The 56,872-nt window shown below is 36.6% G+C and overlaps 4 protein-coding genes across 5 annotated transcripts; 2 read left to right on the forward strand and 2 right to left on the reverse strand.

Moving 5' to 3' along the window:
• The first annotated feature begins 25,374 nt into the window (after positions 1-25,374).
• Positions 25,375-26,748, forward strand: LOC149666523 (uncharacterized). The gene is made up of 3 exons (XM_089841589.1): positions 25,375-25,381; positions 25,929-26,127; positions 26,181-26,748. Exons 1-3 carry the CDS (start codon positions 25,375-25,377, stop codon positions 26,746-26,748), a joined length of 774 nt encoding a protein of 257 aa, XP_089697715.1.
• A 10,535-nt stretch (positions 26,749-37,283) lies between these two features.
• LOC149666524 (uncharacterized) lies at positions 37,284-38,909 on the forward strand. The gene is made up of 2 exons (XM_089841591.1): positions 37,284-38,160; positions 38,857-38,909. Exons 1-2 carry the CDS (start codon positions 37,284-37,286, stop codon positions 38,907-38,909), a joined length of 930 nt encoding a protein of 309 aa, XP_089697717.1.
• A 162-nt stretch (positions 38,910-39,071) lies between these two features.
• LOC149666525 (deoxyuridine 5'-triphosphate nucleotidohydrolase-like) lies at positions 39,072-40,057 on the reverse strand. Of its 2 annotated transcripts, XM_089841709.1 has the most exons (3): positions 39,716-40,057; positions 39,466-39,647; positions 39,072-39,393 (listed from the first exon to the last, which is right to left on the reverse strand). In XM_089841709.1, exons 1-3 carry the CDS (start codon positions 39,894-39,896, stop codon positions 39,340-39,342), a joined length of 417 nt encoding a protein of 138 aa, XP_089697835.1. In that variant the 5' UTR covers positions 39,897-40,057; the 3' UTR covers positions 39,072-39,339. The 2 variants fall into 2 exon arrangements, with proteins under 2 accessions (XP_089697835.1, XP_089697834.1); XM_089841708.1 differs by having other exon boundaries at positions 39,072-39,647.
• A 6,042-nt stretch (positions 40,058-46,099) lies between these two features.
• On the reverse strand, positions 46,100-49,856 carry LOC149666526 (uncharacterized). The gene is made up of 2 exons (XM_089841710.1): positions 46,799-49,856; positions 46,100-46,698 (listed from the first exon to the last, which is right to left on the reverse strand). Exon 1 carries the CDS (start codon positions 47,604-47,606, stop codon positions 47,181-47,183), a length of 426 nt encoding a protein of 141 aa, XP_089697836.1. The 5' UTR covers positions 47,607-49,856; the 3' UTR covers positions 46,100-46,698; positions 46,799-47,180.
• Positions 49,857-56,872: the final 7,016 nt, after the last annotated feature.

Below are 56,872 nucleotides of genomic sequence, written 5' to 3' on the forward strand. Positions count from 1 at the left end.
TTTCTGATTCTGTGATCCAAAGCCAATTTGGGATTTCTTCGGGATATAGATCCTTTTCGCCCAGGGACCCTATTCTCTAACTACATTTGGATCGTTCCTAATCCAAATGATTTGGATTTGGGGTCGGCTCATCCCCAAATGACACTAATCCGTATTCTGTAACTCCAAATCCCTTTTCATTTGGTTCAAACCCTATCCAAACATTTGGCAAGCCAAATGGCCGGCCAAATCGTCATTTGGATAGCTCTTTCCCCCATTTTCACCCCGTTTGCGGCCGCCATTTTTTTAAGGGGAAAAAATTTGAGAGTGGGTTCTTTTTCGTGGTCATTTTCATATTTTTTGAGGATTTGCTTATGGATGGATTTTAAATATAATATAAAGTAGGTTTCAATCTTTAATATAAGCCTAATATCATAATTTTCCACCTTTTTATTGTCCCACAATCTATTTCTAAACTTGGCCCTTTTTTTAAGGCGGTGAAATTGCGCTAAGCCTTGGCTTACCGTTAATTTTTGCCATTTAAATGTTTGCCTCTCGTTGCCCGTTACTTCGCCTTCTCTTATCGTCGTGTTTTTAAAGTTTAGACTTTGAAAGTAGTGCTTTGTTTTCTTAAATTTAACTTAATTGTATAAGATTTCAATATTATAATTGCGTTAAACGTCGGTATTTACGAATTCAAGGGCCGCGCCTTGCATTTGAATTTCGTTCCCTCGAAGACACCCCCTTTAACGGGGAGGAGGCTTTTTCTTTATCGTCTGTCAGCCCCGAAAACAGCTGTAGAGAGAAATGTTATTTACTAAAAATGTATGCGGTCAGTGTGTTGTTTTTGCATTTTAATGTTTCTAATCGTGGTGCGCGTCGAGGTTTACGAATCCAACGTGTTTTACGAAATGAAAATCAAGGGTGGATACTATATGATCTATGCTTTAAAAGGAATTTGACCGCGAAAGTCAAGCAAAACGGTATTAGGCCTTGCCAAAAGTTGACAGCTATAGTAAGCCTTCGTCAGATTATCACATGTCATATGATATAAGAAATTGACCATCGAATATCCTGTGACTAGGAGATGGTTATAAAGTTACTAACTCTCGATTTTGGAGGTAGATACTGTCTAGTGACACTTAAAGTAACGATTTAATCTTAGAAACAGAATACCATCATAAGCCCAATATCGTAAATTAACCGATGTTGATATCAAAGCTTAACTCAATGAATCTTCAATATCAACATCAAAAATTATCTACTGAAAGAGATATCTACTTATATTCCATTCAAATTTCTCGCAACATTTCAAATTAACGAATAGAAATGTGCAAATGAAGTTCAAACCGATTAATTGGGCAAATTGCTATATTGGTCACCATTACTGATCACAGATAGATTTGCGCCCTTCAGTAGTGTTTATTATGCTTGTGAAATGGTAAGCGAAATCTGTGATTAAAGTTTAAAATAGACATGAGCAAAAACGGTTTTATTCATATCAACTCGATTACCGAATATCTAAATTTGACTAAAATTAACAAAATATTCTATTCATGGTTAAAAATCTTGTTTGAAGCAGCAAGCCATCTAATCCTTATTTACCTTCTTTTGGAAAAAAAAAATAGGTTGATACCTCTTTCAGTAGATGATTGATTGATATTTCAGTTTCATTGAGTTTAAAAAAAATTGCTTCCACCATTGGTTAATTTACAATATTGACCAATCGACAATCACAAATTTTACTAACTAAATTAAAAAAAACCGGTTCAAAACTTTATTAGTTTTGAAACGAGTTAAATTCTAATATTAAACATATGTACTAGTTAATTCCTCGTAGGTAATTAATTTATTGCCTTAGTGAAATTAATTTTGAATTTTATATACACAAAATAAATGTTTACTTGTAAAATTTAAATGTAAAATGTGTGCATTATTTCCCAATTAATAAAAGATATCCACCTATTTTTCATTCAAATTAATTTCCCACTTAATATTAATTAGGCCTAATAAGCTTAAACTTATCAAATTAATTTCCCAATTAATATTAATTAGGCCTAATAAGCTTAAACTTATCAAATTAATTTCCCAATTAATATTAATTAGGCCTAATAAGCTTAAATTATCAAATTAATTTCCCACTTTAATATTAATTAGGCCTAATAAGCTTAAACTATCAAATTAAGAGGTTTCTTAATTGGACAAAATTATTACAATCAAACATGCAAAACTCCAAGGCTTAAAAACATTTTACTTTTATATTAAACGATGCAAAAGAATTGACCAATAAACGCTAAGTAAAATTACGTAATGAAAGAGGAAGTGACGTACATTTGGTTTGGATAAAGGTTTGGCGGGAGATCCAAATGTCGATTTGGATTTGGGTTAGAGAATACGGTTTTAAGCGCCCTATCCAAATGGAGCCGATCCAAACGTTTAGATTTGGATCATCGTCCAAATGATTTAGATTTTTAGAGAATAGGGTCCCAGGTTCCCTCGCTCACCAATAGCCGCTTTCCAAAATACCCGTTCAGATACTCCCCAAAGTTGGCTTGGAACTGTTTTCTTAATATCATTAAAGGTTTGCTCCGTATTAGCTAAAACGAATTCCATTGTTACTACTAAGGCTCTAACGGCCATGGATCTCAAAGACATGGTGAACGAGATTCCATATTGATTTTAAATATATGAAGAGATGTTTAAAAGTTAATAACTGAATGCTGTATGTGCCCTTAATTTTTAAATTTCCCCTTAAATACCTACTGTTAATTAGATAAAAATATTTGCCAAACGTCGATTGAAAGGTTACTTACCGATAACTGGAATCGAACCAGGATCTTTCGAATTCCATATTTTGCAGCCAATACGCTACCAATCGACCTGTGATCTTTGAGTGTGAAACTATAGGTCTATTTTTCCAATAAATACTATCTATACAATGTATGACGGAGGTGATATTAGATTTTTTGGCAATGGTAGTTTAAGTATAGTAAAGCATATATAAGGCTCATTAGACTTCAAAGTTAATTGTTGCGTTGAGTCATAATTCCAAGAAAATCCTTCTATGCCAGAACTTCGAATTAACTAAAACGTCATTGTTCCAAGAAATTTTAATTTTATTTAAAGGTATGGTTGTTAAGTTTTATTTCTCTATTCGTTTAAGTATGTCGCGCCAATTTTCCCCTGCTTTCACGTGCAAAAACGGTAGGCATGATAAACTACATAAATTACCTTTTACACTCCCTTTAAGAAGTCTGAACAATATAAATACCGCAGCCACCGCCCCGCAAACTACAAAATATCCTCATTGCTTTCGCTTAATCTCTCTGCTAAATTAATAATTTCTTCAAACTGGTAAGTAATATTATTATAAATATTAAAATTCCGTTCCATGGTAAAACTTTATAAGAGTCGATTTTGAAATAAGTGCTGCTACTTAATGGAAAATAGTTTATTAAAAACTAAAAATTAAAAATTATTTTCGCGAGCTTTCGAACCGTGGTTCTTCCTTAGCCGTACAAACTTAAAATGAATTCATTACATTTCCATATCAGTAACAAAAAAACAATATTACCCCATTTTTTAAATTTAAACGCCCCCCAAGCGTTTATTTTTACTGTTCCTTCGTCTAAATTTAAGCTGCCCCTATCTCTTATGTACGCTGCTTCTTTAAAGCATCTCTTATACCACCCTACCTCCTGACACAATATCTCTACCGATTCCCAATCTATTTCATGCTTCTTGTTATTTTTTATATGTATTGCTAATCCGTTATTTTCTATTTCATTTTTTACACAATTTTTATGTTCTGTTCGTCTTTTTCCTAACCGTCTTTTTGTTTGGCCTATGTATTTCTCATTACATTTACATTTAATTTCGTAAACTACCCCTGTATTTTTTAGTTTGTCTATTTTAGGTCTCTTTTTACTAATTCTGTTCTAAGGGTGCTGGTTGTTTTACTTACTAATGTTACATTGTATTTTTTTAATTGCCTAATTGTTTTTTCCGTAATACCTTCTAGATAAGGTAGTGATATAACAAATTCCGGTTTTTCTTTTGTACTGTTATTTTTCACTTCGTGATTATTAAATATGCTATCAACTAATTGTTAGGGATATCCGCTTTTTATGACTTGTCCCTTAAACATAGTCTTGTCCTTTAAAGGTTCATCTGACAAACGTTCAATTCTATCCTTAAAGGATTTAACAATACCAATTTTAATTTTTTTGTTATGTGCCGAATTAAAATTTAAAAAGATTTTGCATGGGTCGGTTTTTGATACATAGAGCATATACATATTTCATTATTATGCTTAAGATATCTAGGAACGGTAAACTTCTATTCTCCTCTCCTTCAAATGTGAATTGTATATTTTCTAACGATTTATTTAATATATCTAATAATTTACTGGTTTCTAAATTTTTACTTTTGATTAAAAAGATATCATCCATGTATCTCCTCCATAGTTTTATATAATCCTTAATACTGGTTTTTTGTAAGATACTCCCTTCCACGTGTTCCATAACTAAGTTTGCTATAGGTGCCGATAATGGGTTTCCCATTGCCAGCCCTTTTTCGTTTGGGTCGATTTGATCGAAAAACGGGTGATCGAAAACTTTCCCAAATGATCGAAATCCCATTTGATCGAATCCCAATTGATCCTCGTCTATCGTTCAACATGTTTTTAAAACCAAAAATAGGTTTACTTTAGGTTATGTAATATTTAATTTTATTTTATTTTGGATATTATTTAATATTTTATTCGTTTTCTGGTACTGCACCAATATCGGTATTTAACAAAATTTTGTGTTTCATTTCGTCTAAGAACTCCATTGGCGTTTTTTGACCACATGTGTAAAGTACAGTGAGGGTTTCCATAGCTTTATTAACTCTTCTGTACTTTGAATTACAAGCCAGTGGGTTTCCGTTTGCGTCAACTCCCGGACCGTCTGGGATTAGAAGTTTGTTCTCGGATCTAACCTAACCCTAACCCTAACCCTAACCTAACCTGATCCTATGAAAATATTTTAGAAAAAGTACCCTTTCATTTGGTAATAGGCAAAATCAAGAGGAAATACATTTGATATAAACTTCCCTCGGATAAACTTTCTTCGTCACTAAATAGCAAACCTGAAAGTGTACGACTTGATTAGAAACAACACATTGCATTTAATAAACGTTCTTCGTCACTATATAGCAAATCTGAAAGTGTATGACTTGATTAGAAACAACAAGAATTATATTTGATATTTTTAACATACCTTCGAGGATTCGAACCAGCAACCTCCCGATCCGCAATCCAATACCGTATCCAGCGGTCGATGAAGGCTCTTGCATTTTAGATTAAATGTATACTATTTCTATCATATTATTATTTTAGGGGGATATATATAATTTTTATTCGATCAATAGGGACGAAATGCGATCCCGTCAGAATTATTTTCAATCAAACTAATTTCGATCAAATAAGACATTTTTCGATCCCCCAATTTTCGATCATTAAGGAATATACCCTTTTTGTTGTGAATAATAATTGTCCTCGAACAAAAAATATGTACTTGATAAGCATATTTCTGCTAATTTTATGATCGTTCCTATACAAAATGTGGTTCTTTCTTTTAAAGTTAAATCTGCTTTTAGTTTGATTTTTAATACATTTAAGGATAACGGGATTGGTACACTACCATGTAAATTTACTACATCTAGACCGCATATCTCATCATTCATATCTAATTTTTGAAGAACTATCAGACGCACGTAACGATTGGGATTGCGATCGAGGAATCTGTTCAGGGGTTGATATTTCTTCTGTAGAAATAGAAATCGGTTCAGGAGGTACTATTTCCTCCGAAAAACCAGAAGAAGGTGAATGGTGTAACGCAGGTTCCGATATGGAATTTTCAGAAGACGTTGATTTGTCCTCCGGCGTTACAATTTCTTCTGTAAAACTGGGTGTTGGTGTATGTAGCTTAGTTTCCACGACTGATTCATGATCAGACGGGGAAGCCTCCCCTGCCGCAGAAGGCGGACTATCGTTAGAGGGATGATCGAGCTGAAAAGCCCTCATATCATGATAGGTAAAAAGGAGGAGAGGAGGGTCTTCAAAAAGGGCCATGCCCGGTTCACTATCAGAGTCTGTAGGTTTGATCCGCTGCTTGATCTTCTAGAGTAGTTGATGTCGAGGTTTGAAGGACATCTGGGATAGCAGGAATAATCGGTTGATCGACTTCCTGACCGTCCTGAGGTGATGGTGACGTAGAAGATGAGGATGATTCAGATGACGTGGTTGAGGAAGTCTCCGTACGAGGGTGGTCCATGGTACCACCATTCGTTGGAGGACTAGACTCGGGATCATCTGCAACGTTCGACTGTGAAGTGGGGGCGTTTCCGGCATTGTCGAAGACGGCTACATTAGTCCAATAAAGTTTTAAGTGTTCTAAGTTAACTTTCCCTACATTCTGCCCTGAGTTAGCGTCTTCTAACTCGTAGACTACGGGAGAATGTTTAGCAACAATTTTAAAGGGACCGGCCCATTTAGGACTAAGCTTTTTCATAAGCTGACCTGTCGTACTAGATAAAGGATGTGTTTCCATCCATACTAGGGTTCCTACTTTAAACTAAAGAGGGTCATGGCGGCAGGGCCGTCGTCAGGGGGAGGGCCGGGTGGGCCCGGCCCTACCTACAATGTGTTTGGCCCTTTCTGAAATATTTCCGAAATTCTGGGAAACTGCTTATGGCCCAACCAGTAGTTTCATTGGCCCAACGCTTCTACCCCTAACCCCACCAGACTACGTTCGTGACATTCTGCTAAGCCAATAAATCCCATATAATTAAAACGAAATTAAAAAATTATTGTCATGGCATAAAAAAACGTTTTCGCCAAGCTTTTACAAATTGGCACACTCTTCGTAGACGGTAGAGCAGATGATATCAGTGTTGCTAATGTTTGAAAGTGGATTTTCCCACTTCCATTTGAAAAATTTCCCACATTTCCCACAGGCCCTTTTTAGCGCCACCCCCAGCTAAAATATGGAAAAAAGGTTACAGTCACATTTATCTGGACTGTTTTCCTACTAAATTTTATATGGAATATCACTCCGCATGGCTTTGACATTATATACAAATGCACCAAAACGGTATAAAGCTTTAAAATTCTCAAAATATGCTTATTTTCCAGTGTCAAATTTAAAATAACCGAATTTATTTCAAAATGTCATTTGCAATTATTTAACCGAGCAAAATTTTCGAAAATGCACTAATTTTAACTGCATAGTCTGCACTATTAATACTTAAACAGGGAAATTCCCACATTTGACCGATTTCAGGAAAAAATTACCTTTTTCCCACACACCCTAAAACCTTGGCAACAGTGGATGATTCTGAACTCTCGGCAGGTCTAGAGCTTGAAGAAATCAGGCTGGCTTACAAATAAGTTTTTTTCCTGTACTCCGGAGTAGGGACCCCTACCTGCGTGTGGTTGTTGCGTTCGTGGCAACTAATTATTAGGGCCAATACTTTGGAAAAGGTAAAAACAAATCATACTAAATATCAGGGTCCTTTTTTGCAAGATGGGATCTTATTTGTAATAGATCTACGCGAAAGCGAGTTGACATATTTATTTTTAATTCGCAAATGTAAACTGACCCAACCACTCCTGCCAATGTTGAATAAATCATTTTTAATATACATACTAAATTGAAGAACGTAAAATATTAACATTGTATTTAAATTACACTTGGAAATGAACATTTCGTCATTTGGCATATTTATTGTCGTTTACAAACCTAACCGCACCTTAATGTTAGTTTAGTTTTTATTGTTATTGATACACATTTTAGCTTATGGTCAAATCTCTTAACATATATGCAGCGTAATGTTATTTTATTGTTTTTGCCAAGTTTCGAAAGTTTACATTTCATGGTCTTTTTACAAAAAAATAAAATTAAAACGGAAATTATCTATGATTAAAGGATTTAGCCATGAGTCGGAGGAAATATGTTTCTTTTACGGTTCACTGGTTCGAGTCTTCTGAAATATTAGTGAGAAGTATATTGAAGGGCTTTAAATTATCGTGCAAAGGTTCAGAATTTTAAAATTAATAGTTTTTTTTTCAATATTCATTGAAACTTTGTTTGTAATTATCACAGTAACATAGACATTTTTTAGGAAAAAAAACATTATTTTTAAAACTTTGAGCGATAACATGCATCGTCATACTGACGATCATGGTAAAAGCTGATGGCTCTGAATTTTCAAGTGATAGTCGGAGATACACGCTCAAAGTAATATATCTTTGAACTGGCATCCAAATCCCGCGTAGCCAGCGTCCCGGTGTCACGTGATCCAGGAGGTTATGTATAGAATGACTAGTCTTTTCTTGTTAATCGCTTAGTAGAACTAGTGCTTAATTATAAAATCGCGTATTAGAGATATATGTTAAACCAGGTCAAACAATCAATGAACAAGTTTCATACTTTTTTGGTAATTTATTTTCTTCTTTTACATGTTATTGTTATGACTTGCGTAATTTTAATTTATAGTTGTTAAACCCTTCCATTAATTGGTTCTAAGACCCCGTTGACATTGTCTCTTCCCTCGCTTAGTTTTTAATAAATAGTACAAAGTTTTTAAATTTCTTGTATAGACACGATTTTAATACTAATCTACCCTATTCCCGATGAGTATTCTAGGAGAGCGATAGCTCTCTTAGATAAGATTTCATACCGACTTTAATGTATAAGGATGGTTTTTTGATTGGTTATAACTTTTTTGTATCGTATTAACTGCTTTGAAAAAATTCCACAGAACTACAATTCGAGCCCTCAATATGTGGTTAAAATTTCAAGAAGATCCACCCATTAGTTTATTGTATAAAAAATAAAGTTGCTAAGGGTGGTTTTCATTTCCATAAAAGTAATCAGCCCTTTTGGTGAAAAAGTTAAATTTTCCCTTAGAAATAACATGGAGTTTTTTTTCAAATTTAGCCATTTTGTCGCCACCCTTTTGAAATGAAATATTCGTTTGTTACGTTTGGGAACGGTTTTATATCAAAATTTAAACCTTTTTCTAGGACCATTTTTAAGGTTTTTGAGAAAAATTAATTTTAAGTATGTTTAATTTTAAATTTTAAAAACTACCCCAATCTGCGATATTTTAGCATGGATACGCTGTTTTATTGGTAAATATCAGCGCGACCAATATTGGCCTTTTTTTACGTATAGTTGCGTCATAATAATCCGATTGTTTTTCTTAATGCCTTTTGGTTGAAATGGCCTATCGATAGTGAGATAAGACTGCTTTAATATTGCCGCCGTGATAAATTACCCCGTTTGTGGCCGCCATTTTTTTTAAGGGGAAAAAAATTTGAGAGTGGGTCCTTTTTCCTTGCCATTTTCATATTTTTTGAGGATTTGCTCATGGATGGATTTTAAATATAATATAAAGTAGGTTTCAAGCTTTAATATGAGCCTAATTTCATAATTTTCCACCTTTTTATTGTCCCACAATCTATTTCTAAACTTGGCACTTTCTTTAAGGCGGTGAAATTGCGCTAAGCCTTGGCTTACCGTTAATTTTTGCCATTTATAAAAATGTCTACCTCTTGTTGTTACTTCGCCTTCTCGTATCGTCGTATTTTAAAGTTTAGACTTCGAAAGTAGTGCTTAGTTTTCTTAAATATTACTTAATTGTATAAAATTTCAATATTATAATTGCCTAAAACGTCCGTATTAACGAATTCAATGTTTTTGTTGAAGGGACGCGCCTTGCATTTGAATTTAGTTCCCTCGAAACTACCCCCTTTAAGAGACCGGCCGCCGGAGGCTTTTTCTTTTACGCCCTCTCGGTCGCTCGTTCAGCCCGAAAACAGCTGTAGTGACTCTGTTATTTACCAAAAATTTATGCGGTCAGTGTGTTGTTTTTGCATTTTAATGCTTCTAATCGTGGTGCACGTCGAGGTTTACGAATCCAACGTGTGTTGCGTAATGAAAATCAAGGGTGGATACTATATGATCTATGCTTTAAAAGGAATTTGACCGCGAAAGTCAAGCAAAACGGTATTAGGCCTTGCCAAAAGTTGACTAAGCTATAGTGAGCCTTCGTCAGTCAATGATATAAGAAATTGACCCTCGGATATTCTCTGACTAGGAGATGGTTATAAAGTTACTAACTCTCGATTTTGGAGGTAGATACTGTCTAGTGACACTTAAAGTAACGACTTAATCTTATAAACAGACTAACATCATAAGCCCATATCGTAAATTCACCGATGTTGATATCTAAGCTTACTTAAAATACCAATACCAATTTTTTTAACTCAATGAATCTTAAATATCAACATCAAAAATTATCTTCTGAAAGAGATATCTACTTATATTACATTCAAATTTCTCGCAACATTTCAAATTAACGAATAGAAATGTGCAAATGAAGTTCAAACTGATTAATTGGGCAAATTGCTATATTGGTCACCATTACTGATCACAGATAGATTTGCGCCCTTCAGTAGTGTTTATTATGCTTGTGAAATGGTAAGCGAAATCTGTGATTAAAGTTTAAAATAGACATGAGCAAAAACGGCTTTATTCATATCAACTCGATTACCGAATATCTAAATTTGACTAAAATTAACAAAATATTCTATTCATGGTTAAAAATCTTGTTTGAAGCAGCAAGCCATCTAATCCTTATTTACCTTCTTTTGGAAAAAAAAAATAGGTTGATACCTCTTTCAGTAGATGATTGATTGATATTTCAGTTTCATTGAGTTTAAAAAAAATTGCTTCCACCATTGGTTAATTTACAATATTGACCCATCTATAATCACAAATTTTAATAACTAAATCACAAAAACCGGTTCAAAACCATATTAGTTTTGAAACGATTAAATTATAATTTTAAACATATATACTAGTTAATTCCTCGTAGTCGTAAGTAATTAGTTTATTTCCTTAGTGAAATTAATGCTGAATATTATATACACAAAGTAAATAATAAATTAACTTCTAAAATTTAAATGTAAAGTGTGTGCATTATTTCCCAATTAATAAAATATATCCACCTATTTTCATTCAAAATATTTACTAATTTGTGGATAATGGATAGAAAATGTCGAGCTCTAATTGCGATATAGCTAAAATCAATCCCACAGGCTATAGGGTGTTCGCGCGAGAGTAAAAAGGGAGAAGAAATAGGGGGCGAAAACCGGTTTTCAGGGAATGTCAACATGGCGTCCTAACGTGGCCAGAGCGGGCAGCCGGCAAGGAGAGAGGAAAGGGGGTAGGTAACTTGACGTCACGCGCAAAGACCCTATTTATAATACCATATAACCTTTGCCCTATGTTTACTGTTTTGAATTTTATTTGTAAAATTTAAAACATAAAATAGTATTACAATTTTTTTAATTAAATAATTATTAATAAATTTCATTAAAATAAATTCTGGTTAAATACATAACACTACTTTTTATTAAGTTTCTGAAATTATCAGAGCTAAATATCAAAGACATATTTAATTGCTCTCATTTCGACACAACTGCAACCGTATATATTCATTCATTTGATAACATTTCTCATTTCTAATTATTAAAATTCAAAGGGCTGTATTAACTTCTAAAGGTGAAAACCCAGATGACTTAGAAGTAAACAAATACCATGCTGCCAGGCTGTCTCTAACACAACAGAGTTGGCCATTCTCGCTTATGAGAAATGAATCCTTGTCATATGCATCTCTGGACTTTAGGAGCTCCAGGACTCCCAACTGAAGCAGGGTGGGAAATAGGGATTTTTTTAAAACTAGACATTGGGCCAGCGACCCCCCTGCCCTGGAATAAATGAACTGGCCCATGACCATTGACCAGGGCGCGGCGTCTGCTAAACTAAAGAAGTGGGTAATTAAAATAGTTGAGAAAATGTCTGGACCCTGGTTACCGTAGAATTTCCTTAGTGGTCCTGTGGACCACTGCTCCCCCTCCGATTTAATTTTTAAACTGGTCATTTTCCCTGTGCCACCGCCTTATTTACAACGCTGAACTGAAGATTTCTTTTGACCGGACCATAGCCTACTCGATCACGCGCAAAACGTCGCAAGCTGCTTGCGCTATAGCGCGAGTCAGGGTGGGAAATAAGGATTTTTTAAACTGGACATTAGGCCAGAGACCCTCCTGACTTGGAATAAATAAACTGGTCCGTGACCATTGGCCAGAGCACGTCGTCTGCTAAGCTAAAGAAGTGGATAATTAAAATATTAGAATTTTAATGTGTGGACTCTGGTTACCCTTGAATTTTTTAGTAGTCTCGTGGACCACTGACCCCCCCTCCGATTTAATTTTTGAACTGTACCAGGCAACTTTTAAACTCGTCATTTGCCCTGTGTTACCGCCTTATTTCCCACGCTGGCGCGAGTTGCTTTGCGTTGTCGAGTGCGTGATGGAGCGGGCTATGCCTGGAGTCCCAACCCCCGTTACTTACTACTAAAATACCCACTAGCATAGCCCACTCGATCACGCTCTCTTTTCCCCGGCTACATATTTTGAAGAGGGAACTTTTTAGGATCACCTTTATGAACTTTTAGGGTAGCCCTTATAAATTGAGTCGGCATTGCCCTGACTATATTGTGTTTAAGGTTTATAAGCTTAATATCAAACAGACGTTAATTAATGCTACAAAAAAGTTCAAAATTGATAATCTCGGATCGTCTTTGAGAAGTTTTAACGATATCCGAATTTCATATTGGGCTTATGAAAAGTTTGAGCTAAAGGTTAAACAGACATAAATCAGAGTTTTAAAAAATTGTGTAAAACTGTCAATTTGGTCCTATTTGTGGAATTTTTAGGGGAGCGCCTCGCGTTTCAATAAAGGGTTGTAAAACATTTTATTATGCTAATTACAATAAGAATACAAACTTTCAATGAGTGACGTTTTTATTTTTTTTAGTATCATTATAAATAATGACTGATTGAGCTAAAGTTACGGTCCCCTTTATTTATGTTTCTGCTTAGTGTAGATTTTGAAAATGTAAAACAGTTTCTTAACAATCCTTATTAAAATGAAGACTGAAGGAGCAGATATTAATCAAAAATGTCTTGATTAGAATCAAGTCCTAAAAAGTATCGATAAGACTGAGGTTATCACTTGACTGAAGGATCAGATATTAATTTTTTTTTAATTGAAACTAAAAGGCATGCTTAAGAAAAAACAACGTTCCATTACCGTTTTCCGTTGAAATAACTTATTTTACAGGTAATCAATTTCAAAAATTTACTTATCTCGGGTTTTCGGGCACAATTCCTCGGGTTTTCGGGCACAATTCCATTCCCCCAAAACATTTTATCATTACATTAATTACTTTTGTGAGATAACGTGTCAAAATAAGCTTTAAAACAATAAAAAACTGAATGAGCGGTCTGTTTAGCCATGACCAAAACCTTCAAATCAGTGTTGCTAATGTTAGAAAGTGGATTTTCCCACTTCCATTTTAAAAATTTGCCGCATTTCCCACACCCCTTTTTTACAGTCATATTTATCTGGACTATTTTATCATACTAAGTTTAATATGGAATTTATTTCAAAATGTCGCTTGAAATTATTAAACCGGATAATATTTTCGAAATGCATTTTTGAAAATTTTGCACTATTAACCCTTGAACAGGAAAATTCCGACATTTGATCGATTTCGGAAAAATATTACTTTTTCCCCACAGAGCCTAAAACCAAACCTAAATTTCCCACGATGTGGGAAATTACCCACACATTGGCAACACTGCTTTAAAAACTTACAACAAGCACCCTTTCGAGACATGTTCTGAACAAATTAGTGCTTAACCCGCTAATAGTACGACCACGGAGAATTAATGTGAACTGTAGTTGAAATATATTCATGTGCGACCTGCGGCACTGAATGGTCTCTAACCATTGTTTGAAACTAGAGAGAGAAATAGTGAGCAGCATTAATCATGTCCTGAGCTATGAGAATGAACAGTATGACTGTTGACTGAAGCACACTAGACATTACATCATTTTGCATAACCACGAGTAAAAATCTAACTGTCCCTACTTAATTTTCCGCCATTGTTTTAAAACATATCCACTGCGAAGCATGCCGGGCACAAATGAGGGAACCTTTTAAAACTCAATGTCATACACGTACTCTCTCAAAAGTAATTAATGTAATGATAAAATGTTTTGGGGGAATGGAGTTGTGCCCGAAAACCCGAGATAAGTAAATTTTTGAAATTGATTACCTGTAAAATAAGTTATTTCAACGGAAAACGGTAATGGAACGTTGTTTTTTCTTAAGCATGCCTTTTAGTTTCAATTAAAAAAAAATTAATATCTGATCCTTCAGTCAAGTGATAACCTCAGTCTTATCGATACTTTTTAGGACTTGATTTTAATCAAGACATTTTTGATTAATTTATTAACGTTTTAATAAGTTACGTTTGTGTTCTTAAGACAAGTTTTTTGCGGACTACAACGTAGTACAACCAATTTTATCGATTACCTCATGTAAGCCCTAATATGAACCCTATGTATACCTTAGTTAGCTCGCATAAGCCTTGGCCAAGGTGTGGCGCACTCTTTCTGAAACAACGCTATGCTACTATTTCTTAAGACTTGGTCACCACATACTATACAACGCATCTACAATGTTCGTCGCGCGTTCTCCTATAAAGTCTTTTCTCAAAACTACCCCAGCCATAGCCAATAGCGCTTCGTTAACACTTAATACGTCGCATCATACTTACTCGACCCGCTCAATGGGCAAGATTATAGTAAATCCTGACAAGTCTGAAGACGAGTCTAACAAGCCTAATGACATTTCCGATATGACTATTAAACATTCCGACAAATCTAGTGAACAGACCGACAAGTCAAATGAACAATTCGACATATCTAACATATTTTCGAACCCAGATCCCTCACTCGTAAACAATGATGACTGCCCTATTTGTTTAGTCCAAGTTCTTGACCCCGACCCTGGTCTCTTATGTGACATGTGCCACAATTGGTCCCATATCCACTGCTGTAAAATCGCTAAGACTCTCTACCAAGCGCACCTTGACCATCCTAGTGAAAACTTCAAATTCTACTGCGTTAAATGTATTCCATTAATGCCAACATTTTATCAGATACTTTCGAGCATACAAACAATTAATCAAGACCACCTCTCGCTTCAAAGCGCTATCACTGGTCTCCCTAGTCAAATGAATTTACAGAGCTTAAAACTACCGTCTCAAGTACTGCTACATCCTGTGATTCCCAACGCTGTGATATTTCCCAACTACAAACATTTCTCCATAAGAATGAAGATCTTATCTCAACACTCAAAGCAAAATTAGATAATCTTCATTTGATCCCGGACAATCTCCGTTTGATTGAAGAAAAACTAGCCACAACCCTACAAGAAGTTCAAGTCCTAAGTAACCTCTCACAAGATCTTCAAAAGAAATTCGCAACTACCCAGTCACCTCCCACTACATCGGACACATTGAGTCCCCAAAACCCCACACACACACACTGAACTTACGGCCCTAAGCCAAGAAATCGCTTCTATAAAGTCCTTGCATGCGGCCCAACCTACGCACCCCCGTGATAGCAACTTTACAATCGAACATCGCAAACGCAATGCGTTACTCTTTAATGTCCAAGAAACTTCACAGTCGGACGATACGACCTTCTGTAAGACCCTACTCCGCGATACCGGCCTCACACACGACGAACTCGTTCAAGTTCAATATTATCGCATCGGCAAACCCGACGTTAAACCACAACCTCGCCCGATTATATTTCAATTCCCGACTGTAAAAGACAGACAAAATTTTATAATTCAGCTACACGACTTGAAGTCAGACCAAAATTATGGCTTTTCTTACGCCCCGTTCAGATTACCCAATTTTAGTCAGCTGACAAGTCATCCCGTTTTGATAGGGCGTATTGTCAGGCCAGTCAAGACGTTCACATTATGTGATAAATCCGCCCGACATTTTTGAGATGTTTGGGGGTTCGGTGCCCACAGAACCGATCTGAACTGATTTCGTCTTATATAAAACTTGTGATGTGATCGGAAATTTCGGAATCGGATCATAACTGGTAAACTCGTATTAAGAAATGGATGAGCATCAACATTATGAAAGAAAAAAGACAATAGCATTATTGGGTATTGCTATAATACTGAAACAAGAAAAGGAAAAGAAACGCAAGAAACGACGAATGTGGGTAAAACAATGGATTCAAAGGAGAAACGAAAGGGGAGAGTTCCACTGTTTATTGAATGAATTTAGGTTAGAAGAGCGAGACGAATATATGGGCTATCTTCGGATGTCTCCAGATGTGTTTAGTTATGTATTAAACGCCATAAAAATGAGAATTACGAAGCAAGACACGATATTTAGAGAGTCAGTTACAGCCGAAGAGGGATTAGCGTTAACACTACGTTTTCTGGCAACAGGTATGTTTTAATGATATATAATACAAAGTAATAAGGTTGGTTGGTTTGTTTCGTGGTAACAATTATTTGAGTGTTTTGCAAATAGGAGAATCAATGCATTCGATGAGATATCAATACCGTATTGGGTTGAGTACAGTCCACCAAATAGTGTACGAAACATGTGATGCTATATTCGAGAAGTTATCACCAAGGTTACTATTATAAAATAAATGAGAAGAAGCATCTGACATTCTCTTTTCTATTAACCGACGGTGTTTTATTTTATATTGTAGACATATACAGTAAGCCAAAACCTCCGAAAATTGGCTTGCTGTTGCAAATAGATTCAAAAGCAATAGGCAATTTGATCATTGCATAGGGGCTCTTGACGGCAAACACATACAAATCGTAGCACCACCGAGCTCTGGTTCTTTTTACTACAATTATAAAGGATCCTTCAGCATTGTGCTTTTAGCTCTTGTAGACGCTGATGCAAAGGTAATATAATTGAATTATAACAGAAATGTTTGTGGTAAATAATGAATGATAATAACATAGGCTCTATTTGTGGATGTCGGGACTAATAGACGTTGCCAGGACAGTGCTACGTTCACAAACTCTAAACTTTTGCAAGCTTTAATGAAGGACGCTGATAAACTCCCAAAGCCTCAACCATTGCCTGGACGACAGAAGCCCGTACCATATGTAATTGTAGGAGATGAGGCCTTTACGCTAAAACCAAATTTAATGAGACGTTTTTCCAAAAACGAGCTTACATTCCTCAAAAGGGTTTTCAACTATAGGTTATGATTAATAATGTTAATTTTTAGTAATATTAATAAAAAAAACTTAGCAAGGTTTTCTTTGATAATAGACTTTCGAGAGCCCGGAGAATATCTGAAAATTACTTTAGAGAATTAGCGAGTTGCTTTCGAATCATTCTCAAACCAATTCAAGGCTATCCAGGAAACATAGGAAGAATTGTGTTGTGTATTTGTACCTTGCACAACATATTAAGAGACCAGTCACTAGAAAAAAAGAAGACAAAAGATGACAGTAGCGATGATGACAGTACTGATTTTGAAGTCAACCGTAAAGAAAAAGGACAACCGCAGAATGATGGACCAGAGTTGAGGAGGTTAGGCCATCAAGGATGTCGTGCATCGCAAGAGGTCAAAGATATACGCGAAGAGTTTATGAGTTATTTTTGCAACGAAGGCGTGTATGAAAAGCAATGGAACAGGCTGTACAATTATTAAATCTCATGAACTCTTTTGATTGTCCAGGAAAAAGCCTTGTTTTGCTATGGATGGAAAGGTTTATTTATTTTAAACAAAACAAGGGTTGTGGAAAATTTACAAACCCTAATGAACATTGCTTAATTTTATTCATTTATTGTAAATAAAAATAGCACCATTTTATTCATCCAAAACTCGTCTTATGTTTCTTTTCAAAAATTCTCCGCATAAAGTCTAATTTTAATTCATCCAAATCTCGAGGTTCTAAAATCCTTAACTGTGATGCTATGAATGACGCAAATGTGTCATGCTCATCAGTTACTACTGGCTGTTTTGCTTTAGGAGGGGGTTTAAGGCATTCTTGTGCTTCTTCAAGAAATGCATCAGATAATGAACCATTATGGCCTTTTCTTTTCGTCCCAGCTATCTTTCTATCTCCGCTAAAGGATGTCCTGCTGCTGCTGCTAGAGGTCGAGGGTGCATTAACATGAGACATTTCGTGCCTTGATTCTTCAATCTGATTAATTGGGTCTTCCATTATTTCATCATTATGAAAGGTCCAAGAAGGAACGTCTGTTTCTACCGGAGTTATGTCAGCCGTGATCTGTCAATAATTAAAATAAGACATTTAAAAAATGTGTTGCAGAGATGTTAAATATCTATGTCCATGCAGTAACGGGTTCCACTGATTCCAAATCTAAGTTTGTTCTTCCTAACCTCGATTCAAGATAGCTTTTTAAAAACCCGAGATCGGAAAAATATTCCCATTTGGGGTTGTATACATCGTCACGTCCAGCCCCACTCTTTTTCGATTGGGTAACGTTTGTATATTCCCTTAGAAAAAAAGTTCGAAGATTTTCCCATATTGATTTCGCATCTGCAACTGAAGTAAACAATGAAAAGATGTAAACATTATGGATTTTCTTTCAATGGCATGCGCACCAGTCTTGGAACATGCAGAAATGGTGAGGGCCACAGGCCAAAAGGACTAGTGTACTTCTTTAAAAACAGTGATTATGACAGGGGGTTCCTGGTCCCAGGACCAGTTTAGTTATTTTAAACATCAGGGGTCACTGGCACCGTGGCACGGAGAGCAACTTTGAAGAAAAACCTTATTTCCAAGACAGATGTGCACCCAATATCATGCATTTTTTTACCTGTACAACCAATACATATTGATATTTCTGTGAAAACGCGATCTCGAAGACCGGCTTTCTTGTAATTGGCGTGTTTAGAATTGAAAACAAGTTCGTTCTCTCTCACCATATCAATTAACTGTCTCGAGTTGTGGGAATGCCAATTGAATTTCTAGATGTTTGAATCAACTTTAGATGTTTGGCGGTACTGTACATAATAATATAAACATATTTATGCACGATCTTACCTCTTTTTTATTCCCAGTAGCCATATTATCCTATACAGGGTGTATCTGAAATGGACGTAGGAGCGAAAGTATTTGGGTTCCTGGGGCCAATATAAGGCGAAACTGTGGTATGACATTTTGTCGTACGCCAACCCATTTGGAAGTTACTTGAACCTAACGCTTGCTAATTTGCATAAATCACAGCATGTTGACTTCGTCTAAAACAGTAGGAATTAAGTTCAAGGTAGGATGATTATTGCAAATTAGTGGTTGCCAGCTAAAACTTAAAAAGCCTCATGGCCATAAAGTCAATTTTTAAGGAGTAGAAAGTTGTACAGTTGGTGACTCATAACGAACATCATTGTAAAACAACATGTTACGATTAGTTTGTTGAAACAACTGACCGATACTAACGGGAAATTGACAGCGATAAGTAGCGGAGTCTAATAACGAACATTTTGCTTCATTCTTCAAACAATCGAAAGGTTGCAAAAGCGTTCATTTTGGTTTGTGTACAAGACTACATATCCGGCGACGTCTTGTTTCCATTAAATTAGCAAATTATTTTTTACATGCTTTTAAACAATTTAACCTTTAAAAGAAGAACCTTTTTTACCGTTTTTATTGGCAATTTTCATAGAATAATTCTAAGGAGTAAAAGTGTACATTTCCTTATGGGTACATTACATTTCATTGCATCTCGCATTGCACGTAGGTCTCCTGTCGTTCTCAACGCTGGCAGATTGCTACTATTTAGTAAACGTCATTAGTCTAAAGTTTTAGGGTGGTCTGCGAATCACTATAAAACGTTCGCATGGTACGATACTTCAATCATTTCTCTCACAGTTTCTTGTTCAACCATCCGTATTTAATTTGTTACGGGTGAAGGTTTGGGTGAGGCCCCAAGAAAACCGCCATTACTCGCTCACTGTAATTTTTAGAGAAAGGAATGTTCCCTTTTTTGGTCACTTTAAACCGTAACAAATTTTATTTCATTTTCAACATTTAGGTTTCTTCGTTATTTGTTGATTTTTATAAGGAAAATTTTTTACAAATTATGCATTTTACTGCTCAGTTTTAACAGGCGTTGTCCAACATTCATCCCAAACATTCGCCCACTAACATTTATTCACGAATACCGATTTCAATAAGTTGCAACATTAACCTAATCTTTAAACTAAATGCAACCTTTCGATTGTTTGAAGAATGAAGCAAAATTTCGGTGTTCCTAATTAGTTTGTGCTACTTATCGCTGTCAGTTTCCCGTTAGTATGGGTCAGTTGTTTCAACAAACTAATCGTAACATATTGTTTTACATTTATGTTCTTTATGAGTTACCAACTGAACAACTTTCTACTCCTTAAAAATTGACTATGAACTCTATGGCTTTGAGGCTTTTTTTTAGCTGGCAACCAATAATTTTCAATAATCATCCTTATCTTGAACTTAATTCCTACTGTTTTAGACGAAGTCAACATGCTGTGATTTATGCAAACTTGCAATTGTTAGGTTCAAATGTTTTAAAGCATGTAATTTGCTAATTTAATGGAAACAAGACGTCGCCGGATATGTAGTCTTGTACACAAACCAAAATGAACGCTTTTGCAACCTTTCGATTGTTTGAAGAATGAAGAAAAATGTCCGTGTTCCTTATTAGTTTCCGCTACTTATCGCTGTCAGTTTCCCGTTAGTATCGGTCAGTTGTTTCAACAAACTAATCGTAACATGTTGTTTTACAATGATGTTCGTTATGAGTCACCAACTGTACAACTTTATACTCCTTGAAAATTGACTCTTTGGCTATGAGGCTTTTTTTGTTTTAGCTGGCAACCACAGTAGTGAGAAAAGGGGGGTTCTAGACCAGGAACCACCATGTTAAACCTATGGAGTTTTTCACAGTACCACCATGTTATTTCCCATAGGGAACCCATACTATGTATTTTCTATGACGTCCCCGTTTTTTTTATGACGTAAAGATCGGGGGGGGGGGGTAAAATGGACACGTTTGATTTCCTGACCTATAAAAACTGTAATGCGGGGGGTGACTCCCATAATCCCCCTGGACATAGTCCCCCCAAAAATTTCCCCCCGTCCAAATGGGCATAAGACAAAATCCCCCCATTTGCAGACAAAATCCCCCCAAACTGGAGACAAAATCCCTCCCAAATTGGAGACAAAATCCCCCGCTTAAGGAACGAAATCCCCACCTTGGAGACGAACCCTTCAGGGGTCATTCCTATTTTAGAGGTCGTTTTCCACAGTGGAAATTTTTTTAGTAGGATAGTAGTAAAAATAGTAGTATTCCCCCTACGAGGAAAAGCGGAACCAATGATGGAGAAAATAGTATGAATTGCCGACTAACCATAAATTTTCGCCTTTTCCAAAATATCGCTGACTAACCATAAATTTCCGCCTTTTCCAAAATATCGCTGACTAACTATAAATTTCCGCCTTTTCCAAAATATCTCTGACTAACCATAAATTTCCGTCTTTTCCAAAATATCGCTGACTAATTATAAATTTCCGCCTTTTCCAAAATATCGCTGACTAACCCTAAATTTCAGCCTTTTCCAAAATATCGCTGACTAACCATAAATTTCCCCCTTTTCCAAAATACTGCTGATAACCATAAATTTCCCCCTTTTCCAAAATATTGCCGACTAACCATAAATTTTCGCCTTTTCCAAAATATTGCTGACTAACAATAAATTTCCGCCTTTTCCAAAATATCGCTGACTAACCATAAATTTTCGCCTTTTCCAAAATATCGCTGACTAACCATAAATTTCCGCCTTTTCCAAAATATCGCTGACTAACCATAAATTTCCTCCTTTTCCAAAATATCGCTGACTAACCATAAATTTCCGCCTTTTCCAAAATACTGCTGATAACCATAAATTTCCGCCTTTTCCAAAATATTGCTGACTAACCATAAATTTCTGCCTTTTCCAAAATATCGCTGACTAACCATAAATTTCCGCCTTTTCTAAAATACTGCTGATAACCATAAATTTCCGCCTTTTCCAAAATATTGCCGACTAACCATAAATTGCCGCCTTTTCCAAAATATTTTTGACTAACCACAAATTTCCGCCTTTTCCAAAATATCGCTGACTAACCATAAATTTCCCCCTTTTCCAAAGTATTGCTGACTAACCATAAATTGCCGCCTTTTCCAGAATATCGCTGACTAACCATAAATTGCCGCCTTTTCCAAAATATTTTTGACTAACAACAAATTTCCGCCTTTTCCAAAATATTGCCGACTAACCATAAATTTTCGCCTTTTCCAAAATATTGCTGACTAACCATAAATTTCCGCCTTTTCCAAAATATCGCTGACTAACCATAAATTTTCGCCTTTTCCAAAATATCGCTGACTAACCATAAATTTCCTCCTTTTCCAAATATCGCTGACTAACCATAAATTTCCGCCTTTTCCAAAATACTGCTGATAACCATAAATTTCCGCCTTTTCCAAAATATTGCTGACTAACCATAAATTTCTGCCTTTTCCAAAATATCGCTGACTAACCATAAATTTCCGCCTTTTCTAAAATACTGCTGATAACCATAAATTTCCGCCTTTTCCAAAATATTGCCGACTAACCATAAATTGCCGCCTTTTCCAAAATATTTTTGACTAACCACAAATTTCCGCCTTTTCCAAAATATCGCTGACTAACCATAAATTTCCCCCTTTTCCAAAGTATTGCTGACTAACCATAAATTGCCGCCTTTTCCAGAATATCGCTGACTAACCATAAATTGCCGCCTTTTCCAAAATATTTTTGACTAACCACAAATTTCCGCCTTTTCCAAAATATCGCTGACTAACCATAAATTTCCCCCTTTTCCAAAATATTGCTGACTAACCATAAATTTCCGCCTTTTCCAAAATATTGCTGACTAACAATAAAATGCCGCCTTTTCCAAAATATTGGAATTTTGGAAATAAGTTAAAACAAAATCAGTAGTTTACTTCTTTTGGTTTAGGAACATTGTTTGCAATACCTTTCACTCTTGTGAATTATACTTTTGCATTATTATTAAAGATAATCTTTTGGATTTGGGCTTCCGTTTACCTTTACTTCTAAATGCCTATTATCTGGGGGATTTTCAATAAAATGATCCTTTCGGTAGGATTTTGTTGAACAGTTTTCCTTTTGGGGGATTTTGTCCTGGACGTTTTCTCTGGGGGGATTTTGTACAAACACGTCTAAAATCGGGGGGAAAAAGTCTTGGCAAATCCAAAATAGGGGGATTTTGTCCGGGGGGATTATGTACGAGACCCGTAATGCGGGTTATTTAAGTATTAGAGGAGGGAGGGGATGTGATTTAAAAAGAAAAAACCCCTCTAGGAATACAATACGGTTATGAGAATCCAATGTATAGGGTACCCACGTTTGTGTAAACTTTAAGGTTTTTTACGATGTAATGATCGGGGGGTGGTGTTAGCGGTAAAAAAATTAGTCGAATATATCGTGTCTGGACAGTTCGATTTCCTGACCTATAAAAACTAAAATGCGGATTATTTTTTAAAGTATTAGAGGAAGAGGGGATGTTATTTAAAAAGAAAAAACCCCTCTGGGAATATAAGACATAAGAATATTTATCTCACGATTATGTATAAATACCATCCTACTCGAGGAAAGACCCGCACTTTAAGTTTCAGTCATCATCATGAATTTCATCTGTCCGGATTGTAATCGAGAGTTTAGTTATAAGAAAACGTTAAATAGACATATACGCGAAGTTCATCAAAGAACACATTAACTTGTAAAGTTTGTGGCGCGACATTTTCCCGCTGTTACAGATTAGAAAAACATTTAACCATTCATAAACGATTAAAACAACTGAGAAAGAATTACCCCGATCGAGGGAAGGATGATGCGGACCCATCTAGCAAAACTAATCAACCGAGTACTTCACGTGATAATTTGAATCAACCTAGTACTTCACGTGCTAACACATCGAGTGAAAGAAATTTAAATCAATCAGGAGTTAATGACTTAGAGTCGAATGAAGTTCCGATTTTACGTAACGCTCTAGTAACGACACGGATAGAGGCGAATGAAAATGAAGTTGATATTTTAACGTTTACTAGTAGACATAGAGAAGCGATATATGTGTATTTGAAGAAACATTTGACTGAAAGACGAGGTATTAAATGATACATTGTGGTTAATGTCCAGTTTAGTCGACAATTAGTTAATTCAACGCAGGAAGTCTTAGAGTTTCCCTTCTTTCGTGGTTATACAAATACAACTTTAAACGAGGATGAGATTTATGAACAAATAGAGAGAAGTGTTCAGAAAATTATGAACTCTTTGGAACAATTCCAGAAAGGTGGTAGCAACTGGGTTTTGAACAAAATTCTGTTTTTACAAGTAAATATCGTATCATATCATCCGCTAAGACCAGCGTCATATTTCGAGCTACCACCGTTTTTGAAATCGAAAAAAGCGTTGCTAAATATTCGAAATAAGGATGAGAGATGTTTCGAATACTCTATTCTAGCAAAATTACATCCTGCTAAATTACACATTGAAAGAGTTAGTAACTACGCGAGATATTTAGATGAAATAGACATGGGAAATATTAAAAGTCCATTCAAAGTGTCACCGAGTGAGCTAATTTCCTTCGAAAAGCGTAACAATTTAAGTATCAATATTTTCGGATTCGAAAAGTTTGTCTACCCTTTGTTCATCAGTGAATACGAATGTGAAGAACGGCGTCAAATAGACCTGTTGCTAATTTCTAAAGGAAGAAAGAAACATTTCTGTCTGATTAAAAGTTTATCGAGACTTCTTTCTAATTTAACTAAAAAGAAAGCCGCGGCATTTTATTGTCGGAGATGTCTACACAGATTTTCGAAACAAACATTAAGGGATAAACACATCGACGGCTGTAAAAAACACGCGCCGACATTAATAGAAATACGTAGGGCTCCGTAGTAAAATTTATAGTCTTTTGTTGAGTGAAACGGAAGAAAAAAAAACGTTGAAAGGGATTTGTAAAACTGTTGTGAAAAACAAAATAAGACACGAGGACTATAAAAATTGTCTTTTCAAAAGGAAACGTACGTCGGAGACCATGTATCGATTCCAGTCTGAGAATCATGAACTTTATACCTTGAAAGTTCAGAAAGCCGCGTTATCGTGTTATGATGATAAACGGTATATTTTGGAAGATGGTGTTACTTCATTACCTTACGGGAATAAGGATATAGCGGAAAAATAACCCTATTTTGTAATGTAGGATAATAAAAAAAATATTACTAAGATGTCTATTATTCCTAGTTGCGTTATTTTCCTATAAATAACAAGTGTATGAATAAACCATACTCATTCAGAATTTGGATCCATGATGTTACGTAAGAGAATTATAATAGTCCCGTCTAAGGTTTCGCGGAAACTTCTATCAGGTAGGAGGGTAGTTAGACGGGGGAAAAGGTTTTGGAATGCGAATAAACATTTGAGAAAGACAGTAAAGAGAGTGAATAGACCAAGAAAGGTGAAAGTTTAGGCGGCGATTTTTTTTTAGGTTGTGAAAAGGATACGAGATGAAAAAGCGTAGAGCAGAGGAGACACGAAACAAGGGGAAAGATTGGGGGAAAATTCGAAGCATTTATTATAATAGTAAAAGCCCAGGTTCCTACGCTAGTGTCGCTGCTCTCTTTAGGGAAGCGAGTTAGTTTGGTTATAGGGTACGGGATGTTAAAGAATTTCTCAAACAACAAAATGTTTATACTCTACACAGACCAGCTAGAATTAATTATTTGAGACCGCGAGTTATTTCATTTGGTATTGATCAAATTTGGGGTTTGGATTTAATTGATATGCAAAGCTTAAAAAGGTATAATAAAGGGGTCAGATATATTTTAGCTTGCGTGGATTATTTTTCAAAATGGGGTTCGTTAGTTCCGATTAAAAATAAGAGGGTGGAGACGGTGATTCAAGCTTTTAAACATATCCTATTAAAAAGCAATCGACACAAACCTAAATTAGTTACTAGCGATAGAGCTTCGGAATTCGGTCCTCGTTTCCAGATATATTTAAAAAGTAAGGGTATAAAATATTATACAACGTTTTCGGAAATGAAATCGTCCATATGCGAAAGGTGAGGCTTTTTATTAAATGGAAAGAAGCGTCTAACTTGGGTTTTTTATATAGATTTATACAAACTATGAAACATCGAATTTACCAGTATATGACAGCGAATAACACGTTTAACTACAATAATGTATTACCGAATTTGGTAAAGGCTTATAACGACAGTTTCCATAGAACAATCGGAATGAATCCCAATGAAGTCAACAGCGAAAACTCGGCAGAAGTTTGGTATAGAATATTTGGTAAAATCGATTTCAGCCCCCCTTTAGATTCAGAAGATATATACGTGGGAAACATTATTAGAATTTCCAAACAAACAAACGTGTTTAATAAAAAATTCAAGCCAAGATGGAGTGATGAACTATTTAGAGTGCTTGAGGTTTTGAATACACAACCAAGGACCTATAAGATTGAAGATCTGAATTCCCGGTTGATCGAGGGCACTTTCTTTCAACCGGAAATGCAAATCGTGGGGAAAGATTTGAATGATTGCGTTTTCCGTCTTGAAAAAATTTTAAAAACGCGTAAAAAATCCGATGGTACTAAAGAACATTACGTTAAATGGTATTCGTATGACGAATCCTTCAACTCTTGGATTAGCGAAATCGATTTAATAAAGAAAAAATAATAATCATGTATAAATATCAGATACGGAACATCATTCCATCCATTGTTAAAAATGAACTCGTGCTATCTGAAGTTTCGTCACCCTAGCAACTACGCTATTTACGGACCCAGTTTATCAGGTTACATCAATTTCGTTGTTTTTATATTTAATACGATAGTTATTAACTTTAAAACTTTATTTCAGGTAAAAGCAGGTTTGTTTTTAAATTACTACGTAATCACGAGTTTTGCATAACTCCAAAAATACAGAGAATAATTTATATGTACGGTTCGTATCAAACCGAGTTTGAAAAGTTACTAAAGGAACTTCCAATTTTGGAATTTGTTAAGGGAATCCCCATGATCTTGAAAATTTACTAGACTGTAATGTAAATAACTTGATTATTATCGATGACCTTCTAAACGAATTGAAAGACAATAAAACTGTCGGAAATTTATTCATTAAAAATGCGCACCATAAAAACGCCAGCTGCATATTATTAAGTCAAAATATGTACAAGCAAGGTTGTGTATGGATTTTATTTGCATATATTTTTTTACCGTACTTTGAATATGTCTAATTTTTAAAGGTTCTGTAATGAGAGATATCAGCCTGAACACGCATTATTTAATTTTGAAGCGAATGATGCGTGATAAGAATCAGATTGCTACGCTTTCGAGACAGGTCTTTCCCAAAAAACCCAATAAATTACTGTTGGCGTATGAGGATGCGACTAGTTTATCGCCGTACGCGTATCTAATTCTGGATCTCAGAGTGGATTGCCCCGATGATTTGAGGTTAAGAGGACACGGAATTTTGGAAGATCTACCAATGATATTTTATAAATAGCTATATTTAACAATTAATTTCATCATTATGTCGAGAACTTTGAAGAGATTTAGTAGTCTAAACGGCCTTCCTCTAAGAGGGGTAAATTGTGTAAACGATCCGCAACTTAAATTCATATGCCAACTATCAAGCAACTTAAAAAAAGGAAATGTTATCATAGATAATAAAACAAGGAGAAAATTAGTCAAGTACAGGAATTTGATACGTAAACTAGCTGATAAAAATATTTCGTTAAAAAGAAAGAAGTCTCTTCTGAAATTGAAACAACACGGAGGTTTTTTCCCGTTAATTTCCACGCTTCTACCGAGCATTATCAGTGGTATTTCAACATTACTCGGACAATGAATACTCTTCAAAAATTAATTCTCGTCCCATATGATCAAATTCGATCAAATCAAGATCTAATTAACAATGAAATGACGGACCTTGACCGGGAAATGTTCGCGGTAATTCGAACAAAAGGTCTTACATCGAGAGAAAAAACTCGACGGTATCAAGAATTGCTTCAAAAGTATCAGTTTTCTAAAAAACACATTGTTCCGAAAACGGTTAGCGTTAGCAATCTACCATCAACCCCACCGAATATACAATCGTCACCTATAATTATCCATTCTAACCCTTCCACCTATACACCCCCTCCAACTCCTCCTCCTCCCCTTCAAACCCCAACATTTCAAACTAACACAGTTCAAACCCCCGCAGCTTCGACTTTTACTCCCACTAACTCGAAACCAATCGTAAAAAAAATCACGAAAATATAACATCTCGGGTAAAGTGAACAGAAATACCGGTCAAGAACCGATTATTACTAGAAGCCAGACGCAGTTATTGGAAAAGAAGAAACCCCCGACTATAGTTAATAAGAAAAACAGAAAAAAAGTTGTACTATCTTCGCCTCCAATTTTAATTGATTGGGACGATGAAGATTTTTAAAAATAAAATGTTGTAAAAAAAATAGAGACTTTTCATTGCTTGTTTAGTATTTAATTTTCCTTTATTTTTTTTATTTATTCCCATTTTTTTTTCAATTTTTATTTTTACGATTATATATATATATATATATTGTTTTTTTAATTTTAATTTTTTTTGTTACATTCCGCTGCTTTTGCCCTGATTTTCAAAATAGTCTTTAAAAATAAACGACTTGGCCCGTTCGTGTGGCAGAATGAATGTCTCCAACTTCCTCACCTAGTGAAGAAATAAAGGAAACATGGAATAATGATGTAATTAAGCGAGAGAGAGAGAGAGAGAGAGAGACAAAACATACCTTTATGATGCTATTTTCACCTCCAATTCTTCTAACGAGCCGGTCCAGGTTCGGGTGATAGGAGACGGAGACATCAACGGATGATATCTCCGGCCTAAGGTCAAACTTGATGACAAAGCCGACGTGTATGGAGCGCACCAAGATCTTAAACAAATGAATAAAAACGTCGTTGTGATATTTAATTTTTAATATAAAAATGAATCAAGTTGTTAAATTCTTACCTCTAAATCCCTGAACGTGAATTCAGGGAGGTCGTCTCTCAAGGGGATTGGGCCTACACACAGAATAAAAATGCTGTAAAATAAACACTATGGTAATGGCAATAACGTATGCCATCAAGATGATGTTAATTTAATTGCACATCCTCCCTGTTTTTAATACCGTCAACAATACTGTTTTTCTAAACAGTGGAACTAACATTTTTAAGTATTAATTGTTCTTGTATTCAGGGGCGTTCGTAGTTTTTAAAATAACCGCTTCAGAGCTTGCTTCAAAGACAGTCTTAACCGTTGATTATATTGTAGGGGTCAATGAAAAAACCAGCACTATATGCTGTTTTACTACCAATAAATCACAGTTACATAAAATTTCTGCTGCTGTAAAACTAACAGCAAAATATGTGGTTTCAAACTCACTAAGCACTGTGGATTTAAACGTGATTTGCTGTGAAAATAAAAACACATCATGCTGTTTCAAACCGCTTATAGTACACTAAAAAAATAGGGTTGCTGTAAAAATAACAGCTCTTAGAACAGTTTTAAATCCCGGAGCTTATTTTGATAAAGACGCTCTTTGCTGTTAAACTAAAAGCACTTACACCTTTTATTAAAAACATTAAGCTCTGTTGGTTAAGATGCAACTTGTCATTTATATAAGACGACTAGCTGTTTTTAATAGACTGTCCATTAGGGTAGATTTATACTGGTTGCTGTTATAAACTCTAAGAAAATGCGGTGTGCTTTAACACCTTTAAAAGTAGTTTATATGGGTCCAAATTTGACACCATTACAAGTGTTCATTTACACCCCAGAAAGGGTTTAATAACACTTATTTGAGCAATTAGTGTCAAAGATAACAATAAAATGGTGCTACAAAGTTTCAGTTTAACACCATTTTAACTCTTATATCGAACCAAGAAGTTTTATCAGTATCTCAGAGAGAAGATATAAATTCGCCAGATTTCCAGCTTTATCTCCATCTTGATCGAACTATAAGTTAATTTTTACTCCCTTATGAGTGTTGTGCAATTCCTTAAAGGGTGCAGCATAACACCGTTCCGAGTTTAAATAACGCTTTCTGAGTGTCGCATGACACCTTCCTGAGTGGTTGATTTATCAGCAAATAGCGCTATATGCTAAGCAAGGTTCAACCTTGAGAGAACTTAAGAGGAAAGTTCTAACAAACAAGGGTAGTTCTCGCATTAATGTGAAACTACATAAAAAGTTGGCCACTTGATCGACTTCAAATCCAGCTTGAAACTGCATGGTAAGTTGGCCATTTTCACCGACTTAATAACTTCTGAAAAGGCAGAAAGTTATAGATTTGTATAAATGCATCGGGTTAATAAATTGGTTTTGGAGGCCCTAATATCCCAGCAGTATATACAGACGTATTCGTTAAATTTAATAATCTCTTTTCACGAAGAATTTTTCGAGCACCAGAAACGCGTTTGACCTAATCTACTCTACCATATTTAAAAAAAAAGAAAATCCCTGGAAGTTTGGAACAGTTTGACACTAACGAGGTTTTTGAAGCGGAAATTTCTCTAACTGTAACTAAAGTCGACGATTTAGAAGTTAGTGTACGGATTATTTTGAGGGGCTAACTTTGAAATTTGGGGGCGCTATAGCCCCCATAAAAAGCCTAGCGACGCCACTCCAAGAGTGTCGCATAACGCTTTTAAGAATGTCGCCTAACACGTTTTGTACATTTTCGGTCAATTTTAGAAATAAGTAGGTTGAAATTTTAATGAAGAAGAGATTGCAAAGTTAAAAAATTGGTTTTAAAATTACCAATTCACTGACTTTCCAAAATATTTTTATTTTCATATGGGTCCTTTCATAATAAACGCGGATCTTTTCCAAAAGGCTTAGCATGGTTAGGTAAGATTAGGTTATATTGCTTCAAGGTTTAAATTAAAACGCTTCAAGGTTTAAAATAAAGTGCTTCAAGGTTTAAAATGAAGTGCTTCAAGGTTTAAAGTAAAGTACTTAATGTTCAAATTATAGTATGCAAAACTTTCATTTACGGTGAATATACAGTAAAATATAGGTTTAATTTATACTTAATTGTGTAACTATCTGTGTTTTTAATTATACACTACTGTATTCTTCACGGCAGTATACTTTTTTCCTGGAAAACAGCAACGTTCTATGAATTATAACATATCCTGCACTTCCGTTTGAGAAATAAAAACTAGCTGTTTTTTCCACAGTCGTTAACATAAAAAAAACAATGTTTTGCTGTATATTTAAAATTAAGGTAATGTAATTTCGAAAAACAGCGACTACCTGTATGTATTAAGGCTTGTTAGAGGTTTTTCTAGATAACAGCATTAAACAATCAAAAACATGGTGAAAACTATTGTTTATTTGACATTAGTTTCTCAGTGTGTAGGGCCAGGCTTACCCGGCCCCCCTCCTGAAGACGGCTCTGCGTCCATGTTATTTAAGGTCACCTTCTGTAAAGATTTTTTTATCTTTTCCAATGACTCAGTGACATCGTTTACTTGGTAAACTACCGTCACACGTTTCAATTCCTTAGATAAAAGATGGTCGATTTCTTTTTTAATTTTTTGGCCATTTGGCTTTCTGGAAAGCTTTTTATTTCTGAAAAATTTGTTAAATACCATTGTTGTAACACTTTTAGACTAATATAAAGTTAGCGGTGAGAGCGATGGTAATTAAAACTGGTCCGTCAGATTAAAATATGGTCTGACAATTGCATTCTAACTTTTAGGCAAACTTTCGACAACGTTGACAAGCCAAATTGGAGATAAGCGGTACTTACATTACAAGATCTTCATCAAGATAAAAGATGTGAAAAGCTATTATAGAAACAATAAAATTTTAATTTACACTCATTATTAGTATTATACTTACTTGAAAAACTGGCTACATAACGTACAACAAAATGCATGATTTCTTTCCTGGCAGAAGATGGCAATTGCCTTAGAATGATAACTTTCTTTTCGATTACTTTTTTAAAAAGGCGAACAAAATATATTTTAAGATCAGTCAAAATGCTTTGTCTTTTGCTTTGACATATTGCAAAATTTTGATAATGTAAATATTTATCCTGATTTGTAATAAAAAATTAAATTAATTTCAACCTCCTGTAATTCATCATTTCTAGTTAAAATAAGCAGACTTTCTCCAGGAATTCTTCCCACAATCTCTGATAAATGTTCTATGGAAAATACAGGTCTTGAATAGCCAGTTACGTTTATTCTCCTCTAGTTCGGTCCTCTTTCAACAGCTTCTTAAATAATCACATACATAACTATTAATTTAATACTCGTTTTAAAAAAATATAGTGTGTTAAAGGGAGAATGAAATAGTCAGACAACCATTTATATTCCATTTATACTGATAAAGTAATATAATATTTCAAAATCATTAATAAAACTTAAAAACGCTTCCATTAACTAAACAAATTTCCAAAAAACCTGATTTTCACGATATTCTCAAGTTGTCCGTGTTTTCCAGGTTTGTATGAAATGGTTGACTAAAAGTGGAAGAGCTAAATACTGTAGCTGAAAAGGTTGAACCCATTAAAACAATGGGCTCCTCAAAAGTGGAAGAGCTAAATACTGTAGCTGAAAAGGTTAGATCCATAGAAAAACTTCACACCGTAAACTGGAAAGCGCCTGAAAATGTTCGTGATAATGTTATTTCAGACAACAAGGATATAACAACTACTGAAATAAACGAAGACCTTATTGAAAATTTGGGCGACAATATGGTTTCCAGCGATGAATCCTGTGAAGAAATGACAGAAAAGATCGTAACACCTATTTAATCACCGATAAAAATGTTCTATTCCGAAGCAATTATACAAGGAAAGAAGCTGAAAAGCAAACTCCATGGACTTTATTACTTCTTGGGTCAAAGCTTGCCTGAAGCTACTGAACTGATGCTTACAGTCGACAGAAGAATAATTAACGATCATTTACCAAGTGATAAACTTGCTTTGGCACTGGCCATGTTCTTTGGAATGTTTTATGTTTTGAATTTGAAATAGCCAGAGGGATGTCCATGTACTTTGGAGTTATTTTAGAGGTAATTATAGACTTTCATAGAGCCTGGTGCTTCATGATTTGAAGAGTGGTTTAATATAGATCCTATATTTCTTGAGACTTATACTATAGATCCTATATTTCTTGAGACTTATACTATAGATCCTATATTTCTTGAGACTTATACTATAGATCCTATATTTCTTGAGACTTATACTATAGATCCTATATTTCTTGAGACTTATACTATAGATCCTATATTTATTTCTTGAGATTTATAATATAACCTATAGTTCTTGAGTTTCCAATATTTTTAGAAATACCAAAATATATTTCTCGTGGCTTGCACACCATATTTCTAAAGCGTTTAGCCCAAAGGTTACAGCATAGGGTTGTACTCCTTTTTGGCTCGAAGTTCGTCTAACTAATTATCCAATTCCATTTTTTTATTTAACACAGGTATATTGCAAAATTAAATTGTAAAAAAACTAGGATATAGTTGACCGAAAGTAATAGGCCTAATAAATAAAGTTTCACAAATGGAATGGACTGATGGTAAGTTTCATTCCCTTTCAATTCAAGTTCAATTGAAATAACTGGGAAATATTTAACCATTTTTTATTTTGCCTTCTAGGTTAATGCTGATGATTTTTGTTAAAAAGTAAAAATCCTAATAAAAGCTAAAATTTAAAATGATTTTTGTTTTATTGCACCTTTTTTTGATATATTCAAGGCAGATACCATTTTTACCATAAGCATATCATACAACCCGGGTGGTATGATCTACTTCATATTTTATCTGTTGAAACCTCTTACGTATTTGAAACCAGTTTTTCATTTTAACAACATTATCACTAAAGTAAATTTTATGGAAATGATAAGTATTTTCTACGGGTTTCGCTCTAGAAATTATATTATTATTTCTGTAAAAGCTTCATGAATATTTAGCGTAAACTATACAAGATTTTGTGTTGAGACTACTTCATCTCTTCCGTAAAATTTACAGAAATTGTGACAAATTTTCTACAGAGGTACAGTTGAAATTTCTGTATTTATCACATTTTTCCAACTAGTTTAACGGATCTAGCCATGTAATTTTTACAGGAACTTAGTCACGTAAGTTCAACTGTAAATTCCTTGTAATATAATTTTACGGGATAACCTGTTTCAGTCTTCTTCAACTATCCAACGCGCGAACAACGCTAAAAATGGCTCAAGACTCTCTAATTTGGTAATTGGATGTTTTTTCATTTTACCGAATAATCTGTTATATTTATATAGCTTTTTATAGTGTTAATGATTTGACGTCCAATTACAGCCCCGATTTTTACAACATGGACGTAGCCGATCCCGTGTTTCATGACAATAAAAGTGGCTTTGACATATTGTTTAAAGCGCCATTAGGATCAACATATAGAAAGAAAGATGGAACTTTGGTCAAATACGCTACTATTTCCAGACAAAACAACAATGGGAATATGTTCTTAAACATACGCTCTTTCCGTTATTCGTCCGAAATCGGAAGATGGTTACCAACACATGATGGTGTAGTTTTGACCGACACACACATCGCGAAATTTAATGAAGCGAAAGAAAATATCAGACTTTCTAAATCATTTAGAGGTCATAACAATTTACTTTTGACACCCGCTCAATTAATTTACCCACTGTCGGACCATAATAACGATGGAGCGTGGTTAACTGTTTTAAACGCGGGTGTTGAACATAATGTCGCTTTAACACGTCAGAAAAAAAATCGTGTAATATAACCGGGATAATGATGACCCCTGACGAATGGAATTATTTAAAATATTTAATTCCAACTATAAATTTCATATTTTTCCCACCTAAATTGACGGAGGACTTTGAAGCCCAACAAACGTTGGCGTATCTCCTCATAAGGAAAATAAATAAAATAGCGGAGACTTCGTGTGTTGGTTGTCAAAACTCATACGAAAACCAACTGGGCCATCAGTGTGTTACCCTAGATTGGAGTGATAGGGTTTCTTCGTTCTATGATCAGGCCGTCCAAAATTTACAGATGAGCGAAGTATTAAATTATATTAACTTTTACCAAAGAGTTTTAAGACGCGCTCCTGGAAACGCTCAAGAAACCACCGATGTAGTTAATAGTTTGTTAACGTTAGAAGACTTTAAAACCGATCTTTCGAATCAAAAAAATAAACAAGTTAAAATTTCTTCTCGTTTCTTCACTAGTTATGAAACTGAAATTAAATATTAAATTTCATTTTATATTTTTAATTACGTTGTGTACTTTGTTTTTGGGAATTTCCATCTGTTTAATAGCTTTTTTAAATTTAAGTTTACTATTTTCAGAAATAATCTGTTTTGTCTGTGTATACCAATATTAATTTTTAACCATGATTTCTCTTCTGGAGAAATGTTGGTGTGTCTGTTTTATATCAATAAACATATTTAACATTATATATATATATGACGACTCTTTTTATTTATTCTGATCATAAGATGATAAGACTCTCATCATAATGGACACGTTTTATATTCATTGTATATCAACCGCGTCTTTGGATGTTTTCAATGACAATTCTAGCAGTAAGTTTAAGATTTTATTACCAAAAGAAATACATTTACACGGGAACTACGAATGTGGGTTGAAAGAGTTGATAATGCCTTTGCAATATGAAAATGTCCCGGATGACTGTACCCATTTTCACTTAGTTTCATCTGAAAAAGTTATTGAAAATTCCTCAACACACGTCATGGACTGGGAAAAATTTGGGAAAGGTAAACGGTCCGCGGGGGGGGGGGTATGAATTATACAGACTTTTGGAGGAATGGCTTCACAATCTCGGCTACAGTAATTCCGATGGACGATTCAATTTTAGACTTTTTGAAAGTAAAAGATTTACTACAGATTCGAATTCTAAAGAGATTAAAACTATAATGAAAATGTACGCTGAAATTGAAGTTTCGAATGGGGTTTTGGTTAAATTTAGTCCTGAATTGGCTAAATTATTACGGTTTAAGAGTAAAGAGGATAATGAGGGTTGGGTCGTTTTTTGGAGGGATAGTTAGGTCTGATGAATTACCGCACGTTGAGGACATGGAACCGGGGGTAATTATAGACTCTGAAACGTCATTAATTTGCGAAACGCAGAAAATTTCCCACATAGACGAATCTCTCGAACTCAATATCACACCCGGCTACTATGTTAGTATAGAAGAGATTTATAACTCCATGATCCAGGTAATTCCCCTTGAATTTAGAAATAAAGTAACAATATCTAAATCATATGATGGGAAAACACGGATAGCTACTAGCGAACCCGTCTCTATAAAATTCCCCGAATCACACCCTAATTTGGCGTACATTTTAGGTTTCAGTTCGGATCAGATTAACGTGAAACTCGAAGGTCTAATTCGATCAAACCAGGTACACGATGTACGATCCGGTATTCAAAATTTCCTAATTTACTCATCTCTAGTCGAAGAAAGCCTGTACGCTTCAACAATGGCTCCAATTTTACAGACCGTCCCCATCCCGCGAAATCTCGAAAGAGAGGAGGTTTTAGTGAAAAGTTATGATTTCCCCGATTATTATCCCTTAAAATGTAATTCTTTCGAAGCTATAGAAATCAATATTAGAACTAGTTACGGTGACTTTCTAAAATTCTTTAAGGGCAAAACCATTCTCAAACTCCACATAAGAAAAAAACCTTCCTCTTGAATATAAAAAGGCTTGTCTTTCCATAAACTTATTTAATTCATGAATGACTCATAGTGTGTTCGGTACATAAAAATCGTAATGGATTCTAGCGACAATCCTTATATAATATACTTTTCACGATACCATAATAATAATAACCAGACTGGAGGGGATTTGCCATATTTTAGTTCCGTACCGTATTATCAACACGGTGGTTCGTTTGGTTCGGTTTTTCGATCACTATTTTCATTTTTAAAACCCATATACAAACCTATTGGTCGAGTTTTAAAAAATGAGGCGCTACGTGCTACTTCGAATGTGTTAGGGGATTTGGCCTAAGGCGCTAACTTCAAAGAAGCCGCTGTTAAACGATTGAAAGAATCAGGGATGAATGTTATAAATAATCTTCAATCCGGGAAGGGCGTATATAAAAGAAAAAACGTCGTAGCACCACATCTAATCCTAAGAGAAAAAGAACCAGACGTCTTCCAGACTACTTGGATTAAAAAACAAAAATGGCCAATAATACCACGTTACTAATGAGCTCGCTCGATTTTTTTTCCGAACCGGCTACAAATAATTGTTTGGACGCGAGTGAATGCGTTTTAATAAAACCATTGAGTAATTCATTTACCGCCGGAGTTCCGTTAGAATTCTTCGTTCATGGTTCAGCCGATCATTATCTAAAATTAGATGATACTTTATTATCAGTAAGCTTTAAGGTAGTTAAAGCCGACGGCGATAACCTTCCTAACGATGCTAAAGTGGTCACTGTTAACAATTGTCTATCCGCTTTATTTTCTAATTTAGATGTAGCCTTGAATGAGGTCAGTTTGAGTAGAGGTCTACTGACGTATAGTTATAAAGGGTATATAACAGATCATCTCAATTTCATTAGAGAAACCAAACGAACTCAAATGTCGACTAGATTATATACGCATGAAAATGAAGGTTTAGATATTGATAACCTTTTTAACTCTACCACCTCAAACGGTTTAAAAAGGAGAATGCAAACTATATCTCAGTCGAAAATTGTAACTGTCTTCGGTCCAATTTATCATGAACTGTTCAATATGAATAAAGCCCTATTAAATGGGGTTTCGCTTCGATTAAAATTTAATCGAAACCCCGATGAGTTTGTTTTAATGACACCCTCAACCAATAACGATCAATATAAAATCGAAATTGTAGATAGTAGTCTATATGTTAAAAAATGGAAATTAAACCCTGATTTGGTTCTCGGGCACATGTTAACGTTAGAACATAGACCGGCTGTCTATAACCTAAACCGCAGTGAGGTCAAATTTTTCACTCTACCTCAGGGGACTATCGAAACGTACAGATGCATGGTGTATAATGGTACCCTACCCAACAGATTAATTGTCGCAATGTGTAAGTCCACTAATTTTTATGGTAATATATACACATCGCCTTACACATTCGAATATTTCGGTCTCACTCACTTAGAGTGTATAAATAATACATCATCTAGAGCGTCAGTTTCAAATACAAAATAAACAAATTCAAGACTTTAGATCTTCAACATGTGGACTATACTCAATTGATTTCAATCATAAAATGCACAAAGGGTGGAGTCTGAAACGGATTATTAAATCCTATACAACATATCCTGTTTTAAACGATATTCTAGTTTGTTATTACGTTTATAAAATACTAAAAAGTTTTAAATGTTTTAAAAAAAATACTGTAAAGCGTCGTTGATTACTGGATTTTGTTATAAGAACCATCTACTCTATGGCTTCGAATTCATTCGGGAAAAATGCATTACATCGTTACATATGCACGTTTTGAGGGAAGAAATGAATTCTAGTTCATGGTAATCTATTGTCTTCAAATGCCATGCATGTTTACCATATACCTTGAACATGGAATGGGTGAGAAAGGAAAAATTGTCCGAATAACGAAACAAAGATTTCCATTTGATGAGAAGATGATTCGGACGAGGCATTTTGAGTACGGAAGAAATAATTGGAAAAATTATTTACCCCGCAAGTACCATCATTCTCGAAAATATCGGAGATGGAGAAATTTCCAGTCGTTTGGGTCATGGACTTAATGCAACCGTAGTTGAAGCCCTCAAAATGCCCAGCCCGCCACAACTACTGGAGGAAAAGGCGTAATTGCACGCGGATAATTTCTTACTTTGGGTGATGCGACAAATGAATGATACTAAAACCCCGGACAGCTTTTACCACGAACATTTATCTTTAGTTTTAAAGTAAAAACAAATTTGTAATTCATATTCCAAAATAAACAAATTTGATGAAAATATTTTTGTCTTGATTAATTTAACACACTACAAGTTTTGCGGATAATTAATATTAAGTGGTTCAGAAAGATGTTTTACGATTTGAAGTTATATTTACTCCTATAAAAACAAATTAGGTCTCCTCCTCCTCTAATACTTTAAAAAATAATCCACATTTTAGTTTTTATAGATCGGGAAATAGAACGCGTCCAGATTTTTTTCCACTAACACCCCGATCTTTACGTCATAAAAAACGGGGGGGGGGACGCTTTTTATTAGATTCTCGTATGAATTTAAATTCGTTATTTTCCAGTTGAGCCGAAACCGTCCATCCCTCTGGCAGTCATTTCAAGAGACTTGAGGGGAGAAAATAAGGTTATACTCCAATATAAAGCTGTTTTCAAAACGCGTAGTTTCACCTCACATACTAACAAAACAGGAGACACAATAACTTCACAAATGAGTTGAGCTATACGATCTCCCATCTCGACGATAAACATCTCGTTTGAATGATTAAATAAGATAACCCCAACGTTACCAGTATTATCTCGATCTATAACTCCACCTCCAATGGAAATTGAGTTTTTCAACGCTAAACCCGAGCGTTCGGCTGAAAAATTTAATTAACTTTAAAAATACACACCTTTTTAGGACAATGGTTCGGGAATTAAACCATACCAATGTGGGCGTAGCAATTTGAAGGAGCACGTATTTGAAGATCTGTTTCTATCAACATAGTTGATTGAGCAGGAATTTCATGATTTCGAGGAGAATACAAATCGAGTCCGGCTGAATTTTCAGCCCCTCTAGATGGAATAATCGCTTCTTGAGAGAGCTTAACAACTTCCAACGTATTCATTTCAACGTTTGTAGCGTAAATACAAATTTTCCAACCATAGCTATGTTTTGTATTCCCAGAGGGGTTTTTTTCTTTTTAAATCACATCCCCTCCTCCTCTAATACTTTATAAAATAATCCACATTCTAGTTTTTATAGATCGGGAAATAGAACGTGTCCAGATTTTTTTTACCACTAACACGCCCCCCCCCGATCTTTACGTCATAAAAAAACGGGGGACGCTTTTTATTAGCCATAGAAAATACATAGTACGGGTTCTATTGGGTTCCCTATGGGAAATAACATGGAAGTTCCCAAGGTTCCTAGAGGTTCCCTATGGGAAATAACATGGAGGTACCGTGGAAAACTCCATAAATTTAACATGGTGGTTCTGGATTTAGGACCCCCTTATTCTCACTACTAACCTTAACCATAACTAATCTTTACTTAGAACTAGGGATACAACCCAGAGTTAGGCTAACAATTTAAATACAGCTTAGAGCTAGTCTTATAACTTGCAATTTAACTTACAGCTAGGCTTACTGCATATTGAACTTACGACTGAACTAAATTAACTTTACTTTTACTTTACAGCTAAACTTACGTAATGGGAGCGAACGACTCAACGCAACAAGGCGGAGTAACTTAACTAGGGTAAGACTTGGAGTAGTCGCGGGTTTAACTTAACATTACTATACTTTATATCTAAACTAGTTCCACGGAGCTAGGAAGACTCAACGTAAAAGGCGGAGTAAGTCTAATAAAATACTAATAAAACTCTGAGCGAAGGGCGGAGTAAGGGTACTATCATACTGATTACGACTTCTAATTTCTTACAGGGTAGTGAAACTAAGCATTCACTCCCTAGGAGATGGAATCGACCAGGCCTGTTTCCCCACGCCCGTTCCGTAGGGACAAACCACACTGCCTCCGAACGTGGGACAGCACCTGGATCGAAACCAAGGGAAGAGGAGCGCAAGTGGGTGTGGACCCAAAGGCGCCACACACCATCTCGACCAAGGTCCATATACTTTTTTTCTCCGTGGCCCGGATTTTGTCGTAAAACGACCGGAGACAATGCCAAGCCTAATTTAATAAACCCAAAGGCTTTGGGCTTTCTAGGTTGCCTGACACTATATATTTTACTTCCCAGGCTCGGACTTTAATGGGATTTTTAGTTCATATTAAACAAGTCGACTCATCCCCGCATCACCGCCCCCAGAAAGCTGGTTTTGGTGACACGTGCGATGGAGCCGACGAGAGCCCTACCACCACGACAAGGTTATGAACTTTGGAAGGGGGAATGGGAATGAGACAGTGGGAATCTCGTTAATGCGCGTCACTAATTAGATGACGAGGCATTTGGCTATCTTACGAGAGTCAATAGTTACGAGCGCCTGCGGCCAAAGGCGGTCTCGTGCTTCAATGGAAGTTTACGGGAACCCCCCCCCCCTACGACAGAGGGGTCAGACGTCGCCCTACAAGGATGTGTACTTGGTAGGTGTCACCACGGGCTTAGCCTGGCCACACCCGTTCGTCTAAACTATTGACTGGTTTTGCCGTTGAGATGGCAGGGCTCACGAATGCCGGGGAAGAGAACCCCGGGGACAGGTTTTGCCTTACCTGCCCCAAATGCCATAAATACGCTTGCGTGACACTACCCGCGCTTGGTTGAATTTCTTCATTTTGACATTCAGAGCACTGGGCAGAAATCACATTGCGTCAACACCGATCAACGGAGTCTTTAGTGACGAGCGCCTGCCGCCGCAATGCCGGCCTGCGCTTCAAAGTGAAGGAAGTGCACAGGCGGTTCGTCTACTACGGTATGTACACGGTAGTTAACACCGTGGGCCTAGCCAAGGCCACACCGTTTCGATACTGGAGTAAACTAAAGACCCGGATTTACCCTGAGAAGGTAGGGCGCACCTTTCTGGGGCCACTCCACACCCCAGAGAGCAGGCTTGGCCTTCACCTGCCCAGTATGCCAAAACACACGCTTGCGTGGTCTGCCCTATTAGAAAACTGGGGACTTGATTGACCACTTTGGACGTGCCGTGGACAATTCTTGAGCGCGACGTGCAATATATGTATCTGTAACTGTATACCCTCTTAATTTTATGTAACATTTAAATATTTTGCAAAAGTTCAATGTACATTGAAAACTGAAAAAGTTGAGAATGTGTCCGAGTCGGGACCACCTCTGGTAGAACAAAACCAAAGTTGCATGGATTTTCGAAGTCTTCTTAGACCATTCTTGAGTACGACGTGCAATATTGCCTACTTACTTAATTTTATATAACATTCAAATATTTTCCAAAAGTTCAATGTTTATTGAAAACTGAAATAGTTGACAATGAGTCCGAGTCGGGACCACCTCTGATGGAACAAAACTAGTTTCCAATAAACCCACTTACGATCTTTCAAAGTACGTTTCGTGGCAAGTTACAAAACAAGCCTCATTCGAATCTGGTCATTATAAAAAAACGGAAGTTCTTGATCATATTTTAAATTTCATTGAAAATTCAATTGCATTTCCCGATGAGGACCCTTACAAAAATGATTACGATAAATACCTTGATATGAAAGACGTTTATAACTTCGATGAATCAACCAGTGCTGAAAAACAGACTGAAATGTCATTACTAAGGGACAACAGCTCGGACGAGGACACGCCCTTAAACGATAATGAAAAACGACTTCCTCGACCAATCAGCAATTACTTTACGAATAATGATATTAACAATCAGGTTACATTTATGGACGATGAAGAAATTGCAATTGTCAACGTCATTCGTGACAGTAAACATAATGATAAAACTTGTCAACAAACAAATAGTAAACTAAAATCACCACCGCCTATTTTGGATTTCGATTTGATCGACCTCTTTCACCAATTGAGCTTGACGAATTTAAGTCTATTTTTGGTGAAAAAATAGACAAAAGCATACAAGGGCTAGAAAGTGAGGCCTCAGATGATGGTTATAAGAGTAATGACGAGAGATTTTCATTTCACCACGAAGGAATTAACGTGTTGGAATGGCCATCGCACTCGCCGGACTTAAATCCCATTGAAACCATGTGGGCACATATGGCAAACAACATGGAAAAGAGAATTCCGGACACTCGAGAAGATCTTCTCAACATGGTTCTTGCGGCTTACAGCGCTTTGCCACCTGATTTCATCCGGAAATTATGTGTGTCCTTTAGGAAAAGGCTACGAATGTGTTTGCGCGTGAGGGGCCCATACGCTGCCGTATTAATTAAATATTGATCAGCTTTTTTTTTTTGATTTACAAATTGATTTTTGCTAAGCGGTTTATTTTTGTTTGCCAAATTGATGCAAAACGGTGTAACCCTCGATAGCACTTAACTAAATAGGGAGATTCTCCCGAGGGCCAAACAAAGAATTTAAGCCAACTTACAGTTTAATCCAAAAATAGAAGAAAACTTCTATTATTTTATTAATCGACAAGTTGGGAAAACCAAAATATTACCTCTCCGTGTCAAGAGGTCTACTACTAGAAACTTATTTACCTAGATATGGAATTATTTCACTTTTTTGAAGTAAAAATTTACGAAATATTGAAGCAGTATTCCAAACATAGCGAATGTACAGTAAAGCAGACGAAATTTTACATCCAATAAGGATAAATCTTGGACACATGGAAATCAGTCAATGGGGAAAAGAACAGGAAATGAAGTCTACGCTTCAGCTGTTTAGCCTATATTCTGATAGCTACATTCACAACTGGTTTGCAGTGTAAACACTATCGTCTCGTCTCACCTCAACAATATTCTTAGTTTGCCAACATGAATGTTAACGTTAAATAACACCAAAGCTAAATTGTAGCTAGACGCACTAATAGTCAATGCGCACCATAAAGAGAATAATAAGTCTGTAGCTACTACCCGTTCACCATTAGCCCTTTTACTAATTAAATTGCCACCATAATCTTTTCTTCCATTATAAAATCTTTACCTGATTATTTAAGAGTGTATTTAACTTTCGGCTCACTCTGAACCGTTGATGTCTCTTCATTTCAGACACGAAAATCAAAGCCACAAGTTTACTTCACCTCAGGCCTCAATTATTCACTCTTTATTTCACTAAGCCTATTGCGGATAATACTTGTTATACCCGCCGGAGTCTAGGTCTTATTAATTTTCTTCATGAAATCACTAAACCAAGGATTATTCTATATACAGATATAGTATAGCTTAAGCAATATGTAAACAGCCATTTCAAATAACAATATTAAAAAAAATCTTTAGAATATCAAAATGAAACTGAGCTTTAAAGCTACAAAAGTACTTAATGCATCATAATTACGAAAAATACTTCCACATATTCACTTTATATTATGGAAAAAGGGAATATTAAGGTTCTGTATGATTTCTTAACACATCAACACAAGGCTAACTGCTAACGCGACGCACTAGTGTAACAATGGACGGACACACACAGACACAAGGAGTATAAACCCATTAGTGGAAGCAGTATTTTTTTCCGAAACAATCTCGCTTATGTTTATCCTCTCTAAACTTCGCTAAAAACGTATTACTACTACGTAAAATATTAATAGACAGGCAAGGATTGATACCATTAAAGAAGGAGCGCAATATTATCCATATTTTCATTTCATATACAGAGAAAAGAAATTATTATGTTTCTGAGAGGAGCTTCCCATTTTGGTGGTTGTTTTGAAAAATATATCGCAATGCACGGGCCTTGATAGATATAGGAGGCAATGAATGAAATATATCGCATGCACGGGCCTTGGCAGATATAGGAGGCGATGATAATCTCTCTCTTTGCACGAGAGGTTTATCTTTAATATTTAAATAAATATAATTATTTTTAATTATTTTAATCTTCAATAATTAACATTAATAATAGTTAAATCGTTTAAAATAAAGTTATACCTATTATCATCTCAAACTTTGCTAATATTGACGTTTAAAGTGAAGGGTACCCCTCGTGCCCACTTTCTTCAAATTTTGGGGTATATATACGATTCGTTTCCATTATAATAGTAAGGAAAAAGCGCAATTGCGAAAACCTTTGGTGGCGATCCCACCTTAGGGAGGCTAGACGTTTCTCGTAACCCTTGCTGATCGCCGCGTATATCCTAAAACCAAACGATGATAATGGAGTGGAAGCCAATGATTCAGATTGGTGTCTATGTGGAATAGACGGAAGACCAGTGGATGGTGGTGTTAGAAGCCAGTGTAAGTGCAGACTGGTGTCAATGTGGGATTGACAAAAAACAGAAGATGGTGGTGATTAGAAGCCAGTATGTACAGACTGGTGTCCAAGTGGAATGGACGAAGACCAGAAGATGGTGGTGATTAGAAGCCATTATGTACAGACTGGTGTCCATGGGGATGGACGAAGACCAAAAGATGGTGGTGATTAGAAGCTAGTAAGAACAGACTGGTGTCTGTGTGGGATGGACAAAGACCAGAAGATGGTGGTGTGAGAACTCAAGTAGAGGAGCCATTTCCGTGACTGTGAAAGCAGTTCGGAAATGGCGAACACGTTTGCTCCGTTACGCAAACTGCGAACGCGGTCACTTGGGTGTAACAACGGACAGACAGACAGACACACAGACAGACAGACACACACACACACACACACAGACACGGCCGTTACAGAACCTCTCCTGGACTACGTCACACGGAGAGGTAAAAAGAAAGGGATAAACCCGACTAAACCGTGCACTTGACAGTTAATGTAACAAAAACTACCGCTCTCTCTGAAAGCTGACTAGTGACTGAATAACAATTATATCAAAATCATAGACGATTTGACAAGGAGGAGGAGCATGTAACATGGAGGCATATATACCCTGCCAGGAATCTGGCAGCCATGCTACACCCCCCTCTTTAGGAACTGTCTTATAATAACAGGAAAAATAAAAAATGGAAAGGTTACCCCGAGGAACCTTGAAAGTTTTTGCAGGGGTGGAGAATATGTTCATTATCACAAAAGTTTTTTTTGGGTTTTTTTTTGGTTTTACCAAGCGAATGTTTTTTCGCCAAACGAGCAGTCCTTAGGGCCTCTCGTCGTGCAATCGGTTCCTTGCTGCGCCCTCCTGGGCAGTCTGAAACGACATGGTGTTCCGTCTTTCTGCATCGCCAGCAGACTACAGTGTTCCAGATGAGAGAGTGTTTCGCCCCCTCAACTTTCGCCGGAATAAGAATTTTTGGAATTAACTTCGGGGTCCAACGCATACGTCCAAAACTCTCCCAATGGAGCTTATCCTCCTCATCCCTCTCCATCAATGGGCACCATTGACGGGGAGAAACACAGGGTGGAGGAAGGTTTCGGCGGGGAGCAGGAGGGACTGGGAACCGAGCAGGAGGTTGAGGCCAAGGAACTAGGGATCTTTGGACGTATTCCTTTAGGCGCCGGAAGGCAGTAAGGGATCTTTGGACGTATTCCTTTAGGCGCCGGAAGGCAGTAACAGGGCCATGTTAGGGTTCTTCTTCTTTGATAGGGAATTCCTTTCGTCTTGGGCGACAGTTAATACTAAAAGTATCTCATCTGAAGAGGTCTTGCAATTTTTGGATAGATGATCACTTTTTCTACATTCAACACAACGGAGAGGTTCCCCTTTCTCCCTCTTAGGGAAATAACAGTCTTGTTGTTTATGTGAGGCTTGGCCGCAGTTAGTACAATAGTCTGAATATTTGATACAGATGTCCTGGGATGAATCCAATTTGGACGGAATTTAGTTTCTTTTCCCAACAGTGAGCTTAGTGGCTCCTTCGGGAGGGTCAAAATAAATAGGTCTTGTAAATTCTCGTCCTCCTTCGGCCATCTAAAAATAAAAGTTTTTTAGTAGTTTCTCTTAGTTGCTTGGGAGATAAATTCCCAAGGGAAAACAGAGATTGGCTCTCGGGAAAAACAGAAATGTTCACTTGTTAGGTTCGGGACGTTATTAGTTTGGAGGTAAACCTGGACCTCATACGGTGACCTTAATCTTTTATTGTCGGGAGGTCGGTAATAGATATCGACTTCGTTACCTCCTGGCCAAACCGTTGCCCTCTTACACACTTCTCTTCGCCATCCCAATCGAAAAGGTTCTAAATAAATATCGGGTAAGGTAGCCCTGTTTAATCTAGGAGTTCTCATAGACTGATAACGTGGTCGATGAACTATCAGACGCACGCAGCGATTGGGATTGCGGTTTAGGAACCTGTTCAGGGGCCAAAAGCTCCTCCGAAAAGCCAGAAGAAGGTGAATGATGTAACGCCGGTTCCGATATTGATTGTTCAGAAGACGTTGATTTGTGTTCCGGCGTTAGAATTTCTTCTGTAAAACTAGAAGTTGGTGTATGTAGCTTAGTTCCCGCGACTGATTCATGATCAGACGGGAAGCCTCCCCTGCCGCAGAAGGCGGACTATCGTTAGTGGGATGATTGAGCTGACAAGCCCTCATATCGTGGTTTGTACGGAGTAGGAGAGGAGGGTCTTCAAAAAGGGCCATGCCCGGTTCACTATCAGAGTCCGTTGGTTGATGTGAATCATCTGGAATTGCAGGAGGGATCTGTTGATCCGCTGCGTGATCTTCTAGAGTACTTGATGTCGACTTATGAGGGATGTCTGGAATAGCAGGAATGATCTGTTGATCGACTTCCTGACCGTCCTGAGGTGGTGACGGTGAAGTAGAAGATGATGATGATTCAGATGAAGTAGTTGAGGAAGTCGCCGTAGGAGGGTTGTCCATGGTACCACCGTTCGTTGCGGGACTAGACTCAGGATCATCTGTAACGTTCGATTGTGGAGTGGGGGCTTTTTCGGCATTGTCGAAGACAGCTACATTAGTCCAGTAGAGTTTCAGATGCTCTAGGTTGACTTTTCCTACATTCTGCCCTGAGTTAGCTTCCTCTAACTCATAGACAACGGGAGAATGTTTAGCTACTATTTTAAAGGGACCTGCCCATTTGGGACAGCTTTTTCATAAGCTGACCTGTCGTAGTTGACAAAGGATGCGTTTCCATCCATACTAATGTTCCTACCTCATACTCAAGAGGGTCATGACGGAGGTCATAGTATTTCTTCTGGTGAGCTTTGGCTAACTTAGATAATTCATTACTGAATTCTAATTGTTCTTTAAGAACTTTTAAAGCTTTTGTACGACTGGGGTCATCAGGGTCCTGAAGGGGTTCTTCAATTTCTAAATCCCAAGGGAGACGTGACTCCCGCCCTAAATTTCATGGGGTGCAGAATTGATAGCAAATTGAAGAAGGTCAAGGGATTCATCCCATCTATCATGATGATTCCCTACATAAAATGATATATGCTCGCCTATTACTCTATTTACTCTTTCAGTAGGATTTCCTTTAGGCGTATAGGGGGTGGTAAACTTTGGGTTAATTCTGAAAGCTCTGCAAGTTTGCAGCGAAAGTTTCGAGGTAAATTGTACCCCTCTATCACTGAGAATAGCTTTAGGAGCTCCCCACCTAGAAATAATAGACTTGAAAGCTTGGACACAAGTCTTTGCTGTAATGGTTTCAAGTGGTATCATTTCCACGAATTTAGTCATATAATTAACAAAGACTTTTAGGTATTTGTAATGGTGTCTACTTTGAGGGAAACGTCCCATAATATTGACACTAATCTGGTCCCAAGGACTTGTTATCTCAGAGGGTTGCATTAGCCCTGGCTTTTTTCTGTTCCTAGCCTTAAACTGTTGACATAAAGTACATCCTCTAACATAGTCCTGGACATCACTAAGTATAGTTGGCCACCAATATCTATATGTCACTTTGCTCAGGGTCTTATCTTTGCCCCTGTGAGCTGATAAAGGGTGGTCGTGTAATAACCGCATGGCTTCTAGCCTTAAACGGGGTGGTAAATAAATTTTCTCAGGATAGTTCCTGTAAAGTCTTCTATAGAGAAGATTATTTTTTAATTCGAAAAGTTTATGCCTAACTGGGTTAGATCCTTGCAAGGAATTGATTATAGGGGAAGCGAAAGGGTCTTCCCTTTGAGATTTTCTTACATCTTCCATAGGCGTAGAGTTTCGTAAATGTTTGGTGGGGCCCGGCCCAACCGGCCTGGACCAATACATAGATAGCATCATTCATGATGCATGCATATGATGTATATAAATACCTAACGAATATTCAGTAATAAATTTAAATATACTACATTGGATAGTATATTTATTAAGTATATCCATGTACTATGGATGTAAGATAATCTAGGCCGTTTTAAAACAAATTTATCCGTATTTGCGCATTACAATGCGAATGTAAAAATCCTTACAAAAATTTCGAGACCACTTTCAAAACTCGGGAAAATCACCAACTTAGGAAACCATGAGAGCGACTTAACCCTTAAGACTAATTTATACTTGTGCCTCGAAAAACATTTTGAAAATTGTTTATCTACGCTATGGAGTTGGCCAGTGCCGCGCCTTACCAGGGATACTAGATTTTTAAAGTAAGATGATCAGCTAGAGCCTTTTCACGTACGTTCAGACGAGACTGCGACAGAGGTTTTTTTTAACGGGGATCTATAACTCACGCCGTCTGGTTTTTCCCTATGAAGGACAAATTTAATTCCTATTCCGAGTATTCCCCCATATTTTGCGTCCCACCGGACCTAAGCCGTCCACAGCGCGCCTATTTCTCTCAGATTTCGCATCCTCCCGCCATCATCCTTATTTTGGCTTTGAATTGCACTAAAATCTAGAAGTACGGTAGACTGTACTGCGCATGACACGCCGATAACTCTGTCGCAATTTCCGTCTCCCTTCGAATCCCTCTTAAAGCATCTAGTATCCCTGGCCTTACATTTGTCGCATTATTCCAAAAGCGGATTATGCTTTACACATAAATTACGTAAGTCCCGCTTTTCCATAGCTTTGGCCATAGATTTCATGACATAAAAACTAAACAGACGAACAAAAAAACTTTTAACCAATCATTTCATGACATAAAAACTAAACAGACGAACAAAAAAACTTTTAACCAATCATAAGTCCCCTAAGCGTAGATAGCCTCTTTAACGCCTGACCAATCAGCGACGGCTATTACTATTTTCTTGCATGGGACCTCAGCGGCGACATATCCGGGAAGCTCGAAAGGCAAATTTGCGATCGTTCGTTAGTCGTTATATTATATTAAACATTTTAAAGCTCAAGTTTCGAAAATTTTCGAGTCATTTAATAAGTCTTCAACTAAATATTATAAGAATTTTTTTAGTTTCAACAGAAAAATAGCTCTGCGAATAATAGTAGACTCGAAAACTACACTAAGCCTCGGCTAGGTATCGGCGTTATCCCGATTCCGGAGCCGCCAGCGGCTGGGCTCGCCGTAGCCGCGAGAACAGAAAAAAATCCTCGTAAAAAACAGAGTCTTCATGCCTTACTCCCAATTAATCTTTGGTATTGTGTATATAGTTTTAACTAAAGAATATTCAGTTTTTAAAGTAGTTCCCTAATTTACGTACCTGGTAAATCGGTTCTTAAAGCGGAAGGATCGCAAGGATCCGAAGGAGCCGCCTTACCGAATTATGTTCCTCCGCATAAGGGGGGTCTTTCCCAGGAGCTTAGAGAATATCGTCTAGCTCCTCCAGGTACAATGACACATGTTACGTACTTCATGTGTAAAGCCTAATCGGCTTCTGACTATACTAGACGAGAGCATGATAAAAACGGGTTATTTTCAGAAGACCAGTTGCACTTTTCAATCCCATCCCTCATTCCTTCCATTATTTGTGTCAACGGTCAACGAAATTGTTGTAGTATCTAAATTTAATTGACGTGAAAACCATGATAACCAGCCAATCTGAATAGGATGGGCTGCCAGCCGCTGCTGCCTTGACCGGTCAACTCACTTTTTCAACGAAAAGGAAAAAAATCTCTTAGAAACTCCTTTTTCAGTAATATCGTATGATGTACATCTAAGCATTATTAGGTTAAGCATTGTTTGTTTTACATTTGCTCTATGTTTCAAGCGAGAGAGAGAGAGAGAAAGAGAGAGAGAGGGAATTATGATATAGCCTTAAAATGGAAGGTTTAAAACTCCCTTTAAAATTTCTTTCACCCGTCGACAAGTATTTCACGCTTTCAATGCCACTCACCTATTTCAACATTCAAAGAAATCGTGGGGAAATTTACAAGCAAAAGCTTTTCGGAACCGGGTTATCACAATTATAACATAAAGAAATTTCAAGATTTCTGTTTATGTCGCACTATTACAAAAATAACAGAAGTAAATTTATTGAAGTAACAATAATTAAATAGATAACGATGTGGCTACTATTATGGCCCAGCCCTTGGGTCGTTTTGTTTACATTTTTCAGAACAAAATAAAACTATTCTGTTCGGAAAACACTGCTCTGTAGTGGTTTTAATGGTTTTTTACAGTCAGTTAAACGCAAAAATTATTTTTATGAGGTCACTATCTTCATGATTTCGGTATTACGGATGAAACATTTTTGGAGGGGCCTGTGGCCACTTCTAAAATTTTTGGGGGGACTCGGGCCCCACGGGCCTATAGAACTCTACGCCTATGACATCTTCTAATGTAAATACAGAATATAAGGTTCGAGGACCTGGAGGACGTATCTGACCTGCAACAGAATCGCCAGAAGATGTTGTTGAACTACTACTACCGGTAGAATTTTGACTTGTACTACTACTAGTTGGATCCTGGTTAATAGTAGAATTAGAAGTAGAGGAGCTAAAGTTTATGCCTAAGACGTTTATCGGGGCCCTCGACAAAGCGTCAGCTACTACGTTTTCTACTCCTTTTTTATGCTTAATAGTAAAATAAAATGTTTGAAGGTACATAGCCCATTTAACTAGTCGAGAGTTGGGTTCCCTGATATTAAATAACCACTGTAGAGCCTGATGGTCAGTAAGGACAGTGAATTTACGACCTTCTAGAAAGGGCCTAAACTTTTTAACTGCCCAACAAATGGCTAAACACTCTTTCTCGCTAGTGGAGTACCTTTCTTCCGCGTCTTTAAGTCCTGTACTAGCATAGGCTATAAGAACTTTTATATTATCTTGTATTTGGGAAAGAAGGGCACCCAACCCTGCATCACTTGCATCTGTAGTTAAAATACACGGGGAATCCCTTCTAAAGGAAGCTAAGGGATGAGCCTTACAAATTTCTTCCTTAATCTATTCGAACGCCTGTTGCTGTTCGGTATCCCAAATAAATTTCTGATCCTTCCTTTTAAGTTTATTAATAGGGGCTACTATGTGGGAGTAGTGACTAATAAACCTATTATGCCAACCTGAAATCCCTAAAAATCTCTGGACTTCCTTAACATTTTTAGGAGGAGGGAATTTCTGAATGGCTTCTATTTTTGAAGGATCTATCTGCACTCCTTTTTCATTTACTATGTGACCGAAAATAGTAGCTTCTTTCTGAGCGAACCGTCATTTTTTCAACTGAAGGGTGAGACCCGCTTCCTTTAATCTATTTAAGACGTATTCTAAACACGTTAAGTGTTGATCCCAATCTTCGCTAAGCGAGATTAAATCATCTAAATAGTCAATTAATTGGAAGTAATCTGCGTCTCTAAAAATCTCGTCAATTAAACGCTGGAAAGAGCTAGGGGCGTTACAAAGCCCAAAAGGGAGTACATTGAAGTCGTACTTTCCCATATGAGTCACAAAAGCAGTTTTAGGTCTGCTCTTAGGGTGCATTTCCACTTGTCAATACCCTGATTTAAGGTCAAGTGTTGTAATGTATTTCGGTCTTCCTACTCGAGCTAGCATATCCTCTATATTAGGCAAAGGATAAGGGTCCTTGATCGTAACACTGTTTAGTTTTCTGTAATCAATACAAAACCTATAGGGTTTACCCCGTTTTGTTTGATCAACTAAAACTACGGGCGAAGCCCAAGGAGATACAGAGGGTCTGATTATTCCGTCATCTAACATTTCCCTGACATGTTGTTCTATTATTTTCTTTTTCTGGTCATTAATACGATAAGGCTGAGATTTTATGGGCGGACTATTTCCCGTATGAATCTCATGGAAGACTAGTACTGTTCTTCCTACTTTATCCGAAAACGACTCAGGAAATTTCAATAAAAGGGATTCTAATTGATGACGTTGTTCATCAGAGATAGGGGCTGCTGAAACTGCGCCCCTAATACTATTCACAATCTCCTTATCTATTGGATCCTTTTCAGATGGAATTGAAAAAGGGATCTTTAGGTTACCCACTAAACATTGTGACGATTCGAAATCTAACTTGACCCTATGTTCTTCAAGGAAATCTTGTCCCAAAATAAAGTCACTATTGAGGGAAGGAACTATGTAGAATTTAAATTTAAATTGTTTCTCACTTTCGTTTGACTTAAGAGTAAACTCTAGTTCGTGAGAGCCTTTTGTAAAAGTATATCGGCCGTCGCCCCAAACTACACAATCTAATTGTTCATCTTCAGGTAATTCTGAAAAGTTTCTATATTTACAAATCTTTTGCCACTGATCTAAACTGACAAAAGAGGCATCGGCCCCACTATCTAACTTAGCGTGAACTGTCGCGCGTTCAAAAGTAACGGGAATGGTAACTTTTTTATAAACTGAACCTTTCCTGACGGATTCAATCCTCAGGGGGAACGCGACACGCTTCTTGGTAGGGGAATTTATTGGGCACCGGGAGAGGGACCACGAGGGACCTCTCCCTTCTGGGCTTCCCTCGACTTACTAAACTTTTTATCCGGACAGTCGGGTGCTAGATGACCTGGTTTTTGGCAATTGAAACACGTGATAGTACGTGTAGATTGGTAGGACAAGGCTAATTGACGCCCAGGAGATTTTGATCTCCGATTATTATATCTATAATAGGATCTTTGGCTATTTGAAGTGTTTTGAGCTCTAGCTTTTGATCTAGAGTCTAAAGGTTTCAAAGGATATTCCCATTTAGGATGTGAAGGAGAAGTAGGGGATTACAAGGGCTTTGACAATGCCCGGGGGAACAATGACTATGGGCGGAGCCCCAGTTTGCTGGGCAAGGGTACTCAGCCTTTGCTGTAGCCTTAGGTTTAGGGGGTGATTTCCTCTTTTCCCTTTTTTCAGCATTGTTTTTCCTAACTTCGATATCCTTCTCAATTGTTTTACAGGGATTCCTTAATTGTTCCATTGTAGTAAATTGCAAAAATAGGAGAGGAGTTCTAAGTTCATCTTTTAAATTACTTTTAATAATAGGAACTAACTCCTTTTCGGAAAGAGGATGGGTCATCCCTAAATTTAACTTCATAACATCCCCGAAGAAATCCTCTACGGATTCCTTATCTTTTTGACTCCTATGGGAAATCTCTATTTTAAGTTTAGAATCAGCTTCAGAGTCTCTAAACTGAGCCTTAAAGTGCGTTTTAAATGTTTTCCAAGCTAAATGAGGATGGGCAGGGTTTGAATTACAAATATCGTCGTACTGACGTATTAAATCCCTGTACCAATACAAAGCATGCCCTCGTAAAAGGAGAGGCAATGCCGCTAACCTATCTTCATTCGATAGCTTGTGAAATTTTGCATATTCCTCAAAAGCAGCTAAAAACTCTGAGGCATTATCGCTAGAAGATCCCATAAACGCTAACCTTTCCGGCGGTTCAATAGGGACTTTTCCGTCTGCGGAATAGTACTTCTATTTTTTAATGAGGGTAGATCCCTAACTAATTTATCCAAACTAGTAGCTATAGCTTTATTTATTGCTACATTTTGGGCTACGGCATTAGCCTGTGTGGTAGAATTATCTGCCAAGGTTTGGACTAAAGGTAATATAAAGGATCTTAATTCCTCGTCAGTAGTGTCTGGTCCAAATTGAGGGACTTGTCGAGACGGAGACATTTGTAGTGCTGGGCGGATCCGATTACTAGTAATCGAGTAATCGGTTACTTCTTAAAGTAGTCGCCAGGATTCGGTATTCGGATCTCTATGAGTCCCTGACGATTACTTTTTTCGGATCTAACTCCAACTCCTAGTTTGGATCCGAAGTTCCGAACTCGGATCTTTATCGAACACATTTCGGAAATGTTTCGAATCTTTTAAGCAATCGCAGTCGGACTCGGATCCCGCATTCTGGGAGGTGGGGGAGACGGGATATCTTTCAGACTAGAGGGCCGCCAAATTATATTGGAACTACACCTTAAAAACATTTTCTATTCCGTTAAATCGTTTCGTCAAAACTTGAATTTAAAAATGATCTTGAAAGTTGGAAGTTTAAAAATATAAATTCATGTTGTTATGAATTTTTTTGAGCAGAAGCAGCACCTAAAATTGTGTTTTGTATACATTTTACATGCATTTAAATAATGTCTCTAGCATTATACGGGTGACGTTAATTTCAAATATAGGTGTCGCTTTAAACTTGAGAGTTATCGTTAAAAGTAATCGGTAATCGATTACTTTACTTAGTAATCGTAATCGGTAATCGGATATTTCCAAGTAATCGGATCCGCCCAGCACTAGACATTTGAGTTCCGGTTGTTTTAACTCTGTAGGAGAAGGTAAGGTGTTAGCAAAACTAACTTTAGGCCTAACGTTTTTTGACGCAGATTTGGGAGGAACAAGGGAATCAATCCCAGTTTGAGGAGGGAAATTTGAGGGAGTTGAACTTCCCTGGGGAGCAGGAATGCTCTTATGAGGGAATAGTTGATAGGGATAGTGCTTAAAATTATGAACTGTTTCTTCTTTTATGACATCTGATTGCGATAACTTTTCCCGCAAAATCGTCAACAGTTCATTGAACGTCGTATTTACTTTCAGTTATTAAACCTGATCCGATAAGGTGATAGTTTTCATCCGACCTAGCGCTATCTGAACGATTTCTTATCTTATATCTGTTCAGATATCTTTATAATTTTACAGATATCCGTGTTTAACTTTATATACTGATTATATGTACAACCATTCCAGTACACATGAAAAACTTCAATTATTTAGTCAAGACAGATACAGAGATTCATGTAATATTAGAAGCGGGAATAGAGAACAGGGTACTTTTTGCGTGCGTCAAAGTCCACGACACCCTTCCTCGAGATGAGGGGCATGAAAGAAGACGCTGGTCATTGCGACGGAGGTAAAAAGCAACGATGTATTTTTAGCCGTCACCGTCAGCAACGTCATCAAAATGTAGTTTAAGTGTGCCTGTTAAATAATTTAAAATTTTCGTTACGAATTGAAGGGATTGGATCTATACTGGGATCTATAGTCGCACTGAAGTAAATACTAACCGTTCTTCATTCCTGCTAATAAAATTACACGGATCCCTGGTCAAGACTAGTCACTGTGTTTTGATAAATCATAGCCCCCCCCTTTCGCGCGATTAGTTCTTTCTATCTTTATTAAATAGGGGGAATAAATTACAATCGCAAGCAGTGTTGTGATTTTGAATAAATTGGTACCACACAAATAATTGCCCGCTTCTAGGGACAAGTCTTACCTCGTACCTAGTGATGTAAATTAACGCATATTTTAAAGGGTATGGGAATTTACAATTTCATATCATATTTTAGCACGAAAGTGGCATTATATTACACTTTCAAGTCTCTACTTTCAAAATATAAAGTTTTTAATATAATTGAACCAAAGTTTCTATTTTTAAAATCCATTGGAAAATCACAAAAACTCAGTTTCGATATATAAATCATTTTGTCTTGTCAGCTTCTTCGGTTGGTTTATGACATCACTATGACGTTGAGGAAAAAAGCGCGGGGAACATATACGCGCGAACGCGAGCTAGACGCGTCTCGAGCTCTGTCCATTCTTTGATAGCGGAGAGAGTGGCACCATCTCGCGTGCGTGACGTCAAACAACAGGGAAACGTTGTAGCCTTTCTTAAAAACTTTTAAAAAGTGGATTTTAATTAATTTCATATGAAGCATTTTCAAATGCATATTGCCAATTAACTAGAAACGGAGAATTAAAAGCTTGATATTTTTGAATTCACAGTAATTAATTCTATCTTTTGCTATATAACTCAGAGGTTTTTCAAACAAAGCTTCTCATACCCTTTAAAAACG

Source organism: Phalangium opilio, unplaced genomic scaffold, assembly GCF_054372755.1.
Source record: "Phalangium opilio isolate 3A_F unplaced genomic scaffold, DU_Popi_V2 ptg000060l_1, whole genome shotgun sequence".
Classification (NCBI taxonomy): Eukaryota; Metazoa; Arthropoda; class Arachnida; order Opiliones; family Phalangiidae; genus Phalangium; species Phalangium opilio.

Excerpts from the sequence above, each read along its gene's own strand:
- LOC149666525 (XM_089841708.1), bottom strand. The coding sequence starts at position 39,896 with ATGAATACGTTGGAAGTTGTTAAGCTCTCTCAAGAAGCGATTATTCCA. Across the intron at positions 39,648-39,715 it reads AAATTGCTACGCCCACATTG|CCGAACGCTCGGGTTTAGCG; the intron begins GTATGGTTTAAT and ends TAAATTTTTCAG.
- LOC149666523 (XM_089841589.1), top strand. Across the intron at positions 26,128-26,180 it reads AAATCGTCCATATGCGAAAG|ATTTATACAAACTATGAAAC; the intron begins GTGAGGCTTTTT and ends TTTTTTATATAG.
- LOC149666524 (XM_089841591.1), top strand. The coding sequence starts at position 37,284 with ATGGCCAATAATACCACGTTACTAATGAGCTCGCTCGATTTTTTTTCC. Across the intron at positions 38,161-38,856 it reads CAGATTAATTGTCGCAATGT|TTGAAGCCCTCAAAATGCCC; the intron begins GTAAGTCCACTA and ends ATGCAACCGTAG.
- LOC149666526 (XM_089841710.1), bottom strand. The coding sequence starts at position 47,606 with ATGGACAACCCTCCTACGGCGACTTCCTCAACTACTTCATCTGAATCA.